This window comes from Primulina tabacum, chromosome 5 (genome assembly GCF_025594145.1).
Source record: "Primulina tabacum isolate GXHZ01 chromosome 5, ASM2559414v2, whole genome shotgun sequence".
Classification (NCBI taxonomy): Eukaryota; Viridiplantae; Streptophyta; class Magnoliopsida; order Lamiales; family Gesneriaceae; genus Primulina; species Primulina tabacum.
Genome location: NC_134554.1, coordinates 21,587,566 through 21,659,654, shown reverse-complemented (window position 1 = coordinate 21,659,654; position 72,089 = coordinate 21,587,566). Strand labels below are relative to the sequence as shown.

Here is a 72,089-nt window from a genome sequence, read left to right as displayed (position 1 = left end):
CCATGAAGTTGCATGCGATCAAGTCCCTTCTAAAAACCCTAGGTGATTTGTTCCCTTGCCATGCTTGATTCATCCCTTGACTCCACCTTAAATCGTTCATATTCTACCTATAAATCAACCCAAGTTGGCAACCTAGCCCTTAGAATTCATAACATTAAATAAACAAGCGTAAAATTGTCAAAACTTTGAAAATAATTGTTCTATCATAAAGATAATCGAACACATGTATTTTCCATTAAAAAGCAATAAAAAAGTATATCAAGGTCGAATTATGCATAAAAAAGGTTCAGTAGCGTGCCTTTGCGTTTAAAAAGCTCGAATATTTAATCATTGGCGAGGGGCGCGAAAAAGAACGAATGGCAACGAATAATCCATGTTTCTTCCTCTCCTCCAATTTTTCGAAATTTTGTGTGTGAATTGTGTGTAAAAATCGGCTGATATGATGTTTAGAAGCCTAGGTTTCTATTTTATAGTTTTTAATTTGCATGATAATGGGTCTTGGTTTTGGGCATTTAAGTTTAGGAGTAGTTGGGCCTACTCAACATAGTTAAATTGAGTTCAATAACACTTATTTAATTGAAAAATAAAACTTTATAAAAATTAGTAATGCATTTGATATTTAAAAGTCCCTCGTTCGCCCAAAATCGGCTTCCCGAATAAAATCGAGTTCGTCTAATAAAATAATTTGAATTTTATCATTTTTTGAAAACTTTAATCATTTTTAATCATATTAAGAAGATTTGAAAATATTTAGTGAAAAAATATTTATTCTTGTCTTGATAATCCCTGGTCTCCTTTCCCCGGCATATTATCGAATATTCGGGTAAAATCCTTCAATTTCATGAAATTATGTCATATAATCATTTAATCATGCACTCATACCTTTAATCATATAATGTGCATCAAGTAAGCATTTAAAATAATTTAAATAAAACAATTAAGCAATTTAAATAATTTGTATGCATGTGGTTTACGTAGGTTGGTTTTTCGGGCGTTAAAGTACTTGTAGATAGTTAAGCTGCGCTAGTTTGATGCCGTAAGATAAAGATTCGATTCAACGATCTTAGACTAATATCGTGATGGGGTTGAGATAAGGTTTAACTGTTAAGGGTATTACGAGGATAAAAGTCGATTAGTAAATTTTCGTGCTAAGAAATCTTAAGTTGAACTATGATGGATCGGTTCGGGCACCTTTGAGTGTGTTTCAAACACAATATTCTCAATGAGCTGCAATAGCTCGTGTTCTAAAAATGTAAACACCGATGAATTAAATCGAGTTATGTTACAAACCAAGCGAAAAATACTCTAAATAATCTTTCGTTAAGAAAAATAATCGGTTTAATATGTTGTGCAACTGAATAATTGAAAATTACATGGGATCAGTTCTTGCTTATATCAGTTCAGTTATAGGCAGAATTGAACTGATATAGCTGAACTGATCAAATCAGTTAAGAACACAAACAAATAGTTAAACAGAAATAACACAAGATATGTTTATAGATGTTCAGAGACTTCAACTGCTCCTATGTCACCTCTTCTACCTCATCGGGTAGGATACATTAGAAGAATTTGATTTATACAACACATTGTACAAACCCACTCAGCTTAGGACTTACTCTACTGCCTAACTGAAATCCTAGCCTAGACTGAAGGCAGAACCTTCCAGCCAACACTTGTTTAAGGTCTATGTGTCAAAGACTATATACAAATGTTTTACGTCTTTGTCCAAGACTCACTTAACTGATCTTTTAAACTCTACTCTCTTATTTATGTGATATTGTGTGTGAGAAATGAACATGAATACACCAGGAAGGTGTTCTCAAACACTGAGGGAAAAGATCTTTCATACTAAGCTGATAACACCATTACAAGAAATTCCACATTCAACAACACTCAAAAGACAACGGTTTTATCAGAAACCGTTGTCTTTTTCCTTTTAACAACGGTTCGTTGTGAGTTTTTTCCTTGTCAAAGAAAACAGTTTTTTAACCGTTGTCTTTTATGGGTTACGACAACGGTATATACCGTTGTCTATGAGCGGGTTTTTTTAGTAGCTACAACAACGATTATTAATACCGTTGTCTATGAGCGCGTTTTTATGTAGCTAAGACAACGGTTTTAAAAACCGTTGTCTATTAACGTCGGTGAAAGACAACGGTTTTTGTTAAAATTGTTGTCTTTTATGGGTTATGACAAAGATTTTTATACCGTTATCTATGAGCGGGTTTTTTTAGTAGCTACGAAAACGGTTATTAATACCATTGTCTATGAGCGCGTTTTTATGTAGCTAAGACAACGGTTTTAAAAACCGTTGTCTATTAACGTTTGTGAAAGACAACGGTTTTTTTAGTAGCTACGATAACGGTTTATAAAATCGTTGTCTATGTACATTTTTAGGATCTAAGACAACGGTTTAAAAAAAACTGTTTATTTAGCGACGGTTTTAGAAAACCGTCGCTAAATATAGTGACAGTTTCATAAAACCGTCCCATATTTAAATTAGCGACGGTTTAAAAACAATCGTAGCTATATTTAGCGGCGGTTGTAACAAAACTGTCGCAATTTTAAATTAGCGATAATAAAACCGTTGCTAATTTAAAAATTTCGACGGTTGTTTAAACAACCGTCGCTAATAGCGATGGCCTTAGCTTTACCGTCGCTAAGAGTGATGGTTCAATATGATTTGTCGCTAATAGAGACAGTTTATGTCAAAACCAGCGCTAATAGCGACGGTTTAAACAAAAACCGTCGCAAACTGTCTATAAATATCCGCGTCCTGGGTTTATTTTTTCCCACAATAAATTTTTCAATCTTTCACGATTTTAATTTCCCTTAAATTCTTGATTTCTTGAAAAATTTTTAAGTTTTAGTGAAGATTATAAATATTATTAGTTTAGTAAGATTGTAAGTTTTTTTTGTTAGATTTATTAAATTATAATTTTTTTTAATTTATTTTACGTAAAAAATAGCGACGAAATCTTATGAAAAACCGTTGCTAATTAGCAACAGAAAGAGCATATGAACAACCGTCACTAATTAGCGACGAAAATCATATGAAAACTGTCGCTAATTAGCGACGGAAATAGTATGATAAACCATCGCTAATTGACCTTTAACAACGATTTTTCAGTGCTACGACAATGGTTTTTCCCCGTCGTCTTTAGACGTCTACGACAACGGTTTTTCACCGTTGTATTCGAGCGTACTTTTTAACCACATGGCCTTTGACAACGGTTTTACAAGACCTATGACAACGGTTTTTCACCGTCGTCTTTAGACGTCTACGACAATGGTTTTTCACCGTTGTATTTGAGCACACCCTTTAACCACATGGCCTTTAACAAAGGTTTTACAAGACCCATGACAACGGTTTTTCACCGTTGTCTTTAGCATTTTTTTTGTATAGCACGTTGAAGTGTTCCCTCACAACTGGGCTGATTACTTCTTGTAAGGTGATAAGGCTTTTAGCGTGCCCTTATTCTTCACACACTCTTATTGTTCTGTGTTTATCTTCACTGATCTTCATATTCTATTTATAGGCGCTAAGATTGATCGTACAGTGAGACTCAATTATTGTATCCATGGCATTTTGAATCCGTTCTTTGATATTTGTCTTGTACTTTCCGACAATCATTCTCGAACGTTTTGGCTTTAAACACTGATGCAACGTCTATTATTGTCCTTTGACTGGACAATTGCTTTTGTACCTTTGTGCACAGCTGGATTCCATTTATGTAAGCTTGTCGGCAACTGCAAACTAGTTTGCTCCTCACTGATGTTCTGAACTGGTCTTGTTCTGAAGAGGTGAAATCAGTTGGCTCGTCAGCTAAACTGAATTCATTGATTTAGTTGAACTGTTCAACTGGGCTCTTCATTAGTTGAACTATTCATTAGCTGGTCGGGCTTCTGAAGGTTTTCTGCTGAACCAGCTCCCAGCTGGACAATCATTTGAACTGGTTTAGATTCATTAGTTGAATTGGCTCAGTTCATTAGTTGAATTGGCTCAGTTCGATTAATCAGTTGGTACTTTCAGTTTGAATTCTTCGATAGCTTCACTTACGTTCAGCTAACTGCACACTTAGGTAAGTTCATTAGTAACAAAATAACAAGTTTTGTTAATATCAAAATCAAGCAAGATTGCGAACATAAAATGTTCTAACAATCTTCACTTTTTTTATGATCACAAAACTTGTGCAATTAAAGCGATTTGAAATTTAAATTTTAAAATTTAACTAATTCTCTTTCTTTGTGAGAATAAAAAAAATTTTAAACAATTAAAAAAATTTCATTTCAAGGAATAAGAAAGCTCCCCTTAAGAACTGAATTAAAAACGAATTTAAAACATTTGTCAGTTCAAGGGAATAATTTTAAAGAAAAATTCATCTCAAGATCTGAATTAAAAACTACCCCTCAAAAATATAATCATTTACGCGATTTTAACAATGAGTTTTAGTATCTTTTAACATTCAACAAGTTTAGGCATCATATTAACTGAAAATATCAGTTTAGTTATATTCAAACCAACTGGTTAAACATGATGTTCATTTAATCAAATAAGTGTCTCTTTTATACATTTAAGCGCACTAAATTTTGTGAAGAAAATTCTACTATAATAGCAATTTTTAAACAACGTCAAATATCAGTCAGTTTATACATGCTAGAACTGGATATACCAACAACTGGTCGCCTTGAATGCTTTGAATGCTGCAACGGTCTTGAGTCTCTTTTGATAGAAGAGCAGCTAATTTGCCTTGGACTTGATCTCTTTGCTGGCTAACTAGTCGAGCTGACTCAAACTAGACTCAACTAATGCTGAACTTCATTGATCATCTATTTTGATCTGATATGGCAGTTAAGCGGCGCTACTTCTGATGATTAAGCTATACTTAAATCATCAATTTCAGCTAGTAGTTGGGTTTCGTCTGTTAATCAGTTGAACTGGTAAGCTTGCAACTGAAATCTTGTCCACATATCAGTTTAGCTGTTCTGCTGTCAGTTGAACTCAGAATCCAGCAGGCTGCTAAAACAGCAAAGTTACGGAGTCGAGAGAAGTGGATACAATGTTAGTTGCAGAGCTAAAAACCTTCTCTCTTGCCACGACGAACTCACATAAAATTTTTAAGAGGGTTTTGAAAACCATTTTAAATTCTATTTTGAAACATATTTTAAAATATTAGCTTTCAAATGTCATTCTTATAATATCTAGCTCTTATTCCAATTGATGGATCGGTTCGGGCACCTTTGAGGGTGCTTCAAACATAATATTCTCAATGAGCTGCAATAGCTCGTGTTCTAAGAATGTAAACACCGATGAATTAAATCGAGTTTGGTTACAAACCAAGCGGAAAATACTCGAAATAATTATTCATTAAGAAAATTAATCGGTTTTATATGTTGTGCAACTGAATAACTGAAAATTACATGAGATCAGTTCTGCTTTATATCAGTTCAGTTATAGACAGAACTAAAGTGATATCCGCTGAACTAATCAAATTAGAGAAGAACGTACAAAAACAAGCAGTTAAACATAAATAACACAATATATGTTTATGGATATTTGGAGACTTCAACTGCTCTTACGTCACCCATTCGACCTCCTCGAGTAGAATACACTAGAAGACTTTGATTTATACAACACATTGTACAAACCCACTCAGTTTAGGACTTACTCTACTACCTAACTGAAATCCTAGCCTATACTGAAGGCAGCACCTTCCAGCCAACACTTGTTTAACGTCTATGTGTCAAAGACTACGTATAAAAGTTTTACGTTGTGCAAGACTCACTCAACTCATCTTTTAAACTCTACTATATGATATATGTTAGTGATTGTGTGTGAGTGTGTGTCAGAATTGAACAATGAATACACCAGGAAGGTGTTCTCACACACTAAGGGAAAACAGCTCCTATACTAAGCTGATAACACGTTGCAGTGTTCCCTTACAACTGGGCTGATTACTTCTTGTAGCTAATAAGGCTTTTAGCGTGCCCTTCTTCTTCACACACTCTTATTGTTCTATGTTGATCTTCACATTCTATTTATTGGCACGAAGCTTAATCGTACAGTGAGACTCAATTATTGTATCCGTTGCATTTTGAATCCGTTCCTTGATATTTGTCTTGTAGTTTCCGACAACCATTCTGGAACATTTTGGCTTTAAACACTAATGAAACGTCTATTATTGTCCTTCGACTGAAAAATTTCTTTTGTACCTTTGTGCACAGCTGGATTCCATTAATGTAAGCTTTTCGGCAACTGTAAACTAGTTTTTTCCTAACCGATATTCTGAACTGGTCAGTTGAATTGGACTTGTTCTGAAGAGGTGAAATCATTTGGCTCGTCAGCTGAACTGATTTCATTGATTCAGTTGAACTGGTCAGCTTGGCTCTTCATCAGTTGAACTATTCATTAGCTTAGCCAGTCATCTGAAGGTCTTCTGCTGAACCACCTACCAGCTGGACAATCAGTTGAACTGGTTTACGATTCATCAGTTGAAATGGTTCAGTTCGATTAATCTGTTGGTACTTTCAGTTTGCATTCTTCGATAGATTCAGTTACGTTTAGCTAACTGCACACTTAGGTAAGTTCATTAGTAACAAAATAACAAGTTTTGTTAATATCAAAATCAAGCAAGATTGCGAACATGAAATATTCCAACAAACTACATAAATGCTAATCTTTGGATTTAAAGCCTTAGCATAACTTGAGTTTAATAAATTTAAGAAAAGATGCATTTGGGATTTTATGTTGAAATATAATAGGTTGATGAACATCTTGGGTATAGTATAAGGAAAGTAAGATACGATAAGTTTGGCCATCTATTTCTAATATTGGAAATTGTGAGAAAAGTTGAAATTCAAGTTTTTAGTAAAATAGAACTAATTCACCATATGTTGTTTTAAGTCGCGATTCACAAACGAGGATCTTGAAGGAAAATTTAATTTAGATTGTGGAGACATAATGACATTCTAAAACTTATTTTATCATAATGGCGCAGTGGAAGCGTGGATTATTGGGACACTATAACTATGAGTCTAAACTTTTGATTATCGAAGATAAGTGAATTTCGGGGACGAAATTCAATTTAAGGGGGGTAGATTATAACGTCCCGAAAATTTGAAGGTCCACGTGAACCACATGTATGCAAGTTATCAAATTTCTTATGTTTTTTAATTAAATTATTTTATTTGAATAAATTAAATATGATGTGCATGTTTACATATTTAAAATGTACCTTTCTATATGAATGCATAAAACTATGTTTTAAAAGGTTATTCGAGACGCGATCTAGGAACGGAGACCGGGGACCATATGAGAGAATTTTTTTATTAAATTTTAATGTGTTGTGTATTTTAAATGAAATTTTCGAAAATGGGATGTGTTTCGCCATCTTGATTTTGATGTTAACAACTTGTTATTATGTTTCTAACATATTTACCCAAGTGTGAAGTTACTAAAACAAGAAGCAAGCCGAAATTGAATTCTGCGCAAACTGAATTTCTAGAAAATTTCGGTATTTTGATGATGAATCAAATGACAATCCGCCAACTTGGCTTATCAGAAAACTCAATTTAAAATAAGTCGTATTTCACGTCAGTCGGGCAAAATCGGATGTTATCAAGGTCTAACTGTTCGCTGAATTACCAAACTGATTGTCCGAAAACAACAACCAGTTAGGTATGAGTAGTTGCTGTATTTCGTTCATATCTCTCATCTCGGTTATTGGAATGAAACGATTAAGTATGCATTAGAAAGATAAGACGATGATCTACAAATCATTTTCAGAAGTCAAAGTCTGAATTGAAGCTTAAATTGTTGGAAAATTTCATGTTTGCAATCTTACTTGATTTTGATTTTAACAAAACTTGTTATTTTGTTATTAGTGAACTTACCTAAGTATGCAGTTAGATGAACATAACTGAAGCTATCGAAGAATGCAAACTGAAAGTACCAACTGATTAATCGAACTAAAAAAGTTCAATTGATGAATCGTAAACTAGTTCAACTGATTGTCCAGCTGATAGGTGGTTCAACAAAAGACCTTCAGAAGCCTGACCAGCTGATGAAGAGCCCAGCTGACAAGTTCAACTGCAAGAGTGAAATCAGTTTAACTGACGAGTCAAATGATTTGACCAGCCCAACTAAATATCATTTCAAATGACCTGTTCAGAGCATCAGTTAGAACCAATCAGTTGCAGAACTCGACAAGCTTATTCTATGGGATCCAGCTGTGCACAAAGGTACAAAAGCAACTGTACTATCAAAGTACATTAATGGACGTTGCAGCATAGCTTAAAGACAAATGTTCTAGAATAGCTATTCGAAAAGTCGAGACACAAATTTCAAGGAACACATTCAAACTGCAACGATCACATGTGATGAGTCTTGATGTGCAGTCGCATTGCTGCTATAAATACAGATCAAGACCATCAACAACCAACCAAAAAAATGAAGGAAGTGTGGAAAAAATAAGAAAGGGCACGCTTATTACACCTCAGGAAAGACACTACGAAAGTCTTTGACAATCTCAACATTTTCTAACTTCTCACTGATAGGAGCATGTGCTGTAGTGACTCATGCTAGAAAAGCTTGACATTCTCGTCTCATAAGTTTCCTCACACACAGAAAAGAGATAATGTGCGGGATTTGCATGTTCCTCGCCGCCTCAAAGAAAAAAGATTTCCCACTTGGCGGTCGAATAGTCACTGATCTCTGACGAAAATCTATCGAAGCTCCATTCGCTGATAACCAATCCATACCAAGTATGATGTCAAATTCAGGCATAAGGAGTACGATAAGATCTGCCGGAACCACATCTTTATATAAACGAATCTCCAGATTCTTCATAATACTGGATGTGATCATTTGGTCACCAGAAGGAATAGAAACTTTGAAACCTAATCCCATATCCTCAGGAATAATATTCAGCCGCTTGACGAAAGTATTAGATATGAAAGAATGTGTAGCTCCCGAATCTAGCAGTGCTTAGATAGCTACACCTAGAATGAATATCCTCCCTGCGGCGAAAACATCTTTTAAATTTTTTTCATGTTGAAACTTAAGGAATTTCTATCATTATTTTCCCAAATTTATGTGAAGATTACGCGTTGAACCTTCGCATTTCATGAAAAATTGCATTTTAACCCTTCACTTTTTCGAAATTTTCATTTTAATCCCAAATTTTTTTGAAAAATTGCAAATTGACCCATTTAAATTTTGGAAATTTCGATTTTGGTCCCTTAAATTTCTTAAATTACACTTTTGGTCCTTAAGTTTTTGGAAATTACATTCTTGCCCCTTAATTTTTGGTTAGTTGCAATTTAGTCCTTCAATGTTTGAAAATTACAATTTGATCCTCAAATTTTCGGAAATTGCCCAACATGCCCAAGTTATGTATAACGCCCCAGATTCGACGAATGTCTTCACTGTACCAAGACGAGTCTTTCCAGCGTGCTTATGTCCTCACTCACACGCACCCTAGGAAACTTCCCAAGAGGTCACCCATCCCAAAATTGCCCCAAGTCAAGCACGCTTAACTTTGGAGTTCTTATGTGACGAGCTACCGAAAAAAAGATGCATCTTCGTGATATGAGTAGTACAAATAAAATCTTTTAAGCCCTCTTCAACTGTACAGTCCATTACATTGAACAGTCTCGGAATCCCTCTCATTCCCATGTGGGTCGGTTCATTCATGTTCCCTCCACCTAGAAGCCTGCCAGGAGCCGCTCATTGTCCGCGCAACTGATGGCACCGGCGATCACCCCCCGCCCTCTTCGGCCCCGGGCCTCACATGCCCACCAGCTTCCACTTGGTTTGTCCCCGAACCACACCGTACTAAGAGAGGTCCGCTCTGATACCAACTGAGACGGCCCAGATTCGACGACTGTCCTCACTGCACCAAGACGAGTCTTTCCAGCGTGCTTATGTCCTCACTCACACGCACCCTAGGAAACTTCCCAGGAGGTCACCCATCCCAAAATTGGCCCAAGTCAAGCACGCTTAAATTTGGAGTTCTTATGTGACGAGCTACCGAAAAGAAGATGCATCTTCGTGGTATTAGTAGTACAAATCAAATCTTTTAAGCCCTCTTTAACTGTACAGTCCATTACATTGAACAGTCTCGGAATCCCTCTCATTCCCGTGTGGGTCGGTTCATTCATGTTCCCTCCACCTAGAAGCCTGCCAGGAGCCGCTCATTGTCCGTGCAACTGATGGCACCGATGATCAGTCCCCGCCCTCTTCGGCCCCGGGACTCACATTATGATTTTTTCTCCTTTTTTGGCCATAAAACTTTTATTTGAAATTATTACATCCTTTACATAAATTAAAGCTCAAAAATCATGTCCAATTTCTATAGTTTCCATCATCATTTCTTAAGTCCAACTAAGGTATGTCATGCAACCTAATTTCCACTAGGTTATTCTTGATCCCAAATCCAATTCTCCTAACCAATTTAACATTTCATGCAATAGAAGCAATATAAAAACGTTAAATATGGTTTCTTATTCGGCTGAGAGTTCTGCTGGTGTTGCTGTCTCACTACAAAAAAAGGCCTACGACAACGGTTTTTCACTGTCGTAGGTTTTTAAAACTATTGTTAAAGTCCCTATGGTTAAAGGGTGCGCTCAAAGATAACAATTTTATCCATTTTTGTAGATAAAATTAGCGATGATTTATTAAACCATCGCTAATTTTAGCGACGGTTGGTTCATGATTTCCGTCGCTAATATTTTCAGTAAAATAAATAAAAAATTACTTTTAATAATTTAATAAATCTAAAAAAACTTACAATTTGAATAGACTAACAATATTCATGATCTTAACTAACACTTAAAAATTTACCAAAAATTAAAGCGAAAAAATTTACCCTAAATCGAAACTAAAATCGTGTAAGAAGAAAAATTTTAAGTGTTGTGAAGTGGTAAAATCGTGTAAGAGAGAAAAATTTTAAGTGTTGTGAAGTGGTGTGCATTAAAATGGACCGAATGTGCGGATATTTATAGTCAATTTGCGGCGGTTTTGGGTTAAACTGTCGCTAATAAAAAGAAAAATTTTAAGTGTTGTGAAGTGTAAAATCGTGTAATAGAGAAAATTTTAAGTGTTGTGAAGTGGTGTGCATTAAAATGGACCGAATGTGCGGATATTTATAGTCAATTTGCAACGGTTTTGGGTTAAACAGTCGCTAATAGCGACGGTTTAACCAAAAACCGTCGCATTTTTAAAATTTACGACGGTTTTGCTTTTACCGTCGCTATATTTAGCGACGGTTTTTTAAAACCATCGTTAATTAGCGACGATTTTAGAAAAATCGCCGCTAATTTAAAACATGCGACGGTTTTAAGTGTCGCTATATGTAGCGACGGATTATATACCGTCGCTAGCGACGGATTATATACCGTCGCTAGCGACGGTTGTAACCGTCGCTATTCTAAAATTAGCGACAATTTTGCTGAAACCATCGCTAATTTAAACGACGGTTGATCTTAAAAAACGCTCAAAGACAACGGTTTTATAGAACCGTTGTTATTGACCCTAAAAACCGTTGTCTTTGACCCCTAAAAATGTTAACACCGATGAATTAAATCGATTTTGGTTTAAAACCAAGCGGAAGAAACTCGAAGTAATCATTCGTGAAGAAGACTGTTATATTACAAAACATTTTAACTCATGTAAACTGAATAACTGAAAAAAGGTAGATTAGTTTTCACATTCATCAGTTCAGTTATGGTGACAGCTGAACTGAAGGATACTCTAACTGATCCAAACAGTTTGAAAACAGCAGCTAATCAGTTAAATACACAAGATGTGTTTATGGATGTTCGAAGACTTCAACAGCTCCAACGTCACCCCTTCTACCCCGCGGGTAGGATCCACTAGAAGACTTTGATTTATACAACTACTTGTACAAACCCACTCAGCTAGGACTTACTGCTGCCTAAATTGAACTCCTAGCTACGACTGAAGACAACACCTTCCAGCCAACACTTCTTTAACGTCTATGTGTCAAAGACTGCATACACAAGTTTAACGTCTTTGTGCAAGACTGTATTTGAGTGGTGAGAATGTCTGTGTGTGAGAACGAAACAAGGATGTTCTCACACACTGAGGGAAATAAGCTTCTAAAATAAGCTGATATGACTGTGAAGATTTCCCTATGGGCTGATTACTTATGAAAGCTGATGTGCAATGTGTGTGCCCTTTCTTTTCTCTCTTATTTGCGTTGAAGCTTCTTGTTTCTATACCTATTGAGTCTTCACTGATCTTCTCTTTATATAGGCGCGAAAACTGATCTTACATTGAGACTAAATTATTATATCTGTTGCATCTTGAATTCGTTTCTTAGACTTTGTGTCTTTGACTTTTCGACTGCCCTTCTAAAACGTTTTGTCTTTAATGCTCTGATGCAACGTCCATTTATTATCCTTTGACTAGAAAATTGATTTGTACCTTTGTGTAAAGCTGGAATCCACTAGAAGGAGCTTGTCTTGATATACAACTGAAAGATTTTGACTAATGCTTCGAACTAGTCAGCTGAACTGATCTTTAGCTGAGCTGGTGAAATCAGTAGACTCGTCAGTTGAACTGATTTCACTCTCGTTCAGTTGAACTGATCAGCTGGGTTTATTCATCAGTTGAACACTCATTCGGCTGGCCATGCTTATGAGGTTCTCCTGCTGAACCACCTATCAACTGGACAATCAGCTGGATAGCTCAATTGATGTAACAGTTAGACTGATTCAGTTTATGCGATCAGTTGAGTATTCAGTTTGCGATGTAAACAGCTCGTGACTGATCCTAGCTTCTGCATACTAAGGTAGATTATTAGTAACACAAATTAACAAGTTTTGTTAACATCAAAATAAAGATTGCGAACTTGAAAAGTTCCAACAATCTCTCCCTTTTTGATGATCACAAAACTTGAGCAGTTAAGCACAATATATTCAGTTTAAGGATTAGTACATTCAAGCTCCCCCTCAAGAACTGAATTAAAGAATTTTGAAAACCATTTAGAGATAGAGGGTAGAAGAAAAACTCCCCCTCCAAAACTGAATTAAAAAAAAAACTCTTTGAAAAATAAACAGAATTAAGAAAACACTTTTCAGTTGATGAAAAAGGAAGAATTCTTCTCAACAACTGAATTTTAAAAATTGATTGAAAAATAATTTTTCAGTTTGAGGGTAAAAGAAAAACTTCCCCTCAGAAACTAAGTAAAAGCCCGTATTTGAAAGATACTTATCTAATCGTTCATTCTGAGGTTATATTCATTCAAGCATCGTAGACAAGAAATCTGGAAATATCCATTTAGTCACAACGAAACACAGCTGAATAAACATGATGTTTATTTATACAGATTTCCTTGTATTTACATCTGAGTACATACATCAGTTGAAAAAGAAAAATTGCTACAACAATAGCATATTTTTAACAACATTAGATATCAGTCGGTTTATGTGACAAAACTGGATATACCATCAACTGGTTGCTTGAATGCTTGAAATTCTGCATCGGTCATGAGTTCAATTTGCTAGAGAAATGAGTTAAATTGCTTTGAACTTGACCCCTGTGCTTACCCAACTGGTCGAACAGACTCTGACTAGGCTCACGTGGAATTCAGCTGGTGATTAAATCGACCAACATCCCATCATGGATGAGTTTCGTCTGAAGAACAGCTGACCTGATAGGCTTGCAACTGAAATCTTGTTCATCCAATTTAGCTATATATCTTTGCAGATGATTCTCAGTCCTATGCAGGCTGATTAAAACCCCAAAGCTAAGAATCTAGAGAAGTGGCTACAACGTTAGTTGCAGAACAAATCCTCTCAACTCTTTGCTAAAGAGCGACATATAAATATTTTCAAATAGTTTTGAAAATTGTATGAAATACTTTTAAATAGCTTTTAACACTATTTTAAAACACAGTTTTCTTCAAATGTTCTTCTTAGAACAACTAGCTCTGATACCAATTGAAGGATCGAGTGTGCTAGTGCCTTGGAAGGTATTTCGAACACTATATTCTCCATTGAGCTGTAATAGCTCGTGTTATAAGAATGTTAACACCGATGAATTAAATCGAGTTTGGTTTAAAACCAAGTGGAAGAAACTCGAAGTAATCCTTCGTGCAGAAGACTGTTATATTAGAAAACATTTTAACTCATATAAACTGAATAACTGAAAAAAAGTAGATTAGTTTTTGCATTCATCAGTTCAGTTATGGTGACAGCTGAACTGATTGATACTCTAACTGATCTAAACAGTTTGAAAACAGCATCTAATCAGTTAAATACACAAGATGTGTTTAGGAATGTTTGGAGACTTCAACTGCTCCTACGTCACCCATTCTACCTCCATGGGTAGGATCCACTAGAAGACTTTTATTTATACAACTACTTGTACAAACTCACTCAGCTAGGACTTACACTACTGCCTAAACTGAACTCCTAGCTACGACTGAAGGCAGCACCTTCCAGCCAACACTTCTTTAACGTCTATGTGTCGAAGACTACTTACACAAGTTTAACGTCTTTGTGCAAGACTGTATTTGAGTGGTGAGAGTGTCTGTGTGTGATAACTGAACAAGGATGTTTTCATACACTGAGGGAAATAAGCTTATAAACTAAGTTGATATTACTGTGAAGAGTTCCCTCTGAGCTGATTGCTTCTGAAAGCTGATGTGCAATGTGTGTGCCCTTTATTTTCTCTCTTATTTGCGTTGAAGCTTCTTGTCTCTATATCTATTGAGTTTTCACTGACCTTCTCTTTATATAGGTGCGAAAACTGATCGTATAGTGGGACTCAATTATTATATTTGTTGCATCTTGAATTCGTTTCTTGGACTTTGTATCTTCGACTTTTCGACTGCCCTTCTGAAACGTTTTGTCTTTAATGCTATGATGCAATGTCTATTTATTGTCCTTTGACTAGACAATTGATTTGTACCTTTGTGTAAAGCTGGAATCCACTAGAAGGAGCTTGTCTTGATCTACAACTGAAAGATTCTGACTGATGCTTCGAACTAGTCAGCTGAACTGACCTTCAGTTGAGCTGGTGAAATCAGTTGACTCGTCAGTTGAACTGATTTCACTCTCGTTCAGTTGAACTGATCAGTTGGGTTTCTTTAACAATTGAATACTCCTTCGGTTGGCCAGGCTTCATAGGTTCTCCTGCTGAACCACCTATCAACTGGACAATTAGCTGGACTGCTCAATTGACGTAACAATTAGACTGATTCAGTTTGTGTGATCAGTTGAGTATTCAGTTTGCGATGTAAACAGCTCGTGACTGATCCTAGCTTCTGCACACTAAGGTAGATTATTAGTAACACAAATTAACAAGTTTTGTTAACATCAAAATCAAGATTGCGAACTTGTAAAGTTTCAACTTTAAGTATTTTTAAAGAATGAAACATGACATATCTTCGTCATACGAAGTCCAAATGATTTAAAATTTAGCTATAACATAGAAAACTAAAAGATATAAAATTTTCATGTTCTGAGTTTTGGCAAATTTTATCATTGAACTAATCTAAAGAGATATACCGGTGTTAAAAATGTTAAATTTTGTTGTTTATCACAAAAATTGCGGGCGTGCCAGGCACGTGTTCGTGCCAAAATTGTAGAATAACCTGACTTCTTTATCAAACGTTGTGACTCTCGATTCGATCGTTCGTTCTAATTCCCTCGAAATGACTCCAAAAATATGAACACGGAATGAGGAATATAATGGAATTAAAGGAGGAATCTATAAACAAAACCAACATTTATTATGCTGTTATAAATTCGAACAAAGCTTTTACATGAAACTTGGATGGACATACTAAAATCTATAGAAGAAAATTGCTGGAAATAGAAATAAACAACAGAACAAATGAGAGAAACTCTGCAGAGCGTTGCTATGGAGATTTTGTGTTGATTTGTCGTGGGTCTCTCTGATTCCCTTCCCTCCCTTTTCCTCACATTCTGCACATCAGTTTCTCCTTTCCACGATCTCCCCACGATCTTTCACGATCTTCCACCGTGGGTAATGGCCGTAACTGGCAGCAACGTTCTTTCGCTTGGCCAGCTGCCACTTTACTTGGGCTTTATCCATTGGCCTGTTGCTTGGGCTTCAAGGATTTTTGGCTAAAAAAACTGCCCCCAGCTTATTTAGGTCATTGACCAATCAATTGGGCTAAACAATTGCCCCCCGTAGCCACTTTGGCCCTTGGGCCAATTTTGCTATTTTGTAGCGTGCCCCTATTTCCTTAGGTTCCTAAGTGAGCCCAAATCCACCTGGTCATTGAAAGAAAATTTCTATCACGATGAATTAACAGCTGAGACATGTCTTTTCAAAAAATAAAATTCCCTCGCACGTTTCCTGAGCATTCCGATTCTTCCAGTGTTCCTCAACACGAGATTCATAAGTTCAATCCCTTCGCAATAATAGATTCTCGTTTAAACCCATCTCCCTCAATAACCTCATTCTCCGCCCCTAATCCCTCGATTTCCGCATCAAGTTCCCGAAATCCCACCCACTACCTTCCTTCCTCCCTTTGATCGCCCCTTAACCCAACTCCTACAACTAAATCTACGCCAAATAACAAAAACGTCGAGCCGCCTCACTATCCTACGTTCCCCGACTTTGCTAATCGCCCAAACGATTTCAGTCTATTGCGAGCTGAGGTCTGTGGCATATCTCGCGCACCATTGCGGCCTTCTTTTTCATTGTGTGGGTTACTCTCACCGCAACGCCCTTTGGGGTGTCCTGAGTTTCGCTCTCCAGATAGCGTAAGCTTCCCTTCACTAGGTTGTGATTCTTCCACTCGCAACTCGTCGGCCAGGCAACTACAGGAAAAAGGTAGATTTTAGGGATCTCTCTTTTAACTAACATGGTTGAATTGATCGGAGGACGCTCTGTTTTTATTTGAGATTTTTGTTGACGTATTGGGGTATGCTCTGTGTGGCTATGAATTCTTGAGCACTCTATAGCGATGATCGTTATGCATTGGCGATTCCTTGTTGCTCATTACATGTGAAAAGTCCATGTCGTGTGGTCTTTGTTAGCGCCAATGTTCATCTCTTCGATTTTCTTGTCTGTGACATGAAGCGCCTTTATTATTTCACCTTGTAGGGACAACCAGCGATCTTTCACTTGTGAGCACACATTCTTCTAGCAGTCAAAGCCAATCCTTTACACTCAGCGGTGAATTTGTTATTGGAATGTCTACTCCTGGGTATGTTTTAATTTTGGCTGGGTATACTTTGTCTCAGTTTGCCTCATTTCGAATTTTCACCTTTGCAGGTCTTCGAAGATCATTGCTGATGACTCCACCTTGTTGGAAGTGTTTAATCACGTCATTGACCCCTCCTACTGCCACATCCCTCTCTCGATTGAGACCACCAACATGTTGTTCCCCTATCCACTCTTGAGTCAGACGTTCTGTTGTTGAATCGTGCCGTTGCGCCCCCTTTTGAATTCGCTAAGTTCAAGTCTTTACCCTGAGGGGACGTCAATTGGAATGCCTGGGTCGATAGGTTGAAAAAATTTGATGGGGACACATGGCGAAAACAAGGCCTTTATCAGTTCATTCAAATGTCCACCATTGACCGTACCTTTATTCTTGACCTCATCGAAGGTGACATTAGGCTGTGGGCGTCGCCCTGTAATTCCTTCATACTCCCCTGTGGCCCTATATCTGTAACTCTACAGGATGTTTTGCATCTTACAGGCCTTGCTCTTATAGGAAATGAATTTTCCAGCTTAGTGGATACTCTGGAGTTACCTCGGCTTTCTGAACAGTACTGGAATCATTCATCTTATTATCAGGTTATTAGGTCTTGGAGCACTCTTAAAAGAACTTCTCCCACTAGCGAGGAACGCATATCTTTCATGTGGGGTGTTGATATGTAAATATCTCTTTTGTCCCTCCTCCGGTAAGCCTACCATGGAATATTTGGCCCTTGCTAGGTCCTTAAGCGTTGGACATGTCCATGGTCTTGGTGTGATGTTCTTGGAGTCACTTTATCACTGGTTGAATGTCGCAGTGAATGACGCGCCCCTCTCCAAACTCAACGGGGCTGTGTGTTTCCTCCAGATGTGGTTATTTTCTTACTTCCCTGAGTTAAAATCTCCACCAAAACTCCTTTCTGAGCGGTTATCATGGAGGGAGCTCATATCTTGCCAGAGTAACTTCACCGTTGCAGGGGTTTGTTCTTTTATGCGATCTTTGCCTTTCTTGCGAGTGTTTCATCTTCCTCCTTACCTCACAATCACAGCCAAAGATTACCCATGGGTTGGGCACATGGCTGCCAGTAAAGAAACAGATGTGTCATCCTTGGTTAAGGATGTGCGCACTGTCATCCTCCACCCTCGCTTTTTAGTACATGACGGGACTTTCCCTCGCGACCAGAGTACCCATGTCTTTGAATTTTACAACCCAGCCTTGTAACCATCCCAACTGGGTCTGAGTCTGACTGTCCCTTCCAATGCTTTATACTTGCCTCGCTCTCTGAATGAAATGATGAAGGCGGAATTGTCCCAAAAAAGGTTCACTTCCCTATCACTGATAGAGCTGTCAGAGCAATCAGAATATTTCAAGACCCCTATTGCGGTGGGTCCCATTTCAGCCTCCGATGATTATCTTGAGTGGTGGACTGCACGATACGGTCAACTTCTCCCCGCGGAGCCGAAGATTTCAGGTACAATTCCTTTTGCTTTTGGTATGATTTGCTGCTCTCATCTTGAAAACTATTATATGTTTGGATTGCAGATCCTCAAAGTCTTCGACAGGCCCTGGATTTATCAGCTACTAAGAATGATAGAAAAGGTAAGGAGGGGAAACTAAATCCCGCCCAAGTAATCCTGGCTGCCCAAGAAAAGAAAGCATCTGTTCCTTCTCCGTTGAGACGGCGAAGTCGATCCACCACCCAATTGCCTCAAGCAATTCTACCACTCACCTCTGTTCCTTCGGCTGACACTATGATAGTGGAAAATATTGATTCTTTCTCAACCTCTAGCCCTTCCGCTGATCAAGAAACCGAGTCGGATGATCACGTCCCTTTGGCCTCACTTAAACGCAGGAAAGTTCTCCAGGAAGTCATTCGGATGATGTGGCATAGAAACCTCTCTCGACCAGCTCTGACTAACCCTTATATTATTCCTTTAGTTATCATTTGGATCTCACCTCCTCCCTGGCATTGTAGGATTTATCAGCACGGTGGGCGATGGTCTCTTTGGTTGAGGAGACTTTGGACTTTGACTTCAGATTTTTAGATTTGGGACCTTCTCACATGGCTTCTTCGTCCAATCTTCCCTCTGGCTTGGAATTAACCACGGCTAAAGCTTCACTGCGACACTTCCTGAACATGAATCTCAATGCCTTAGGAGCCATGGAAAGGCCACCATTTAATATGCTGTGTCTATTTTAAGGAGTAGCATTGATTTTTCTTCATCCCCGCAGCATGATGTACTGAATACTTTTCTATCCATGTTCTCGTCTTTTCAGGTTTCGAGTTCCACTTGTTCCGAGACATTGATTCAGTTAAGAAACTTCAAGGGACAGAAAGAGAGATTGGATGGCATGCTCTCCGAGAGAAAAACCGCCCTGTCCACTTTGCATCAAAAGACCGCAGAATTTGATGTCAAGGAGGAGTTGGTGAAGAAATTAGAGACGGAGCTCTCTCAGCACAAAGCCGACATGGTAAACCTTCTGCACGAGAGTGAGGTTCTAAAAGCTTCCTCCGATAGACTCAAGGCCGACATCCAATGCCTGGGTGATGATTTGATAAATCAGAAGCAGGCCTATCAACAATGGGAAGATACCTTGAATGCTGCTGAGCAGACTCGAGCCGAGTGCTTGTCCAAATGAGAAGAATTACGTCAACTTGATTTCTCTTGAAAACTCCATCTCATCTTTATGGCGATCTTAGTTTATGTTTTGGCATTTTGTGAAATTTCTGGACCATAGACTAGTACTTTCTTGACATGTTGCACCTGTCTGCCATGATTTGGCTTGTTCTTTTTTCTGTTTCGTGAATGTTGGAGAATGGTTAGAAACTCAACTTTTCTGTTAGAATAAACTGTTATCTGGATATCTGTTGCTTGGGACTTGTTTGCTGGCGTTTATATTTTTGGCATATTACATTTGCAAGGGAAACTCTGCCAAAATTTTCTAAAAATGAACATTTGATAACAACGCAACAAACGCAAATCAACATACACTCCCAATGAACGGCCAAACCACTTTTTTGAATAATGCTCACCGAAGTTTCAAGACATGCACTAAATGAACTTCGCTTTGTCATCGATTTTTGCCAACTAACACAATGAGCACTTTACCCAAATTGACTACATCGAACTCCACGAACCAGTATTTTATTTATTTACAAATGTTTCATCATTATTTACAAACAAGTTCAGCACAAAATGGCTTAAAAGCCTATTCCTCTCATATTCAACGGAACTTCTTATAAATTAATATGACAGATTCAAACAAAGTGGCCATCTAGCCTACTCTATACTAAACTCCTTCGCATCCAGCTTCATGAACCCTTTGTCTCCGACATCCCTACCCAAATACTGGGATAATAGTGCTTAAAATACTTGTCATTAATGCAACTTCTATGTGGCTCCCCATCCAGACTTGCCAACCAATATGCGTTTCTATCTAAAACTCGATGAACTTTTAATGGCACTTCCCAGTTGGGCGACCATTTGCCGAGTTCTCTGTCTTTGGACCCAAGGGGTAAGATCACCTTCCAAACCACGTCTCCCTCCTCGAATATTTTATTATTCACACGTTTATTGTAACTCCTGGCCACCTTGGATTTCTGAAGCATCAAAGCATTATACGTTTGCATTCTCAGCTCATCCAAATCCTCAAGTTCCATGATAATAGCTTTCGTGTAGAGCTCTGGTTCCAATTCATTTTGCTTCATCACTCTCAAAGAAAGGATCACTACCTCCATAGGCAATATTGCGTCGTGTCCATAAGTCAAGGTGAAAGGGCTTAGACCAGTAGCACTTCTCTTTGATGTTCGATAAGCCCACAAAGTTTCTGATAATAGCCGGTGCCAATCTCGGGGGTTATCCTCCATCATCTTCTTCAACATCTTGATTAGTACTTGGTTTGAAGCTTCAGCTTGACCGTTGGATTGGGGATAATGAGGTGAAGAATTAATCAACTGGATCCCGTATTCCTCAGCAAATTCCTTCATTTCTGACCCCACAAACATAGTTCCTTGGTCGGTTGTGATCGATTGCGGGATCCCAAATCTATGAATAATATGCTCCTTCAAAAATGTAACATCTCTCTGCTCTACCTTATTCATGGGGAGGGCTTCAACCCACTTGGTGAAGAAATAAGTAGCCACAATTATAAAGGAATTCCCTTTAGATGAAGGAGGATAAATTTTTCCTATCAAATCCATGGCCCACCCCTGAAATGGCCACAGCTTTATGACGGCGTGCATCTCATCAGCTGGTATTCTCTTGATATTCTCGTGTTTTTGGAACTTTTGACACCCTCTCGAATATCTTATACAATCCTTTAGCATCGATGGCCAGTAATGGCCATGTCTGCGGATTAACCACCTCATTTTGATCCGTGACTGGTGTGCCCCACATATTCCTTCATGGACTTGCTGCATTACTCTCATGGTCTCTGAGAAACCCAAACATCGGAACAATAACCCATCATCCCCTATCCTGTACAGTTCATCTTCCATCAAGACATAATGTAGAATTCTCATCTTCAAACCGTAATGCAACTTCTGCTCAGGATTCCTCAATGCGTCTTTTATCTCATCTCTCCAATCTCCGGCGAGTTCAACATCAATATCAAAGGCATCCACTTGTATTCCTCACTGGTGAATAGAAGGATGATTTCTCTTTTGTACCAACAAAAGTTTGTGGGTGAGCTTGGGCGACATCCTCAAGCCAGAAGCAATCTGAGCCAATTCATCAGCTTCCCAATTGTCTTGCCTTGGCACGTGTTGGAACGTCACATCTTCAAAATCATCAAGGAGCTGTGAAGCAGCACTAAAATAAGAGGCCAACGCCAAACTAGAACATTTATATTCCCCTGACATTTGCTTGAGAACCAACTGGGAATCTCCAATAATCAACACATCTTTAGCGCCCAAATCTCGTAAAATTTCTAAACCAATTACTAGTGCTTCATATTCAGCCTGATTATTGGTGCAAGGAAAGTCCAGATTGAATGATAAAGCAGTCTTAACTTCCGCTGGGGATGTTATCACGACTCCCACTCCTGATGCCCTCTCTGTACTGGAACCATCAAACTTCAAAGTCCAGTACTGATTAACATAGAACACTGGGATATCCACTGGTGCACTCCTTGCCACATCAACCATAGGGTGGTCTGCCAGAAAATCAACAACGGCTTGGCCTTTCACCGATTTTTGGGGGCAATAAATCAAGGTGAATTCGGCCAATGCCAGCGACCATTTTCCAATCCTTCCAGTCAACATAGGCCTGTGAAGCATGTAATTGACAAGATCTGTTTGCGAAATCACATAAACTTTTGAATTGATCAGATAATGCCTCAGTTTAGTACATGAATATTATAACGTTAAACACAACTTTTCTATGACTGAATATCTAACCTCCACCTCTGTAAGTGATCGACTCAGATAATAAATGGCCTGATCATGATTCTCTTGGTTATTTTGTGCCAAAAGACATCCAATAGAATCTTGAGCGACCGATATATACAGTTTGAGGGGAAAACCACGCCTTGGGGGCATCAAAACATGAGGTTTAGACAAAAACTCTATTATTTTGTCAAAGACTTCTTGGTGACACTTTTCCCACTTAAATTCTTCTGAGTCTTTCAGCTTTAATAATAAAGAGAATTCTCGAGTTTCACCTGCCAGGTTTGAAATGAATCTTCTTAAATAATTTACCTGACCGAGGAATCTTTGCAGCTCCTTCTTATTCTTCGGTGGCATTGCTGCCATGATAGCTTTAGCCTTATTTTGTCCACCTCTACTCCCCTTTGGTGAACCAAAAACCCAAGGAAATTCCCAACTTGTACACCGAAAGCACATTTCAAAGGATTCAGCTTCAAGTTGTGTTGCCTCATCCTTATAAAATTTTTTCTGAGATGGCCAAGGTGATCTGATGCATTTTTTTTGATTTCACAACAATGTCATCAATATATACCTCTAAACACTGACCGATCATGTCATTAAAAATGGTATTCATGGCCCTTTGGTAAGTTTCTCTCGCGTTTTTTAATCCAAATGGCATAACCAGCCATTCGAACGTACCGATCGCCCCAGGGCATCTAAAAGCTATCTTGGATACATCTTCCTCTACTATTTTTATTTGGTTGTATCCTGAAAATCCGTCCATGAAGGACATCAATTCGTTTTTTACCAATGCATCAACTAACATATCAGCTATTGGCATGACATAAACGCCTTTCGGGGTGGCACAATTCAAATCCCTGAAATCTATGCAAATTTGAAGCTTCCCATTCTTTTTCATAACAGGGACTATGTTTGCAAGCCATTCTGTATATCTTACTGGACGGATGAATTTCGCTTTGAGTAATTTTTTGATTTCTTCTTTTACTCTTGCTTCAATGGCCTTGGACATTCTCCTAGACGGCTGTTGGTATGGTTTAAAACCATCTTTAATTGGTAGCCGATGTTCCACCAATTTAAAGTCTAAACCTGGCATATCTTCATACTCCCACGCGAAACAATCTTTGAATTATATGAGGAGTTTCACAATTTTTCCCTTCGTCTCTTCCTCTACCAAGTCACTGATATATGTCAGTTTAGGGCATTCCACATTCCCTAGATTCACCTCTTTCAAAGGATCCTGAGTCTCTGGCTGTCGATCTTCCATCTGAGCCGGAGCTAAGACTATATCCTCCAATTGTAATTCTGTTTCTTCAGTGTTATCACATTCATCTTCGAATATTATTTTAGTTCCGTCAATGTCCCACAATTCCTGAGACTATACTTCATTCACTAGATGCTGCAATGTGACTTTCCATTCAGAAGTTGCGGCCATTTCCATCTCTTCTTTAGTAAACTTAATCATCGACCTCTTCGATAATAGATTGGACCATGGGTCTAGGAGAGACCATGGCGGTGGGTTTGAGAATTTTTTCAACTGCCTCTCTAACTTTTTTAGTATCCATGTAAATTGCTCATTGCTGTCCATTCACCTTGTAGTCACGAATTTTGATGGGACCGAAGGCTCCATCATAATACCTAGCCTCTACTGCGTTGAAATTAGACTGATACGGCTGTGAATCAGCCTGTACCACTTCCACCTCATCTCCTTTCCACATCAACAGTAACTGGTGCATGGATTATGGTACACAATGATTGGTGTGAATCCAATCTCTCCCTAACAAAGCATGGAAGCTAGCACTGGAATTGACCACGAAAAAGGCTGGCAGCGAGGATCGGGATCCTACAGTAATATTCGTTGGCAATACTCCCAAAGTTTTTGTAGATTGCCCAGTAAAAGCCGCCACAGAGACTTCGGTAGGAATCAAGTCTTCCACATTTTTTTCCAACTTCTGAAGGATTCTATATGGCAAAATATTCACAGCAGACCCATTATCTATCAGCACTCTAGACAACGGCTTTCCATTCACGTGCACTACAATGTAGAGTGGTTTGATATGTTTCGTCATTTCGTTGGTGGGTCGCTTCATTAACACTCTTTTCTCTTCATCGATAAGAACATCGACGCTTTCATTCAAAATATCAGTTTGAATGGATTATGTACCACTTTGATTTCCAGTGAATACATCGGATTCAAACGTTCTTTTGCTATTGAACTCCTCTGGTAGCATTAATGCGCTAGTGGCACATTCAAATGAAATGAGGATCTGTCCCACCCTGAAAGTAGCCTTCTTGACTGGTTCACCGTCTTCCTCTGATAACAAGTCATCACCTTCCTCTTCTTTATCTTCAGTGGCCTTCCTTCCAAATTTCTTCTTCTCTTTGCATGACTCTTCCATCTTCAATCTACGCTCAGCAGTTTTTTCTCTCAACAGACGTTGTTTTTGGGTCCGAGAAAGATGTTTTGGGAATTTTGGATGTTCTACCCGCCTCCATACGCCACCGGGAATTGCTCTAGGAGGAACAACAAAGCGGGATTTCCTTTCATATTTTTTATCGGTGTTCAGAAGAGATGGCCTCTGTATTATCTTCTGAAATGACTGCCGATCACTTCTTCTCTCGCTATTCACCGACCAAGAACATGGGCTCCTTCTGAGGTACTGGTTCTCCGGCCTTTTGGCCATGGATTCCCTGTCATACCTCATATTCCTCCCAGTATAATGCAGACCGCCCCCACTGTAATAGCGATCTTTTCCATGAGCAGCTTCTGTCTTCTTCTCTTTAACCTCAAATATCATTTTTCGAGGCACCCAACACTTCTTTATGGTATGTCTTGGTTTAATGGATATGTCCCCACTCCTATTCCTTCTCCTCTCATTGATTAAAAAACGCAAGTCAGTACTGCTCATGTTCACATTGGTTACCCATGGAAACGGATCTTCATCCACTATCATTGCTTCTTTTTTCTCGGGAAATTTTAGGACTCCCTTGTTGATTCTTTCTTGCAAGAAATTTTTGAAAGCCCAACAAGCATTAGTATTATGGTTGAAGAAATTGTGATACTTACAGTAATCTCTTCCTTTCAACTCCTCCCTAGTGGGCAGCTTGTGATCTGGGGGGAATGTTATAAACTTTTCCTTCACTAAGTGATCGAAAATTTCCTCCGTCTTTGATGCATCGAAAGTATAGGGTGTTTGCACTTGAGGAATTTTTTTCTTGGAGAGTTCTTCACTCTTGCGTTTCAAGAAAGGGACGGTGCGTGATCCGGAATTTGCTACTTCTACCAATGCAACTTCCTCCACTTCCTGGAAATAAGAGCCCACTGTAGACTCTCTTTTATGACTCTCCTCTCGCAACAATTCCTCATACTCTGATACTTTGGCAGCAAGTTCATAAAAATCGCGGAATTCCATCCTTTGGAACTTCTTTCTAAGTTCAAAATCAAGCCCTCGCTGTGCCATCTTCACATATTCTGATTCGGGGAGGAAAACTCGGCATCTGCTTCTTACCTTCTTGAATTTACAAATGAAATCATTAGCAGATTCCCCCGGCTTTTGGACCACCCTTGACAATTCCGCTATACTGATCTCAGATACTGTTCTGAAGAATTGTGTATGGAATTGACGTTCCATATCATGCCAAGTCTTAATAGAGTTTCGAGGTAGCGTTGCATACCACGTGAAAGCAGTGCTAGTCAGAGAATTGAGAAACAGCCGTAATTTGTAATCAGAAAAATTCTCCAAATTTGCTAACTCCCCACACTGAATTGTAAATCTGGCCACATGTTCCACGCTAGATTGACCGTCCTCCCCTGAGTACAATGTGAAGTCTAGAATGCGGTATCCTCTTGGATAAGGGTTGTCACGATCCACAATATCAGGATACGGTTTATGGAATTCTGGTCGGTTGATTGGCCTCAATCATGGGCCATACAACTCTTGAATAACATCATGTACCATCTCAAAGTCTAACATTGGAGTTTGTCGTAACTGGTGACGGGGATAGATTGCCCCCCGAGTGTTGTTCCCCGAGCCTGGCACTGAATATCCACGCTTCCCCCCATCACCATACATCCCTGGATGTAAGTTAGGAGACGTCACAGAGAACATATTACCAGCTATTTGTTTACTGTTACCGCAATTTTGGAATTTCAACCCCAACTCCTCATCCCATTTGTGCGGAGGAGTATATCTTCCTTCCCTGGCAGATTCAGGAATCAGTGCTTCTCCCAAGCGGCGATTTTTCCCTGCTAGAGAAATCCCCGATCCCTGGCCTTGATCTTTAAGCAGTTTAGCGTCAGTTTCTAGAAGTTTATCATTCTCTGATGTAACCACCTCGCCTTTTGCAGACTTTCTTCATTCCTTCACTTCTGCCACAAATTCCATCATGACAGTAGCGAAAACTTGAGTCATTTCTCTGAGATCACTGTGGATATTTTTCTCCATGGTCGACATGAAGTTTGTTGAAGGCCCATCGACACCAGAAACTGCAACTCCTTCCTTCATAGTCTCTTCTTCAAACTGATGTACGAGTCTACTGTTCTGCCCTCTGCATCAGTTTCTTCTTCCTGTGAGCGATGACCTTTCCCCTGTGATGGAGGAATTCCTTCATTCTTCTCAGTACGCTTTGGAGGCATCGAGTCCCACTGGGCGTGCCAATTTGTTTGTCACGAAAATTGCGGGCGTTTCATGCACGTGTTCGTGTCAAAATTGTAGAATAAGCTGACTTATTTATCAAACGTTGCGACTCTCGATTCGATCGTTCGTTCTAATTCCCTCGAAATGACTCCAAAAATATGAACACGGAATTAGGAATATAATGGAATAAAAGGAGGAATCCATAAACAACATCAACATTTATTATGATGTTATAAATTCGAACAAAGCTTTTACATGAAACTTGGATGGACATACTAAAATCTATAGAAGAAGATTGCTGGAAATAAAAATAAACAACAGAACAAATGAGAGAAACTCTGCAGAGCATTGCTATGGAGATTTTGTGTTGATTTGTCGGGGGCCTCTCTGATTCCCTTCCCTCCCATTTTATCACATTCTGCACATCAGTTTCTCCGTTCCACGATCTCCCCACGATCTTCCACGATCTTCCACCGTGGGTAATGGCCGTAACTGGCAACAACGTTCTTTCGCTGGGCCAGCTGCCACTTTAATTGGGCTTTATCCATTGGGCTTTGGCTTGGGCATCAAGGATTTTTGGCTAAACAAACTGCCCCAGCTAATTTGGGTCATTGATCAATCAATTGGGCTAAACAATTATATATTATATTATATTATATTATTAATATAATATAATTTTTAAAAAATTTAAAATTTAGTCGGTGAATGAATTCAGAATTCGTACATCTACATTTACAGCGGAAGAGATAGAGAAATAACAAATAGGGTTTTGATATTTTCTTTTCGATCTTGTGACTTATCGGTTTATCCAATCGACGAACCGACTTCAGTTCTGGAATCGTTGACATGAGGTCTTTGATTTGAGGTATAAGTTTTATAATTTTGGTGATATTTGAAATTCGTCGATTTCTGAATAAATCTGATAAATTGTTAAATCATACAGAAATTGAAGATTGTTGAGTAATGTCTTATTTTAACGAAGAAGAGAATATTATAGTGGTGTTATTTTGAATTATTTCCAATTTATTATAATTATGGATTTTAATCGTTGTATTGAAACTGGAGAGTTGTTTGTCAATTATTTCTGATTATATATTCGAATTCTACGAAGTATAGGCTACATGTTGATATAAAGTTTTCATAGTTTAACAGATGTTGTAAAATTGCCTATTAATTGAAGTTAATTTATTATGGTGATTTGATGTTAGTATTGATAACTAAATACACCGGAATATTAATTGTTTAACGGTGAAGATGTATAATCGAGTTTTGTATTTTTATTAAATTGATTGTTGTTGTGTTATTTGATATTATATATTGAGGCTTTTATGATCGTGTTGATACGGTGACAATGATCTGATAAATGTTGTTGAATTATTTAGATTCATCACAAGCATCGGGATCAAATAAATAGCCAATTTTTATATATACTCGATTATCAGGTACATGTTGACGTACGAGTATATGTTATTATTGTTTAGTATTGATAAATACTATTGTGTTGAACGATGGTAAATCACCAAAATTGGGTGATTTGATATTATATATGTTGTTGTTTATTATTGTTAATGTTGTTGGCTGTCGTTGTTGGGAGACGTCTCGTTGATGTTGTTCGTTCGACGATATGTTGTTTCCAGAGTAGGGGTGCGACGTATCGTTGATGTTGGTCGTTCGACGATATTGTTGTCGTCGGATTAGGGGTGCGACGCATCGTTGATGTTGTTCGATCAACGATACTGCTGTCGCCGGAGTTGAGGTTCGACGTATCTTTGATCTTTTGTTGCATTAGTATGTGAGCGATGTCGTTGATATCATTAGTGGTTTTATTGTCCAGAAACAGCAAAGGGAGTATTTATGTTATGATTTCAGTTATATTTTATGTTGTTATTAATATAACTGTTATGTATTACGATTATGATTGTTGTATATGCTCACCTTTTGGGGGCTGTTTATGTTGGACATGTTACATGACTATGCTGTAAGACGTGATAGAGGTGAAGGGCTAGGTGTCTCGAGTCAAACAGTCATATAGTTGATAGTAGATAGAGTCAGTATAGTTTATTGTCTTATTTGAGTTGTGTGTATGTATTTATTATATTGTTTCTGCTACGCTGATGTAGATAATGTGATGATTGCACTATTTTGTCGTATATGCATTATACTCTTACGTCGTGGAAAAGAAAATTTTATGCATATGACGTCACCTGTTGTATGATTTCGTGACGAGATTTGGGACGCCACAATTGATGTATAATTGTGCATCTCCGTGCTCATACCAATAAAATGTGACTGAACAATTTTTATCCTTATATCATAATTGAATAAAACAGTAAAATATTATTAAAACAAAAATTGTGCTTTTACAAAAGTCAATAAAACTCAAAACACGAAGCTAACTCACTTGACATATATTCTAACAATTATTATATAAAAATATTTGATTAAATTAATGATTCAACAATGAAAGTAAACCTAGATAGATTCTCAGCGGGAAATCAGATTCGAAAGTATAAGTTATAACTGAATCTAGATTATCTGTCTACGAACCAGTATCAGCTTTACTCGAAGAACACACCAGAGACGGTCGTTGCGCCTTATGATTAGTAGGACAAAAACCCAGCGGTATAAATTGTTTTCAAAGATCATTTTGAGAAAAGTCAATAAGGTCTATTTAAGTAATTTGCAAATGTCGGGGCGAATAAACAATTTATACGTTCATATTCTTAATAATGTTAAATAATTATTACTAAGAATATAAATATTATAATGTAATCAAAAAATTTTAAAGATAAATTATTATAATTTTTTTAATACAAGATAATTATTTATTTAATTTAAAAAATTTAAAAAGTTGACAATATCATCATCGTGTTATTAACGTCAGGATGGTTATTCCGTAATTTTTATATCTAATTATAATATAATAACATTATATTAAATTAATTAAACACGAACAAAGTTGAATATATTCTATTGAAAGAAAAAAAAATGAAATGGAGACTGAATGAGACTAAAAGAAGACCTGTAACGAGCGTTTGACAGATAAATCCGCATGGAGCCCATCACCACCTTCATAATTCCAATATACATACAATATAATATATATATATATATTATATTATATTATATTATAAGGCAAATGGCAAGTAGCATTTATTTATTTTTTTATTTTTTTGAAATGAGTAGCATTTTTAATATCATGTAAAATCCAAAACAAAAAACAAAAAACTCACATAAACCTTATGAATAGGGTATAACAATTCAACATTATTGGGTATATGAATAGGGTGAGTTGATATTCTTCGAAGTCGCATGATTCGTTTCTTGGGTGAATTAGCATTTTACTCATTGAAATATTGTGATGGTATGCAGCGAATGTCGATGTTTGTCGTCTTCTCGTTTGAATCTGTATCAATTTGTTCACATTTCTCGATTTAATTTTCATTTTTTACAATGAATAGTGTAGTGTAGCGTAGCTCACCAACTCCTCTAGTACTCGACAGCCAGTTGGACCACCGGCACCGGCACCGGTTGAAATCAAATGCATGCACGTATATGGTCGCTCTCCCACCAAATTAATAATTACTTCTCATAAATCATAATAATGTACAACCATCAAACGTATCATCCCTCACTCTCAATCAATGTTCAATTTTCTATATTTTTAATTTCATCATATTTCTATCGCTTACTTCACTTTCCTCTCAATTTTTTAAACAACGAAAGTGGTGTTGAATTTACCCTATAGCTAAAAGTTGAGGCTGAAGATTTCACACTCCACATCATGTGGAGAAACATAAGGCCAAAGGTCAAAAATAATATAATCATATAGAAAGAGAATTCTAAGGGTTTTTTTTAAAAATTAATTTTTTGGTTCTAAAAAAATTATGCACCACACCTTTTATACATGAAGAGATCATATAAAGCCATAAAACAAATTTCAAGAATGGGGTAGTAACTGGGAAGAAGCAAGACCTCCTCCAATGGTGTTTTTCTCGAATTCTTTGATTACAGGAACCACCGATTTCATATTATCGTCATATACATATGGGATTTTATCGAGCCAAGTCGTCGTGTTCTGGGCTGTGACGGGGAGGATATTCCGGCATAGTTCTTCCTGCACGGTGATCGAGTTGTGGTAGTGATAGTATCTTATTTTGGCCTCCGTGTCGTGTCGTGTCGCACCGACCACGTTCTCGGACATGTGAACACCTGTTGCAAGAGCGTTCTTGGCTTGTATCGCGTACTTGCGATCACGTCTTATTCTGGTTCGGAAGTCTTTGAACACCAGCTTCTCAAAACCCCATTGACTACATATTGCAAGTAACATGACAATTAAAAAGTTGCATAAACTCTATTATATTTATAGATAATTACTATGATTCAATTATGTAACATAATTAAAACTTCCCTCTCATTCATATCAAAACCCTTTTGATCCCTTTCCTCTTGATTTTATCTATAATTTCTAAAATTCATACATAGCGGGGTTTTTTTTTTGGCATATCGTGAACAAAATAAACAGAGACAATTTTACTCTCAAATTATAATATTGATAAAAAAAATATAGCTCAATTATATTATTAGTAAGTCTCTTGGATCTTTATGTGATTCGATGTTTCTATGTATACAATAATAAGTAATAATTTAGACATAAAAAACAATATTGTTTATAAGTGATCAAAATAAAAGATTTGTCTCACAAAATCAAGAGTCACTCGTGATACCATCTCGCGAATTTTGTTCATTATTTATTAATAGAAAACTGAACCCTAAATTTAACTTAGTAGCTAACAAAATTTTAATAAAAAAAATTAAATTAATTCCAATGATTAGCTTTATTTAACCACATGGTAGGAATGACAGCGCAACAATTGATAAGAACCAACAGCTATTACCAAAGAACATGCCAATGCCAATGCCAATGCCAACATGACAAAAAATGGATCATTCTCATGCCAGCAAATTCATACGCACACTAGCTCGTCCAATTCCAGTTATCATCAATAAAAGTATCATTTTCCACCAATTTAGGCAAAATAATCATGTCCCATATCCCATTTCGCCGTGGATCCATAAATTACTTACTATAACAAACATAATAATGTTAAAATGTTGGTGAAATTAAGGAAAAGATTTGAAGTTTAAGTATGAGAATGATCAGATTAGAATCAATAGATTACCGTACCTGGAGTAATCTTGAGTGGAGGAATCATTCAAGCAGAGGACACTGGACATGGCGTTTTGCTCGATGGTGAACTGAGTGGTGTTTGAAAATTCTTTCAAAACAGATTCCAATGTGTTTCCGTTGGGAAGATAAATATACTCATCGACGTCGAAATAGAATGTCCAATTGGCGGCGTACCGGTACCGGTGGAGGCAATCGTTGACAACCAAGAACTGGTTGTAATAGTACCCATCGTACTCCGCTTGAGCCCTGATATCCTGCAGCGTCATCCTCCCAGCTCGGATCCAGGGCTCCAGAACCGCCCTGACCTCGGCCGACACTCCGCCGGCGTCGTGAAATACGAAGTGCGAGCTGGCCCCGAAGAACCAAGCGTGGTAAGCCATCCACTCCCTCACTCTGTGCGCGCTCAGGTTCCCGTACAAGGATGAACCGCAGTAAAGGTAATCGTACTTGTGTGGCGGGTGGTACTTGGACTCGTCGTACGCGCCCGGCGCTTCTTCCAAGGCGGTGAACTTCTCGTACTTACGGGGGGAGCCAGTGTAGTAGGCGTAGAGCAACAGCTTCCCTCCCGTGTTGCCTGCGTTGGGGTTGGATTCGAAGGTGCAGTTCACTACAACAACGGTGTACACGCGGCCGTAGCCCCAGTCGGGGAGAATCTTGAAGGCCTTGGCCCTGACGGAAGCGTTTCCATTGTCAGGGATCCACTCACACTTGTACCACGGACGACCGTAGACATGGATGGGTTTCGAAGCCAGGCCTACCACCGCAAATGTGCGGGATCCGCCGCGGTAGGCACCCATCTGAACGAAGAGAGCCGCCGCGTTGCCGTAGGCTTGGAACGTACGCTTGTTGGGATCGGCGGGGCTCATGAGCTTCTTGTTACCCAGAGGAACTGCAGTAGCGGACCTGATAGGCATCGAAGGCTGGGTGGTAACGGAGCATCGTGAAGGAGGGGAGAGTAGATTCTCGTAGTAAGGCTGAAGGTTGAGAAGCAGCAGGACAAGTGTGAGAGCTAGAAATGTGGCGAGAAGGGGCTTGGTCTCGAAGCAGAGGAAGAGCTTCCCGATGGGATAGGCGGTGGCGGACGGCGGTGTCCCGTCTTTCCTCATTGGAAGCAGATTCGACCGACAGCAGTCTCTCACTAATCAACACCTTTCGACAATTCTGCAAATCCGTTTGACCCACACCTTTTTGTTGCTTTCTTCTCTCTCTCCCTCTCTCGATATGTGTGGAAGGAATATCGAGCGGTGGGTGTATATAAATTATATATATACATAATATAAAAATAAAATATAGAAAAATTTAAAAACATATAAAATTATGGTTAATGTCCTAATGATAATTGGGTGTCACGGCAATGCACAAATCTGAGACATCTCCTTAGGATTTCTTAAGGACATAATCCTAAAAATTAAAGCGAGAAACAAAATCAGTTATTGTACACCCCTTAATTTTAGTAGCATGCAACATAGATTTGTTAATAAATAAATATTGAGAAATGATAATTCAAAAGTGGAGCACAATTATAATTTTATATCTATATTTTCTTATGTAATATTTCTATAAGTATAATATATTCGGAAATTAATAATTGAAATATTGACTTTGTCGTTATGGCAAATTTGATTGTAAAACATGTTATTTAAAGTTTTACTATTGATTTTTTTTTGTTCTCAGTTTAGGTAATTCATTTTAAAGGCACAATTTTAATGTTTTAATGTACTAAATAAAGGAATCGAACTCGGAAAGCCAGCTAATTTGACAGATAATAAGATTATTAGGCTACAAGTCCGATCTCAGTAGTATGTTTTTATAATACTGATTTTGTTAGAATACTAGTGCAAAAGGCAATTTAGTAATAATTATTACTATCTTGTGAGTACTCAGTAGTTGTATTTTTATTTTTATAACTATTTTAAAAAAAATAAAAAAAAATTCGACCCATAACTGATTTTTTTGAATTGAATTAAATTTCATTTATTCAGTCATAATTACTTGACTTATCAATAACCTTTATGGCCTTAAAATACTATAATTTTTAAATATTGGGTTTCTATAAATTCTTTCATAATTTCAATTTTTTCTTCTAACTCAAACGCCAACTTGTAGCTCTGAAGAATTGGGGTCAATAGCCTACATGACGGTGGTTGCTAGACTCCGCTCGCCGCCAAGTTTGAAAAAACTACAATTTGCCAACTAATTTTATAACAAAATCACAAAAACAAAAACCTGTCTGAGATGGTCTCACGGATCGTATTTTGTGAGACGAATATTTTATTTGGGTCATCCATGAAAAAGTATTATTTTTTATACTAATAGTATTAATTTTTATTGTGAATATCGGTAGGGTTGACCCTTTTCACAGATAAAAATTCGTGAAACCGTCTCACAAGAGACATACTCAATCAAAAATATCATGTAGTTTTAACCCACCCTCTAATAATATACGTCGAAAACAAATACCTGACTCTGTGGTTTGACCTTCCCTCTACATCGAGACTAGGGGTGTAAACGAACCGAACACGTTCACGAACTTTTCGAGCCGGTTCGAATAATATTTGATTCGAATTCGAAATTATCGAATTCGAGCCGAACTCGAACATGTTCGAATATTTTTCGAATCGAATTCGAGCTAAAATTATATTGTTCGATTGTTCGCGAACAGCATTATATTTAAAAAATAAATAAAATATTATTAAGTATATATATATATAATATATTATATATAATATTATAATATTTAATATATATAATATTATTCGAGTTCGAATCCGATTCGAACTCGATTCGAACTCGAGCCTTATTTCGAATCGAGTTCGAATCGAAAATAATAAAAGTTCGAGTTTCGAATCGAGCTTCGAATATGTTTATTCGAATTCGAGCTCGAGCTCGAATACTGAAAATTTCATAAAATTCAATTCGATTCGTTTACGGCCCTAATCGAGACACACATTGATGTCCAATTCCTTCAATAAATAAAAAAGAGTTTATTATTTACGTTTGTGATTTGTTAGAAAGTCATTTGGAGAAGAATTGCTGCTTATTGAACTTTCCAAACTCTACGCAATCTGAAAACTTATGGCAAAACTCACTCTGGATCAACTTGCTGGTTTTGGAGTTCTCATTCCTTTATTTCCATATTGATTCACTTATTTAAAAAAAAATACTCCCAAAGTTCCTAATATTGAAAAAGGGCAATGTCGCAAGGAGACATGTGAAAGGACTTCAACACTACTTATGATGGTAAAATAGCCAAAAAGATTATGAAAGATTGAACTATACTTTTTCGGATAATGGTTTCCAACATCGTATTATAATTGAAATGATGAGTCTTAAATCATGCATACTGATGATATCCGGGTGAATCGGGTGAGCTAGGTCGAGACAATCTACCGGATGATTATTTGTGTTTTTGTTTAGGAAAAGTGAGTAAGGAAGAAGATATCTGTGATGAAGATATTTTTCTGGATAGTATGCTGCAACCGTGACCTGCAAACAAGAAAATGAACTCGTGAATGGGTGTCAGAGGAGTGTCTGGCGTCGCCACTCTGATGCTTAAGTCAGCAGGTTGAATGTGAATGATAAGAGCAATATATGTGAAGATATATGTGAGTGCTCCAAGATAACAAATTTTCAGAATCCTTTAAATGAGATGCATACCTGCTATTTATAGGAGAAAATCCCATGATTACATTGTTTTCAGTGCCCAACTGCTAAGTATTGTAAGTCGGCTGCCCACACTCTGCTTCTAATGACTTCTCTGATACGCCAAACCCCTGCAGTTCTGACAGTAATGATTGCCAAGCATAAGGTAGCCCATACTGATGCACTCGAGTGAGGTGCGCTTCTCGAGATAGCCAGGGTAGAGAGCTCCTGGGAGCTTGCATGAGAACCCGGGCGTCTGGTAACCCGGGTAGTAGAAGATGTCCCGGGCATTCGCCTGCCCGGCTGCTGAAGAAATCATCCTGCATGTTGACTCTGATTTGAGCTATCCATTTAATATCCCGGGTCATCCATGACTCGGGCTCTTATAGGAGTATCAACACCCATCCCTTAAATAGTCGAGCTAGAGTCTCAATCGCTGTCATAATGGGGCTTTAGTAGAAAAGATAATAAATCACATATTATAAAAGCATCGGAGGCTTTAAATATCCCAGAGATGGGATGAGGTGCCGGGACCTCAAGTCTCTCGGACTCTAAATAAGATGTCGGGGCTTTATGTCTCCCGGACTTTGAATAAGATGCCGGGGCCTCCTGTCTCCCGGAATTTGAATATTCTCGTCGTTTAGAATTCTCGAGCAGTCGGGCTGATGTCATGATGACGTATGCACTAGAATTCCAGCGGTCCAAAATGTTTCGTATTCTGAGAATGCGATCAGTCTGACACGCTTTGATTTCTGTGCACGTCCTTTCATCTCTCGCGCAATTTCCAAGATTCATCCTGATCGTTCGATTCACCTTTAGATCAACGGTGGAGATCATACCCCACCACCCCCCCCCCCCCCCCCCCCCCCGCCTATATAAAACAACGATCTCTCTTCACTTGTCACTTTACTCATTTCGAAATTTCACAACTCTCTTACATTCTCAGAAGCGCAGCGCTTTTCTCCAACTCCGACGAGCTCGTTTTTACCTCCGATTATTCACGTAAGTTTCTTTTCTATTTTCTTCAAAAAGTCAAACTCTACATCCTCCACTTCTGGTGCGAATGCGCGAGGCTCACCTAGTAACGAGTCCACCGCGATGCGCTCATCTTCTTCCCATTTTTCTGGGTTTTTCAATGCGGTGTAGTGCCCCTATCAATTATGGCAACAGCAGTGTTTGCCTTTAATATTTTCATGGGTCCGTCTGTAATAACGTACCACATGTCATCATCTTGTGCAGCTAGATGAGCCTGCATTCTAATTTTTCTATCATCAAAATACTCTCTGGAGAACATTGGAATTTTGTTGAATGAAGACATGGTAATCAGTTTGTATATGGAATATTCAGGAACAAAATTCAACAGCTCTGATACCACAGATAGGATCAGGTAAAGATGAAAGAGTGTTTAGAAGGGGGGTTAAATAAATACTGACAATTTTCACAACCTTTTCGCTTTTTATGAGTCAGTTAGTGATAAACTGATACTCGGGAATCATGTAACTCGATATCAATCAGTTAACAATAAAATTGCGGAAATAAACTGACTGATAGATAGAATAAAACTGAAATAACAAGAAACAAGATTTTATGGATGTTCGAAGATTTCAAACACTGCTACGTCACCCCTTCTATCACAAAGATAGGATATTCACTAAAAGACTTTGATCGATACAAAGAGTTGTACAGACACACTTCAGTTTTGGACTTAACAATGCCAAACTGAAACTCTTAGTTACGAACTAGTTTACAATACTCAATTGGACTGAAATAATTTAGCACAACTGATCTCTTCAAGATCAAGTATTAAAATAATAACAGTTTGTGCTTGTAACCTCGAATTATAGCCTTGAATACTATGAATGTATACAATAAGCGTGAGCTTTGAAATTTGCAAAGATTTCAGCAGAGTAACAGCTCAGTTGATAGAATAGTATATCAATCGGGTTGATTCACACACACTCTATTTCTCAGCTGCTCTTCTCTGCTATTTATATGATTTGCCTCCGACGTTAATATTGAATACGATTTGAAACTTTCTATCAGTTGTTTCCCATGTCAACATTCTTCTGACAGTCGTACACTGCAGCTTTTACGATCCCACAACTTGTTGCCTTCAGCTTTTGTATAATTATTGGTTGAACGTCCTTTTCCTTAACTGATGATGTGTACTGCTGAAAGATCAGGAACTGATCAGTCAGTTGTCTGCGTAGTTCAATTTGCAAGTCCAGTTGCCTTTGAAAATCTGCGTACTAATATTCAGTTATGAGCAACCGATAGTTTGCGTATTTTAGATCAGTTTCTATCAGTCTTGTCAAACTTCCGAAATTCAGTTTCCAACAGTTCGAATTTTCAAGTTTTGAGAGGGTACAAGCCTATGTGAACCGAGGCCTCGGTTGAGACGCTAGATTAAGCAGTGTTGAAGGATTCTTGGTATGTCATTCTATCAACCCTTTGGTATTGACGTGCTTGTATGCTTGTTTTATAGGTTTATGTTGTACTGTAGTCCCTTGAATAAAACGGGAACAAATCCCCAGCACTATTATATTTTTTTGGCTTTAAAAAAAATTCAAATTTTTTTTTTTATTTTTTAAAACTATTTTTGTCAATTTTTCTTGTATCACTTTTTTGTTATAATATTTCTATATTATTTTTATTATCATATAATAATGCAAAAACCCTTTAGAGTATTCAACTAATTATAGTCAACCTAAAATATTTCGATGGACCCACCCCCCATATATGAGTTTAGATTTCAAGTTAGGCAAAAACTTGTGTGAGACGGTATCACGGGTCGTATTTTGTGAGACAAATATCTTATTTAGATCATCCATGAAAAAAAATTATTTTTTATGCTAAGAGTATTACTTTTTTATTGTGAATATCGGTAGGGTTGACCCATCTCACAGATGAAGATTCGTGAGATCGTCTCACAAGAGACATACTCTTCAAGTTATTGTAATTTTTTAAAAAAATTAAAAAAATATATAGCAGGTCTAACCCAATTTGGACTCACCGTGTTTTGAAGCGGGGTGGGTCGGATCTAGAAGTGAGACGGGTCAGGTTCCAGATTTGGTCAAACTCATCACAAACCTACCCGAGGATCCCCTCTCCATACTTATTCAAACCCAACACTATCGCACTTGTTCTTTGCGGACGACATCCTAGTGTTCTTTAGGGTGACAAGTTAAACATTGCATTGACCAATATGCGAAGGTGTTGGACAGCTGATCAACTTCAAGAAATCAGCTCTCTCCTTTAGCCCAAATACAAATCAAGACGCAGTGGATCACATTAAATCTGTATTCAGGATCCCAGTAGTTCATGGACACGATATTTATCTTGGTCTACCTACATTCTCAATTCGAAATATCGAAATAAAAGAGTACAGTTGGCATATCTTCTAGATAGATTTGTGAGGAAAATTTCTAGCTGGGGTAAAATTTTTCTCGGCAGAAAGAAAAGAGGTCCTCATAAAATCAGTGATATAGGAAATTCCACTTGTGCAATGGTGTGTTTTCGGATTCCAGGATCCACTAGTGGTAGCATTGATGGAGAATGATCAAAGTTTGGTGGGGCTCTCAGGCATCGAAAAAAACTGCATTGGAAAAGGAGTAATAATTTTTTTTACAAGCCGAAATGTCAAGGAGGTATGGGATTTTGAAAGCTCAATATCTTCAATAAATATCTATTTGCGAAGCAAATGTGAAGGATCATTCGAAAACCCCATTCTCTTGTCGGTTGAGTCATTAAAGCTCGATATTTTAAACATGGTGATATTATGCAAGAGACTCTTGGAAGTAATTAATCTTATATTTGGGGAAGTTTATTGGAGGAAGGACTCTAATCGAGGGTAGGTTCTGGCAAGAAAGAATAATTGAAGAGGTGAGAAAGACGATTTCTTCTCATTAAATTCAAAGACTACAGTTACATGTATATATACACAAAGAAGACAAATGAAACAATGACAGCTGTAAATGAATTTGTTATACAGTTGAAACTATCCTAACAAATTCACAAAACGACAAATTTAGTCACACTCCCTCATGTGCACATTGGGCCGCTGATCTCTTTTCATTATCTTTAACTTTCCCCTGCAAGCAGAGCGTGGGAAGAATTTCAACGCGAAGCTTGGTTCTGTGGCGCTGAAAAGAAACAGCAGACAATGGCTTAGTCAATACATCAGGTGCTTGATCCAAAGAAGGAACATGTTGCACTGTCAAGGCTTTGGACAGAATTTTTTCACGAATGAAGTAAAGATCAAGTTCCACATGTTTGGTACGAGAATGTAGAACAGGATTAGCACTTAGTGCAATTGCACTAATGTTATCATACCATAGGATCGGGATACTGGATAAAGAAACACACAACTCTTTGAGAAGTGATTGAATCCAGATTAACTCAGAGGTTGCATTTGCATACTTCGAAATTCTGCTTCTGTGCTGGAACGAGCAACAACCTGTTGCTTCTTTGAACTCTAGCAGATAGGAGAATTACCCAAAAACCAACAAAAGCCAGATGTGGACCTCCGATCATCGGGATCGCTAGCACAATCTGCGTCACAATAACCATGCAAGCCAAGACAAGAAGGAGCAGACAGCTTGATGCCATAATCAAGTGTACCATTTAAGTACCTCAAGATACGTTCCAACGTGAATGTAAAAGAGTATGCATGAATTGACACACCTTATTGACACTGTAGGCAATTTCGGGTCGTGTAATGGTCAAATATATTAAAGCACCCACTGTGCTTCTATAAAACGTAGCATCTTCAAAGAAATCATCACCTCGAGAAGATAGTTTGAGGCAAGATGTCATTGGAGTTGGTAAAGACTTAGCATTATACATCTTTGTTTTTATCAGCAGCTCCTTGATATATTTGGTCTGTTTAAGAAAGTAGACATTTGTAGAAGGCTGAGATACTTCAATTCCCAAGAAATAAGATAGAGGACCCAAATCACGCAGTTCAAATTGATCATTCAACTTCTGAATCAATGCTTTAACTTGGTAGAGATCACTTCCAGTGATAAGTATATCATCAACATAAATAAGAATATATATCACAGAGGTATTGCTGAATTTAAGAAAAGAGATGCATCTGCCTTAGAAGCAAGAAAACCCATGGCTTGAAGAGTAGTTCGAAGTCTATCAAACCATGCTCGAGGAGCCTGCTTAAGGCCATAAATTTCTTTATGCAGTTTGCATACAAGGGGCTGCTTGGCATTTTGAATTTCAAATTCTGGTGGTTTTTGCATATATATATATCTTCTTCTAGATTGCCATGAAGAAAAGCATTGTGAATATCTAGCTATTGGACAGACCATCCTTTGGACTCAGCAAGAGTAAGAATGATTCGAATGGTAGTTGGCTTTACCACAGGGCTGAAGGTCTCATTGTAGTCGAGTCCCGCAGTTTGAGAGTAATCCTTGGCAACTAATCGTGCCTTGTAACGAGCAACAGATCCATCAGTGTTGGTTTTGACCTTAAAGACCCAACGGCAGCCAACAATGGGAACATTAGAGGGTTGTTCAACTAAAGTCCAAGTGTTGTTTTTTTAGCAATGCCTTATATTCGGAGGTCATAGCATTAGTCCATTCAGGATGAGATTTCTCCTCTTGTACAGTGGAAGGTTCACACGAGGTAGGATGACTAGTTAACAACACTCTAGGCTTGAAAACTCTTACGTTGGATCGAGTAGTCATTTGGTGAATATTTACACAGGGAATGGAGGATTCATCATCATACTTCGAAGAAGGAGATGGGACTGGTCTAGAATCTGATGTAGAACAAGGAACATGATCAGGTGGATTTTCAAGCTCTTGGAAAACAGGGCATGGAGAAGGGAGAATAGAAGGTGAAGAGGTAAGTGAAGGAATATACAAGGATGAGGACTCGATGGATTGATAAGACTGAATCTTGTCAACAGATTTATGAGCAAAAGGAAAGAAGGACTCATAAAAAGTAACATGTCGTGAAATATAAATCCGAACATCCAAACTCGAGCATTTGTAACCTTTTTTTTTTCACTGTAACCAATTAATGTAAATGGTGTAGAGCGAAAACTTAATTTATGTGTGTTATAAGGACAAAGACAAGGAAAACACCTACACCCAAATACTCGAAGGAAGGAATAATCTGGTTGTTTTTTGAACAAATAGTAAAGGGGTGTATCATTTTGAAGAACAGGTGTTGGCAGTAGGTTAATGAGAAATACTGCTGTGAAGAAGGCATTATCCCAAAAGTCAAGAGCCATGGATGCTTGAGCAAGAAGAGACAATCCCATATCCGCTATATGCCTATTTTTTCGCTCAACCACCCCATTTTTTTGTGAAGTAGGGGGACAAGACAATCTATGAAGAATTCCATGAAGCTTAAGAAATGAAGTTAAGGCTCGAAACTCTCCTCCCCAATCTGTTTGTAGGATTTTTAATTTCGCATTGAATTGAACCTCAACTTGGGTTTTAAAATTTTTAAACACTTGGAAAACTTCAGATTTAGATTTGAGAAAGAAAATCCAAGAGTATATATTGTAAGCATCAACGAAACTCACATAATATTTATATCCATTGGTGGAAGTTGTGTGTGCTGGTCCCCAATAATCCGAATACACTAGTTCAAGAGGTTCAGAATAAGCAGTTTGTTAGGATGAAAAAGGCAGTTGATGATGTTTTCCCAACGCACAAGCAGAACAAAACCGTAAGTTATCATTTCTTGAAATAGGAACATTACAATTGTTCAAAACTTGCTTAACAACATGTAAGGAAGGATGTCCTAGTCTAAAGTGCCATTGATCTAAAGTATGCGGCACTTCTTGTGGAAAATGAAGCAAAGACCGTGGAAGCTTTGGGCTAATTTCAGGACCTGAAGTGTGAAGATAGGCAGCTGGTTGGGGATGGAGTAGCTGTCCCAGGTTGAATCGATAAAGTCCTTCATGCAAAGTCCCTCGTAGAAGAGATGCTCGAGTTACTAGGTCCCTCACGACACAAAACTGAGGATGGAATTCAAAAAAGACATTATTATCTTACGCAAACTTACTTACGCTAATAAGAGGAACTCGAAGCAAATTATTCAGAGACAAGGTGCGTGATGATGAAAGAGGACTAATAAGTGCAAGATTTGCACTTAATTTATATTAGAATTCATTTTGAATTATGCTTGTTTCGAACAGAATTATGCATTTTTGGTTTGTTTTTGTTGTCATTTCAGGAATGGAGAAAATAGTGGGCACGAAACCAAGTGGACTAAGAAAACAGAGTAGTGCGCAGCCGAGAGCACACCCACGGACAGAGGTGCGCGCGTGGCCGCGCCACTTCACGCACAGCCGCGTGCACATACACGCAAGCCATCGACTCAAGAGGTGCGCGCAGCAGCGCCACTTCTCGCGCAACCGCGCGCGCAGGAACATAGGCGAGAAACCAGCAGCTTGCGCACCACGACGCCACATCACGCGCGACCGCGCGCGCACAGATGAAGCACACGAGCAGAAGCTTGCGCGCGGTCGCGCCACTACACGTGCAACCGTGCGCGCATGGATATAGCTCACCAACCAGAAGCTTGCGCGTGGCCGCGCGACTTCATGCGCAACCGCGCGCGCAGCGTCCAGAAAATTTATAAAACGCGCGCCGCTAGGTCAGAATGAGGGAGAGCCGCCTTGGGAAAGAAACACACGAGAGAAACGCCGTTTTGAGAGAAAAAACACACGGGAGAGAAGCGCAGATACGAGACGAAGATCCAGAGTGCAAAGAACGATCACGAATACGAAGAACGACGGATCGGGGGACGGAGACGACACTTCGGATTTGTCATCTATTATCTCGCCTTTATATTTTTTTGTATTTCGATGTCTATACCTTCGAATATGTTTTGTTTTTATTTAGAATTCATTATGAACTAATTTTCTAGTCTAGAGAATGACGTAACTTTGTAGATACGATGATTTGACGCAGTGGTTTATTTGATTGAATTCCGCACTTGTTTAATTATATTCTCTGTGTTTATTTCACTGCAATTTACTGGCCATAAATTGTTTGTTGTTTGATTAATTCTATAACTCGGGAGAGGGACTAGGATTAAAGATCATTAGAGACACATCGTTGAATGTTTATAGCGTTCGGAAGGCGTATAACTTTAGTGAGGCTTAGGTAAGAACAATGTTTGCATTTATCAATTAAACTTAGATTTTATTAGGAATAATTGAATCGAAGTTTGATTGATACAATTTATTCGTCACTTGAGAAAGGGGGAATAAAATAATTAAGTGTTCTTGGTCATTAAATAATTGGAATTCGTGAATATAAATTTAACTGGGAATAATTATCGTGGAAACTTGGTGAAATCATTTCTCTAGATATTTTCTCTCATTGTTATTCCTCAACTTGGTGATTAGATTAATTCTTTGTTATCAACTAATTCGATTAAGTAAACCAATTCTCTTTTGATTCTTCTAAATAAAGTTGAGACTAGTTTAATTACAAGCATTGATATAATTTTAGTTTACACTCCTCGTGGGATCGGCACTCGTACTCAAAAATACATTTTACTGTAACTTGACGTCGTGCGCTTGCGAGCAATCAAGAAAACACGCAATAAGTTTTTGGCACCGTTGCCGGGGAGTGTCAAAATTTAAATTTATATCAGTATTGTTACCAATTAGTCTAGATTTTAATTTAGAGCTTTATTTTATTTTTATTTTTATATTTATTGGGTTGTTCATTTTTTCTGCTTGACAGTGTATGCTAAGATCGCAAAACTCAGACTTGCTGATTTTTGACCCGGAGATCGAAAGAACTGCGAGAAGATTAAGAAAAGCAAGAAGGGAAGAGATCCAAGCAATGGCTGAACACAGAGAAAATGAAAGACAAAATCCGCCAGAAGCTATACCTATCAGAGATCACTTCAGACCAGTGATCAACAATCAGTACTCTGGTATTGCGAGAGGGACCATCAATGCCAATAATTTCGAGTTTAAGCCTGCTTTGATCAATATGGTTCAGCAAAACCAGTTTGCTGGAACTGCCACTTCTGATCCTCACGTTCATTTGAGGACATTCTTGGAGATAACGGATACGGTAAAAATTAATAATGTTTCTGATGATATTATTAGACTGCGTTTGTTTCCGTTTTCTCTCAGGGATCAAGCAAGAGGATGGCTCCAATCACTTCCGCTGGGGAGCATCACGACATGGCAAGAGTTGGCGACAAAATTTCTGGCAAAATACTTTCCCCCTGCAAAGTCTGCACAGTTGAAGATTGAGATCAGTACTTTCAGGCAGACTGATTTTGAACAACTCTATGAGGCGTGGGAAAGGTATAAGGAGTTGTTGCGGAGGTGCCCAAATCATGGTTTTGAATACTGGGTACAAATCGAGCTTTTCTATAATGGGTTGAATGGTCAGACACGTACAACAGTGGATGCAGCGGCAGGTGGCACAATCTTTGCCAAATCTCCTGCACAAGCCTATGACTTTCTTGAGCAGATGACTATTAATAGCTACCAATGGCCGTCTGAGAGATCAAGAGTTCAGAGGACTGCTGAAGTTTATGCTGTGGATCCTATCACATCACTCACTGCACAAGTATCAGCATTGACTACACAGATAGCGACTATGAATAAAGTGAGTATATCAAACACTGAGGGAGCATCGTTTGTTGTTGAAGAGTCGCAAATTCCTGAAGAAGTGCAATACATCAACAACAAGAATTTTGGAAGCTATGGAGGATATAGAGGTAACCCTCCCCCTAACACTTATCACCCTGGTTTGAGAAATCATGAGAATTTTTCATATGCAAACAATAAGAATGTATTGAATCCTCCACCGGGGTTCAATACATCAAATGGGGAAGGGAAGCCGTCATTTGAGGATTTAGTTGGGACATTTGTTTCTGAATCTGGCAAGAGGATGGCTAGCACTGAGTCTAGACTTGACAACCTTGAGACACACATGGCAAATATTGGAGCTTCCTTGAAGATACTTGAGTCGCAAGTGGGGCTGATAACGGAGCAACTCACGTCTCATCCATCAGGCATAGTCTCAAAGACTGCAGACCAAAATCTGAGAGAAGTGAATGCCATTTTTATACAGCATGAAGAGTTAGGTGTGATATACAGAGAAGAGAAGGAGGTTGAACCCACACCTGTTCGGGATGAAAAGCCAACTCCAACCAAAAGAGCCCGAGGTAAGAAATATGAGAGGTATGTTTTAAATCAATACATTGATATTTCTTTACTTCCCTATCCCCAGAGATTTTTACAATTACAAGCTGAATTTCAAAAGAAAAAAGGTCTTGAAGATCTCAAGAACCTACACACTAATAATGAGTTTGCAGATAAGCTGGAAGGTGAATTTATCGAAGGAACACGAAGAAATCGTCCTCAGAAGTTGCTAGATCCCGGTGAATTTATTATGCCATGTGAAATAGGGGGTCATTTAGTGGAAAAAGCTATCTGTGACTCAGGAGCGAGCATAAATATAATGCCAAATTCTCTCTACGAGAAACTTGAATTGAGCAGGATGAGGCCCACAGGACTAAGCTTACAGATGGCAGATAAATCGATCAAGACACCATTGGGCATCGTGGAAGATGTTGAACTTCGGATCGACAAATTGAAGGTTTTAGCAGAGTTTGTGGTACTCGACATGGAGAATAGTCAGAACGTTCACGTCATTCTAGGATGACCATTATTGTCTGCTGTTGGAGCCATCATTGACGTGAAACGAGGAAAGATGACCATGGAAGTTGAAGGTCAACTAGTGGCAATAAAGGCATCCAAGAAATCATACGACCCACCTTGAGCAGTGTAGAAACAGTCGAGCTAACACGTTAAACTAAGCGCTGTGTGGGAGGCAACCCACAATTTTTTTTAGCAATCGTTTTGTTTTTATTATTTTATTTTATTTTACTCCCTTAGTTGTTAATTTTACCCACCACCAGATCTACCAGCCGCAGCCCATGGACGAGGATGATGAAGATGCTGCGGACGGACAATTTGAGCGACGAGTTCTGACACTCCTGCTAGAGGTTCATTGAGGACAATGCATACTGTAAGTTTGGGGGGGTCAAATTGCTTTGAGTATTGATTGTTTGAGTTGTTAGTTGAGTTTTTTTTTATTTTTTTATTCACTGTTTATTAGAATTGTCAGGACGAGTCATGGATTAGTGAAATGTGTGGTCGATGATGAAAATGGAATTATGGTCCTGAAGTGTATATGTGTTCATGATAACTTGGGAGTCATAATTATTTTGCACTGTCATGTTTATTGATACTATTGATGCTTATAGACGAATTTGCGTGCTTGTGATGCTAATTAAACGAGAGAAGTCTGATTTTTAGTAATTCTCGCATGACATTGACTGACACGTTTGCGAACACAGAGATGATCTAGGCAATTTTTTTCAATGTCTTTGGGCCGTCCTTCTTTATTCATTATCACTTGTTAGCCCATTGAGCCTCGAGTAGATTGAGATGCTTGACTTTTCTTTGTGCACCTAACTCATATATCATCTTGATTGAAAATTGCATGTGATTGGTTTGTATGAGTTGACCTATGGATTGACGGAAATCTAGAACTTGCTTGAACACTTTTCGAGGTGAAATACGGATAATATGTGGCATATGAATTATTTAGGCAGTCTTTGGAACCATTTAAGCCTTTGAGCCTACCAATTCAACATGAAATATCCCTAGTGTCCTATTTTGAGCCTACTAAAAATCAAGTGGTGTGTATCAATGATATACAATTAGCCCCCACTTGTATCTATTCTACATCCCACAACAACTACCTAATGAAGCTTATACACTTTTTATCCTACCTAATTTTGAGAGAAATAAGTGCATTGGTGTTGTAATGATTCAAGTATTCTTTGAAAAGAAAGAGCAAAATTAAAAGTGCAAAAAGGAGTTGTTTAAAAAAAATGAATCAAAAGTGGTGAAAAAGAAAGGAAAATATGGGAAATGAAGAATATGATTGGGAAGAAAACAATAAAGTGATGGTGAATGCAATGAGGATGAGAAATTTGAAAATTCAATTATTTCTCTCAAATTTTGATCTCCATACCTTTATTGTAGCCATGAGCCGTAGCCTAACGTACAAGCCTACAAGACCTATTAACCTTGTCACATTTATCCAATATACTAGTGGAGAAAAGTTGTTCAAGTCAAGCCTATGGATACCTGAAAAACATTGTCAACACATATAGACTTTAATCATTTGCATACAAGCATCTCATGGTGTGATTTCATCTTTGATATATTTTTGTTGAATATTTATTGAGCCAATTAATCACCGATAAAGTCCTATGTGATCTATGAATGTGAATTTGTATTTTAATGAAGTGTGAGCGGCACTGAGCTGATGATTTCTTGAATTTGTAAGACGTATGGGTATGAGACCTCTATTTGAGCATTCGATTGGGTAAATGAACATTGACATATCACACACGCACGTGACTCTTGGGAAATCGTGAATTACATGAAATTAGATACGTCGGAGGCCAATATCACTTTTCGCTCCATGACTATAGTCGTTAGCGTTAATTTTTTCTTGATTATTTGCTTTTATTTTATTTTGCTCGGGACTAGCAAGGACGATATTTAGATAGACCAATGTACGAAATTGACAGACCTGAGCCATTAGCCATGTGAACCTTACCACCGCCAGAGTATTCTGATCCAAGGGTGAAATTTGCAAGCTCATTGGTGACATGGTGCGAAGCTCCCGAGTCAGGAATACACCAGTCATTAATATTTTTAGAACCTGTAGTGGCCATAGCTGCTACTAGTGAAGCATTGAAGGATCTATTATAAACATTCTGATTAGTGAGTTGAGGTCTCATGAATTTGGGAACAAATTCTCTGTCAAATCGATAGTAGCACTTATGGGCAACATGACCATCAATCCCACATATATGACACACAGGACGCCCACTGTTGTTGTTCCATCCTCGTCTTCAACCACGAGGATTTCTGCCTCGACCACAGCCACGAGGCGACGAATCTGAGCGCGAGTAAGAATTATCAATTTTCCTGTGTGGAGAAAGAATAGCAGCATTCACAGCGGGTGGTGTGCTGTCCAAGGCAACATTGAGATAATCAATCCTTCCTTCGTGAGCCAATAAGAGAGCTCCAACTTCTGAGACCAAGAGAGTATCCATGTGAGAAGTCACATGGATAACAACTGAATTAAACTCAAATCCTACACCCCCTAGAATATGAAGAATTTGATCCTCCTCAGAGATAGAGTGCCCACAGGCTGCAAGGATATCAATGTACCCTTTCATCTTGCTGAGATAATCTCGCATATTCATGGTTCCTTTCTTCAGTGTTTGTAGGTGCAATTTATATTGCATAACCCGAGCTTTAGAACGAGATACAAAGAGTCGTGAGACCCGCAACCAGATCTGTGAGGAAGTTTCACAAGCCGATCATTTGGCTTTGGACACCTTCCGTCATTGAAGCTAAAAGAAAGGAGAACATGAGTTGATCCTGACGGCACCAGGAGACATAGCTTGGATTAATAAAATCCACGGTCTCGTCAGTAGTTAATATCTTTGAAGGAATGGGTGGGTTTTCAAGAATGAAGATCTCTAACCCCAAGCCACGAATTGCAGAGAAAACTTGCAGGTGCCAGAGTAAGTAATTATCATCAGGTGAGTTGGACGAAGTGTTGTTACTGAAATCCATATGATGAAGGGCTTCCGCCATTTACAGCTCTGATACCAAGAAAGAATAATTGAAGATGTGAGAAAGATGATTTCTTCTCATTAAATTCAAACACTACAGTTACATGTATATATACACAAAGAAGACAAATGAAACAATTGACAGCTGTAAATGAATTTGTTATACAGTTGAAACTATCCTAACAAATTCACAACGCGACAAATTTAGTCACACTCCCTCATGTGCACATTGGGATGCCGATCTCTTTTCATTATCTTTAACTTGGCACATCAATTAGAATATTTCAAGACAAATGGGTGCCGAGGTTTCGCAATCTGGTTTTCAACCATATGCCACTAGATTTGAACCAGCTCACTGTCAGGGCTCTAATTAAGGACGGGAGATGGAATGACAAGGTGTTAAAAAATATTTTGTTACTTTATGCAGCAGACGAGGTTCTATGCATCCCTCTTGCGTAAACACCGACTTTAGACTCTAGATTCTGGAAATTTGAAGCAAAAGGCAATTATTCTGTTCGACATGGATAAAGGGCAGAAATTGGACTTCAAAACTCTCCGGAAAACCAAACCGAACTCCGTCTGCTGAAATGGTGGCGGTTCTATGGTCCTTAACTATTCCGCAAAAAATTCAGATCTTTTGGTACCGAGATGAATCTTTTAGCGCATCATGTCCCGGTGAATGGTGTATGCTCGCTGTGTGGCTTTGTATGTAATACGACGAGCCATGCATTTTTCTTTTTTGGTCCAGCAACCCTGGGATTTTAGAAGGCCCAGATGTACAAGAAACTGTTAAAACAAGTCCGAGGACGCTAGATGACGGATGTTTGCCCATGGATGATGAGGCAGCTAAGTGAATATGAGTTTCAAAAATTTTCTTGCCGGAATTGGAGTGATTGGCGGCCTTGTTTCGAGTTATACATCGTACAGAGGACAATTGCAAATATTTGTCGAAGCAGTGGGATGACCAATATATCGAGGAATATTGGGTTGTGTTGCGTGACGTCCCAGTACGATAGACTTGGGACTGCGAATGACTCGGCCAGGACCTGGAATCCACCACCGGCTGGGCACTACCGACTTGATGTGGATGTTGCCTTTAATGATCAAATAAATGTCTATGGTGTTGCTTGTGTAATCCGGAATCATGATGGAACCTGATACTCGCGTTTGGACAAAGGATTTTGAAGGCACTATCTGTGATGCATGCGGAACTCATGGCTCTCGAGACAAGAGTACAACTAGTTCACGTGAAAGGAATCCACCGGGTTCTTGGTTTTATTGATTCACAGACGATCATGCACGCAATCATGGAACCATCAAGTGATCATGGATATAGTGGTCAGTGCGCTCATGAGATAAAAATCTACTTAAGGAGCCGATGGTGATTAACTTAAATCACATTAGACGTTCGACGAATCCTGTTGCTCATTCATTAACAAAATTTGTAATTTCATCCCCTACACCATTCTTCATTTTATTGTGTGATGTTGGTTAATATCATATCTTTGAATACTCTTTCGTAATAAAAGTGAAACAAGATTACCTGTCAAAAAACAAAACATCGATCACTCAAACAGGCCAAACAACTGATCATGGTTCACCATTTTTTTCCCAAAATAATACACAACGCCTCACCAATTAATGAAATGAGACAAGGAAAAAAAATACTAGGACGTACAAGTATATATTTCACTTAAACAACCTAATAATGTAAAATTTTCAAAACCTGATACTTCTTTTTACAGAAACAAATCCACTTGGTACTTTCTTAGGTTCAGTAGATACAGCGATATGCTAAAGTCACTTACCTGCGTGAACACAAGCTCAAGGTGTTCCGTCCCGGAAACTGAATCTTCAGCTTTCGACACATTAAGATTATGTATTTATCTTAAATAAGTTATTGATAAGTTAATTGTTACGCAATCGAGGTCCAACCATCCCTCTGAGATTCTCGTTCCAACCATCCTCTGAGATTCAAGCTACTCTACATCAACATCAATTAGACTTGCAACTCAAAGTTACAGTTTCCTGCATGTCGAGTCGCGTGAAAGATATTGTTCTCTTCTCCCATGAAAACACAGGAACCTTCCTCACTAAAATTTGCTCGAGCAGAATCTTCTCAAAAAACTACATCGCACCATAGTCCAAGTTCTCCCAGGCAAATGGGGCAACAGAACTGAGATACGGGAGAACTCTCAGGAACACACATACACAAACACATACGGCAGCAACAACAAGCAATGAATGAATGAAGGGGGGCTGAAGCAATCCTTGTGATTTTAGAAACGTTTTACTGTATCCAGCAACAAGTGCACATCTGGAACAAGATCTTTCGCCTTGATATAGTTTCGAGGCAGCAGTTTTGTCCTTATTTACCTCCAACTGGAAAGGAACAATTTCGTTATCAATTGATACCACCACCTGACCCATATTTCTTTTCGAATATTTCCGTGCAACAAGGGAATTATAGGAATTATTATTCCTCATCAAGGCATATGCATAAGGAGAAAGTCCATTTGAGTCAAGAAGCGAATTCCAGCAATGCAATCCAATCTAAACAAAAAAGACCGTGGAAAAACGTCAGAACACTTGAAAGAAGTAAGTTGATTCATAATTCTATCCATGACCAAACATCGAAAGCGAGAGGAGAAATAATAAAATGTTGAAAAATCAAAAGGCATTTTTTTTAAATTGTAAAAGCACAAAAATCTTATAAGTTATTGAATAAAACTGAAATACCTCCTTGGGATCACTTGTCAAAGCATCAACGATGTCATCGGCTGATGATGTACAAGCAGCCAAATGTAAAGGCGTGACACCACCAGGTCCAGCCATATTGGGTACAAAAAAAAACATTTCAGAATTATTGGTAGAATCGAAAACAGGGTAATGAATGAGCAGATCAACCATGCGGCGACACCTCCTTTTGACAGCCTTGTTCAAAAGGTGAGATTCTGCTAGCATCTCCAGAGATTCTCTCGCTAAATTCTCTCTACCCAAGTTAAATTCTACCAGAATCCCCAGGAGGGTTTCGACCAAAGCACAAAAATCGGACTCAACAGAGAATATAAGAAGGAATTGCAACCGAGAAAGCTTATACTCTGGGCTCATCAGCAAAGTAGAGTTGTGCTTTCTTTGGAAGAGCCAACCAAGTTCATTCAAGAAATGAAGGGCTTCTTCCCTGGACATGGTTCTATCTCTTTTCCAAATGTAATCGACACAGTCAGGCACTTCAGCACTTCCAACAATTTCAGGTTCAAGAAGTCTCAATTCTTGGCAAATGGTGTCATCTGCTATAATTACGGGAAAAATAGTACCTCTGATATTATTTTCAACCTGTTAACACAAAACTGTCATGATACAGAACTCAGCCAATTATTTCAAAATTGTTAACATTCTATTTGTACCTCAATGAAACAGCGGCCAAGTGTATTCCGTGTTGCTAGATTAACTTTTAAACTACCCTGAATAAGTTCATCCGAAGCTGAGTCTTGGTGTGACAATGCTGGAACCAAACTTCCATTGTATCCATCTGGATGTGTGCAGTATATCCTACACCATTCAGAAAAGTTCTTGACGAAAAGATACCAAAGGCATGACATAAATCATCCAACTAAATCCAATCACATACTTTGTGCCTGGAGCAGTCAACCGTCTTCCTCTCAATAGGAGAGACGTATCCTGTCCTCCAACAACTGCCACAGGTGAGATCCAGATTAATTCTGGTGTACTCCAGCCTCTCCAATGTTTGCAGAGACGTACACTTCCTAAAGTTAAATTGCACAAAAGCAACATGAGTACGTCGAAACACGTAAGGAAAGTGATTGCTATATAAACTCCAAAAAAAATTGAAAATGGGAAGAGAACAAACATTCATTAACTGGCTCACAATAACCAGAAAAAAACATCCATTACCATCTTTATGAGAAGCCATCTGTCTATCTGTATGAATCAAAAATCTCCCATTTCCCCAAAAGTCGACATCAACGCCTCTGACTAAAGATTTCACATACTGAAGAAGATTTTTTTCAAACTGCAAACAGGCCAGGGGCAATAAAGATGGTGGATCAAAGGAAAATATTGAAATATGATTATTCATGGAAACACACTCACTTGTTCCCAAGCAAAAGATGACATGGACAAATAGATTGAGAGAACAATGCAACCAGGCCTGATGTAGCTTTCCATTTCGGATGGGCTGGTGGATAGCCAATTGAAGATCTGAAGACAGCAGCAACGTAGACCATCAAAACCAAATATGACTTAAGGTATATTAAAACATAAGAATTAAAGTCTAACCTGAGCTCGTAATGACCCAGGCAAATGACTCGGATCCTTGTCAAACAATTTGAAAACAATTCGACCCGTTCGATCCTGGTTAAAACAAACAAACAAGTCATGTTTTCTTTTATCTTACAGTAAAGACTAAAATTAAGAAGTATGAACACATAAAATAAACAACAATATGATTAAAGTTGTTAGTAAAAGGAGACAGAACATATATCCAGAAATACCTGAACCTCTTAATTAAAAAAATAAAGAAATACCTGGACATCAGATAACAATCTGGATGGTGAATGATCAGACCCAGAAGAAGATGAATACCCTGCATGGTGTGGAGAACTTGGAATTGAACCATTTTCATTAGTCCTAACCGAGCATCCAAAGAGCTGAAGAGATGTATTGCAACCGTTGCTCAGGGATGCTTTCATATTTCCTCTACTACTTTGGCAACTGTCATGCTTCATTGTTTCTTTTGAAGAATGCACTGGAAACAAATCATGTACAATAGGTGGTGATGACATGGGTGACCTTCCTTCTGAAGGATTACTACTCCCAGAAGAAAAGCAGTTTTTCCCACCAGATTGTAGTTTCCTTCCACTGTCATCTTCGGGTGACGAGCTAAATAGCTGTAATGGCAATGGAGTCTCTTGCACATGGCAATCCACATCTTCCAACGGGTAATGGTAACTAGTGCCACTCCTTTCTCCCATGGTGGGAATAGGCATTCTCTGTAAATTGACATGTGTGGCTTGGTCAACACAAGGTGACTTGCTTTTCTCAGAACCACTTTCCTCAGTGCTAGGGTGAGATTGAATTTCAAATGCATCAGATGACGGAGCTCCAGAAGTTGCCGAAAGAACAGCAAGCAAATCCAAGGTTGATGGTGAGGAAGCTTTTTCCATCACCTGATTCTGATTTTCAGAGGATGAAAGATCGTGAACGCTTGCATTGTTAATTTTCGCAACAGGCAACTTCATTGCTACATCTGCCGGCAAGGGAAGTGAATTTATTTTGTTAAGAATTTGTATGAGCTGATCCTTATTGGGTACTGGTGAGAATTTCCCAATCCTGTCCTCAATGTTCCCTAATATTACATGAGATAGGAGGATTCAGCAAAAGGTAAAATCTATGCGCAAGAGTAGTTAAAAGAACAGATCTAGTCCTACGCTTCTCAGCAAATAATTAGTAGTCCACAAAACTCTTTCTACTTTGAACTCTTCGTGTTTAACTCTACCTTAGCTCTAACTGCATCATTAGTATGACATTAAAGCAAGAGTTACTTATCATATCACACTAGCAAGAATCTAGAAATCTTTTGCCTATATAATTATTTTAGCCCAAGTATTTCTTTCCTGTAAAATTACTTAGACCCAATTATTCCTATGAAAGACCCCTTTACCTTGCGCACGACCTAGAACTGCCAATAAACTGACAATATCAAGATCACAATTCACATTGTTGTTGCAGTTGTCAGGAACTAACAGCCGTTGAGTGGTATCATCTGGCTGAGTTTTCCTCCTCCTCCTGTTGTGCCCAGCAAGTCTGCGCCTACAGCTTCTCTTTCCCTCGTCAAATTCTGAAAGGGGGTGGAACCTGATAAAAGGTAATAAAACCATTAACCTGTTGGCTCAATATGCCCCTAACAAAAAAAAGTACCCAAAATTGCCAAGAAATGAGAGGAAAGTGCAACCTTGATTCGAAAGTCCTTGTAAAACATGTTATAACTTACTTACATAGTCAAAACTCAACAACAAAATCGAAGAATGTCACAGAATTAGCGCTCGAGGTCAAATTACCAACCTGCTGCATTGCTGGCAAAACCTTTGCATATGTTTCCCCACCAAAGCCTTGCTGACTTTGCTATGAACCTCACATACCTTGTGCCGTCGGTGATAGTCCTTGGCAGTAGACAGGTCTTCCTTACAATTATCAACTTGACACCTAGGATAATTAGCGCCACCCGGTGATCCAGCTCTTACTCTCTTATTGGGTCTTGACACAGCTTGTGGCTCCACTACATTCATAGCACCGCTGCTGCAACTGGGCCCAACTCCATCTCCAGCTCCCAGCTTCAAAATTAGATTTTCATCATCAGTACGGTCAGGATTTTTAGCATTGTGAGCACTATTTTGTACCTCCGTACTCCTTGGGACGTCTTGTTGGATATGAGGGTCACTTCCCACCAAGATTCCATCAGATTGTAACTGTTTGGCCACAAACCTCGAGCTATCCCAATCCCAGGACATAGGATTCCAATTATCAGAAGGGTTCTGATGAACAAAATTAATGGGGTTAAATGGTGGACCGCGTTTCTTGGCCATTGGATGCACGTTGTAAAATATTCCAGCATGTGGTTGGGGGATGACCATTGGAGAGGCTACTTGAGCGCCAGCGTCTTCCATCTTTCCAAGACAAGAACTTAAACTCTAGAACCAAAAGAGAAGTACCTGCACTGATGGAAGATATTGAGACTTCAAACTTGAGGCGGTTTTAGATCCCGAAGTGAGAAAAGGAAAATCACACAAGAAAATAAAGTTTTCAAACAGAAATATCATACTTGTAAAAGATAAAAGAACTCCTAATATAAAATCTACGCTAGCTAAATAATCGCGCGCGCGCGCACAGCGCCACAGCCACCGCAAAATCACAAGAAGGCAGCTTCCTCTCCCATCGATCCAAATAACCAATAAAGATTTAAACAAGGAAATTACGAGTCAGGGCCAAATCAGAAATATGTGTGTGTTTGTACAAAGACCAAATCTCTAGACTAACAAATACAACATTTCTTCACAGCTTTGCCTAATTCTTGAGGGAAATTAAGCACTGTAGATAAAGCATACCTTCCAATTATGACTATTACTAAATCATCAGGGTAAACTAATAGCAGTGTACGATTTCAACAGCATAATTCAGACAAAATAAGAAAAAAAGGGAAAAAGTAGGTACCTTCATGAGTCAACAGATTCCATGTACAAAACAGGGCTCGAGTAATCGAGTTCGACGCATCTCATCTCCACGAACGCATACAAATCAAACCGTCAGACCGATTCCCAAGATTCGAACTCCTCCCTACAACAGTCTTCCGAGTTCTTCCTCGAATTTCCGCCCGATTAAACAAGTTAACAGCAAAACTTTTGATGGGTTTCCGGAGATAAATCGAGTGAATTCAGAAAACACAGGCCTAGGGTAAGAAAGAATTACAAGAAAGAGAGATCTGCGGCAACTGTATACAACGCAAGAATGGAGAAAAGGAAAGTGAATAAGCAATAAAATCAACTGACTCCGCTGCCACTCTTCCGTATAAATAAATAATAAATAAATTATAATGTGCGTATTATGTATGTAATTCACAACTATCTTTTACTTTTCTCTGTCCTTTCCCTCAACAAAAATTTTCCCACTGCCATTTTCCTTCTCACTCGCTCATTTATTTCTTGATGATTGATGATTTTATCCAAAGCAACAAATAAATTAACAATGTTGACGACGGTAGGCCCGATTCATGGTTCTTCATCGACCCGAACTAGAACCAGAATCGGAATCGTCTTTCGTATATCAACGCCTATTTCCAAAATAAAAATGGGAACCATACATTTATGAATCGATTCTACTTTATTAAGTAGTTGTCTTGTAAGACGATCTCACGAATCTTTATCTGTGAGACGGGTCAACCATACCGATATTCAAAATAAAAAGTAATATTCTTATCATAAAAAATAATACTTTTCATGGATGACCTAATAAGAGATTCGTCTCATAAAATACGATTCGTGATACGGTCTCACACAAGTTTTTATCAAGTACTATTTTATATTATACTAGTATTTTCCCTTTTTATTCTTGGAAAATCATGTAATATTGTTTCATCGAATAAATTAAGACAAAAATTTATGTGAGACGATCTCACGGGTCGTATTTTGTGATACGGATCTCTTATTTGGGTCATCTATGAAAAAGTATTACTTCTTATACTAAGAGTATTACTTTTTATTGTGAATATCGGTAGGGTTGACCCATCTCACAGATAAATATTCGTGAAACCATCTTACAAAGAGACTTACTCATAAATTAATATTGTAAAATGGTCGATGCATAAATATAGAAACTCCAAATTTTCCATAATGGACGTTTTAATACTCAAGTCGTTGTATGGTTGGGCATTTAATCTAATCACATTAACTTTTGTAGCACCAAATCCAACTTCTCCCCCAGTTTTTTTATGCCAGAGCTTTTTGAAAAATTTTAGATGAGAAAAATAAAATAAATCGTATATTTATATTTCAGTGGATAAAGTAAACTGATGGAATCATTCAAAGACAATCGAGATATTAAAATCATCCGGAGGAACAAGAATTTAAATTATTACGACAACATAAATTTTCTTTTTGAGAAAATTTTGGACATGGGAATTTTTTGTTTTTATAGAAATTAGAATTTGAAAAGTTTTTTATAGCAACTTCTTCTATTTAAGAGTTACTCGAACTTTATTTTTGAGAATTGTTCTACTTGTGAGTTTTTAGATGATTAAAAGACTATTTTTGGGAAATTAGATGTAAGATGAGATTTTAAATATTAGGGAGGATGATTAAATATATCTTGGGAAAATTGTATTAAAACATTAAATCTTTTAATATAGCATTTAGCTTCTCCACTTCTTTTAGTCTCTGTTCATTTCATTTTCAATTTAATCTTCATTTTTTCCTAAATTATTCATTTCTACTACAATACTCTGTTGCAAGAATTTCCCGAAATTGTGGATTAATAAAATAATTCGATTTTTAGCAACAAATAAAAATATTATTGATATAAACAGATCATACGGGTAATTTTATATAAAATTTCATAAATAACTCGAGTTGATACAACACATATTTTCATCAAACTAATAACAAAGCATGAAAGCGGATTTAATGTGCTCGTGTTAGAATTGATTGTGAAAAAGAAAGTAAATGAACTTATGTTTCTGGAAGTTCGATGACCAAATGTCTATATGTCTCCCTTTTACTATTTTTGGAATGTTCCATTAGAAAACTTTGAATTATACAAGCATGTTGTATAAACTCACTCTAATTGAAGTCACACGCTCAATTGGAACTATTGACATACTCAGTTAGTCATGATGACAAGCCAAACTGAGACACTAGAGATCAATTCAAAAGATAATTTTGGTGGATTAACCTCTACAACTATTATTCTCCTTCTGAGTCGAATCGGTGTGAAGATTCAGTCTGGGTGCGACAATAAGTTGCAGCACAAACACATTGATTCTTGTTGATATGACGTAGACTTTGAAGTCGTGCTATGATATCTGACGTGCTCATTGGTTGAGCACATATGATGGTGTAGTGTGAGCATACATGTAAATGCTTTTATGTTTGAATTATACAAGCATGTTGTATAAACTCACTCTAATTGAAGTTACACTCTCAAGTGGATCTCTTTGCATACTTAGTCATCATGATGACAATCTGTAACTGACACACTAAAATCAATCCAGACGACAAGCCTGTTGGATCAAATTCTATAACCGTCATTCTTCTCCTTCTGAGTCGAATTAGTATGAAGGTTGAGTCTGGGTGCAACAACAAGTTGCAGGGCGAACACATTGATCCTTGTTGATATGATGTAGAATTTGAAGTCGTGCTCTAATCTCTGATGTTCTCATTGGTTGAGCACATATAATGGTGTAGTGTGAGCATATATGTGAATGCTTTTATGCTTGAATTATACAAGCATGTTGTATAAAACCCACTCTAAATGAAGTCACACTCTCAAGTGGATCTCTTTGCATACTCAGTCAGTCATGATGACAAGCCACAATTGACCCACTACATATCATTCCAGACAACAAGCTTGGTGGATTAACTTCTACAACCATTATTCTTTTCCTTCTGAGTCGAATCAGTATGAAGGTTGAGTCTAGGTGCAATAACAAGTTGCAGGGCAAACATATTGATCATTGTTGATATGATGTAGACTTTGAAGTCGTGCTCTGATCTCCAATGTGCTCGTTGGTTGAGCACATATGATGGTGTAGTGTGAGCATATATGTGAATGCTTTTATGCTTGAGAGATGGTGCATCCATGGTGATTCAAGAACGATAGTGCATTTTGATAATGCTGCTAAATCCTTCTTTGTGTTTTCGATCACTCTCTTTTTTATTTAGGATTTTGTCCATTTATAACCGTCTCTTACAACGGTCATGTATAATTGTATTTTTAGGGTTAATGAAATTTGTATTTAGACTGTAGCCGCATTAAATTCTTTTATCCTTATCGTTCAATGACTGTATTTATTTTATGAAATTAATTTTTTATCACTTGTTTGAAGCCTGGAACCGATTAGTTGAGGACAAATTTTCGATTTACCAGTTCTTTGTTTACATCGAAACATAATCTATCACTATAACTGGCGGTGATAACTCAATTCTAATATTTTAAATCGTAAAACATGTCAAACATCATGGTTCAATAGTTCTATGCTCTAATAATAGATATTGCACCTCAACAACCTTTCTATCAGTAATTGTAATTCTTGCAATCCATCAAATCAAATCCATTACTTTCACTCTGATACCAATTATAGACTGATCGTTTGCTATTTTACCAAATTCTAAGTTGATGGTAAAAGTGCAACTTTAATATTTTAAATCGCACAGTAGGCCAAACATCACAATTGGATCGTTTTCCTATCGAGAACAATTATTACACCTCCAACACACAAGGTTAGGCTTGATATGATTCTAAACCAAGATACAACAATCAATATAAACATAACGAGCAGTAAATAATCATAATACTGGATAAATACTTAATGATATTCACTATGGGTTAATGAGATCTTACGATAAGGGTAGTTCCCAAATCACGTATTCATTGATCTATATATCTACACATGGGTGGGTATGATTGTTATGATATTGTTGATGTGGCAAATCATGAATCATTAGATCCACGGTTAAGATAATACTCTTAAGGTAGGTTGAACTCAATCCTTCACTACTTAAACCACACCATATCACATGCATCATCTTGATTAGAGATGACAATGAGTCGAGTTCAGTAATACCCGATATTCCACTCATTATAAGTTCGAAGGATCCCGAGACCCGCTCCGACCCATCTAAACCTAAACTCATACACGCCTGAACCATACCTGAGAGTTAACAGGTTCTACCTATTAAACCCGCTATACCCGTCCGACAGTTATATTCGTAGTATTTTTTGATATTTTTTATTTTGAACTTGTATATTTATAACATAAATTACATATAAAAAGATCCAAAATAATTATATAACAATTTCAACTAAATATTAAAGCCAAAAATTCTACGCATTTCAATAATTAATATAAATCCCACAAAATTCTATTAAATATTAATGAATATATTAAACATAAAAAAATTATTTTCAAGAGACGGAAAATTGATATAATTAGTATCGAGAAGAATATTTTTAACGTAAAAAATATAAATAAGTTAGGTGTGGGTCGTGTATTGTAAAACTCATTATCCGACTCATGATGTCCGATAACAAAAGTTGAAATTCATTATCGACTAGTACTCATTTAACATTACACAAACTTGACCCAAACGGGTTAGATCCGGGTCAAGTACCCGTTCTACCAGTATCAATTGACATCCTTAATCTTGCTACATCACTCAAAACTCAACTATGGCCCTTACGCACCCCAAATTTGAGATTTTTAGTATTTGAAATTTATGTTTTACAAAACTACAAATAAAATTTGATTCAAAATATTTAAATTAAAGAATGTCCCTTTTATTTTTCTTTATCTTTATTCTATTCCAATCGTGCATTTTACAAAAACTTGCAAGATGGTCATCAATTATGATTTTAACTCTTATTTTGTGTTTTCCCTCTCTCGTCATTAGCAGGGCCGTATCTTTTATGAGGCCAACGAGGCCATCGCCTCAAGGCCCGATACTTGAAGGGGTCCAACATATATATTTTAAGTTGATAACTGTTGAAATAAATTTTTTTTAGCCCAATATTAAATAAAAAGAAGAGTAATATGATTATTTTTTGTTTGTAACTGATCAAACTTGATTTTTTCTTTAAATTCGATGAGATTCAGGAACCATTCACTACACAAATAGTATAACAGACACCTCAGCAGCCAATAGAAGAAACATAAGCTCCTACGAGATCCGAAAGGGACTCAAGTCCGTCTAACAGGATGAGCCTGCTTCTTGAAGAGGGCCAAGGTGAGTTCATTCCTGGATGTGATAAAAGAAACTTCAAAGATGTATTTTCTGATGTCGATTCATCTAAATGGTTTGAAGCCATGCAATCCGAGATGGACTTCATGTATGCGAACCAAGTATGGCCCCTAGTAAATCTATCTGAGGGAATTTTTCCAATATGATGTAAATAGATTTAGAGAAAAAAATTTGGAACGAATGGGAAGGTGACCACCTTCAAAGCTAGATTGGTGATGAAATGATATACTCAAAGGAAATGTGCTGACTATGAGGAAACATTTTCTCCAGTCGCGATGTTCAAGTCCATTAGGATCCGGGTACCCAAAACAGCATGGTAAAACTATGAAATATGACTGATGGATGTGAAGACATCGTTCCTTAATGGAGATATTAAGAAAAAGATTTACATGTCTCAACCTGAAGGATTCACATCAGTACGGAGTGGACATAAACTATGCAAACTTCATAGATCCATTCATGAATGTAGTATAGAAAATATTGATTCTGATATAAAATTATTTTTTCTATGATATAGAATTTTAAAAACAAAAGGTAAAAAAATTTTGTAGATGGATAAATATTATTTAAATTGAAAATTATAGGTTATATTTTACTATCAATATTATTATTTCATTAGTTTTGATATGGTTTGGATGAGTTAGTCACAAGTATTTTATATATTTGTCCTTATCGTGCTTCACTTATGTAAATTATGATTTATGCATCGATAAAATCCATAATTTGGTTGATTTTTAGGTTATTATGTCTTATACGTGATGTTTTGATATATATTTTAATTGTTTCAATTCATTTTGTTCTATATATTATGGTCATTATAATTTACTATATAACATAAAATCAACAGCTTGAATTTAGTTGGGGAAACAATTTTGAAAGTAAGTTATATAAGTTCTTAATTACTTTATTAGTCTAATATGACAAGAGGTTAAACTCAAATAAATAATAAAATGATTCAAATTATTATTTAGAAAAACAAAATTTTAATTTTTATTATATATTTGATATTTACGTGCATCGGACGTGCTTAATGCTAGTTATATAAAAAACTTTAAATACTGACATATAATAAGGTAGTAAGAGAACAATACTTCTAAGTTCCAATTAATGATTTAATAAATACGCAATTGTAATAATTCATCCCGAGTCAAATGCCATGAAATGCTTTAAATCCGTCAAAATTGCAAGGTCATTACAACTGGAGCTACGAGTAACATCTGAAGCAACTGCAATTAAAGTTTGATACAAATGCCCACGAAAATTTGAGAAATTGTCATAGGAAAATTGATGCACAAAGAACACAAGGTAAGGAATACGATGCAGTAAAATTAAACCACATGTCCCTAGGATGATAAACGTTTAGGCTGCGTTTGGTACGTGTGATAGGATAAGTAAATGATTAATAATTAGAGCGATTAAAAAATGAGATATATGGATTAATAGTATGGTGGGATAAATAACATGGTGTTTGGTATGATTTTAAAATGATGGATTAATTTTGTAAATTTTATTGTAATGACCAAAATGCCCCAAGTGCTAATTAATTATATATTCTTAAAATAATTGGATAGGTAATTAAATATTTATAATTATAATTTACATTTATTAAAATTAATTTAAATATATTTATTAGAAATAAATTTATAAATATGTATTTACTTTAATAATTAAAATAACAATAATATTTTGAATGTTAATGTTAAATAAAATTTTATTAATAATTACAATATTATTGTTTTTCTTAAAATAATTATAAATATTTTTAAAATAATTTGATAGATAATTAAATATTTATAATTAATAATTAAAATAATAGTAATATTTTGAATATTAATTTTAATGTTAAATAAAGTTTAGTGATATTATAATATTATTGTTTTTTTAAAATAATTATAAATATTCTTAAAAAAATTAAATAGATAATTAAATATTTATAAATATAATTTATGTTTATTAAAATTAATTTAAATATATTTATTAGAAATATATTTGAAAATATTACGGTAATAAATAAACACAATAAATTAGAATTTAATAAATATTTATCTTCATAAGAGATAAGAGGATAAAAATGTAATTTGTGATGTGTTGATCAAACATTATGTGATACTAAAAAAGATTGTTTGATTCAATATTTTGAATATGTGATTAGCTTCTAAATATTAATAAGTTTACTATTATATCCTTGCTAAGTTTACTTCTAGACAAGGGTATAAAACTTCAAAGTCTAAAGTTAATTTCCTCTGTATTATTTATTTATTAAGCTACTGTTGATTGATGATCGTTATACTCTTAATTAGAGCTAATTACAATTGGTTGGAGATTTATCAGAATTTTTATGTTGAATTAGCTCTAGATGAATGCTGATTTCGTCTCATGTTCAATGGTGATATGAAGTTGCAAAGATGATGTTGAAATATGAAATTTTTATTCAATTAAATAATTTTGTATTTAAAAAACAAAATAATTAAAATAAAATTAAAAATTACACATACTTAAATTTTAAACATAATAAAAAAAGCACATATAATTAAAAAATGTGCATAATTAAAAAACAAAAATACACATGATTAAAAATTAAATATTTTTTTCTGATGTAATATTAATTTTTGGATTTATTTAAATTTTAAATCTTTTTTAAATTTAATTTATATTTTATTAAAAATTAATGACAGACCTCCAAATTATAAATAAAATAAAAGAGGTAGGCTCTTCGGACTTGAAATAAGAAATAAGAGGAAAAAAAATGTAATTTGTTGAGTTTTGATAGTCTATCCTACTTGATTTGTCAGATTAATAATCAAATAGTTATCCACAAAATTGGGTATTAAATCGGGTCAAAATGATTATTAAAATATCTTAAAATTTTAACCAAACATTAGATAAGTATTTGACTATTCATCTATCCTTATTTAATCCACTCAACCAAACACACCCATAAGGTATGTGTCTAAGCTCGAGGCCCGGCATTTATGCCCCAACCTAAACCAAGTGTCATCGACCAGTACTTGATAGGAAGAGGATAGTTTTATCAAGGATGTTCAATCATGGTTTAGGCCTCTTTTGAACTAAATCAGGTCTCAGATGTTCCAGATTATTAAAGAGCAAGTGTGAAGACTTTACCAAGAATGTGTGAAGAAGTATTGTAACATTTTAGAAAGGTGTAGTAGTGTCCAAAATGTTCTAGCTTATCTTGTAGTATGTAAAATATTCTAGAGCAACAATGAAACGAGGGATAGTGTGGAAATGATCAAGTGGAGTACTCTAGAATCTTCTCATTCCCCTATATAAATCTTGTAGAATATTTAGAAGGCTCCGACTTTACCATAGAATTAGATTGACCTTAGCCATTCGCTATTAGGTCAAGTATTATAAACATTCTTAGAACTTCAATTCTAAATCATCCAAAGTTATAAGAACAACACATTTTATAATTCTACGTTCTAATATGGCCTTATTTTGGTTAGACATAGCATTTTTGTGAAAATTAATCCTATGTCCATCATGGTACTCGAATATAATGAAATAGCACGTAACAATGGTCATGTCTTCGACAAGCATAACCTTATAATGTGCTTTATATGCTCAATGCATCTCTACTTGTCTTAAATGTATGGTAAGATATCTAATAAAACTTGCAAGATAATCCCTCACTTATTTTTGCTAATAAACTTATGCTATTTATTTTATTTTACTTTTATTCAACAATTTTTAAGGTACATATTTGATTATCTTGGGTATGAGAAACCGACTTACTTTAAAATCCATTCTCATTAGCGTGAATAGCATTTCTAAATTCTAATTGTTCTACGTAGGATACTAACGCGCACACACTTTTCTAATGGCAAAAACAAGTAAAAGACTAAGGATTGGGGGTATACCTTCTGGGAAAGTTCTTTAGATAGACATAGATATTTAGCATATGCCTCTTGACGAATATCGTCAGCAACTTTGAACTGAGCTTGCAATTCTTTAACCTTTTTATGGTCGATGTTATAATTACTCTTCGCTTCATCACAAGCTCTGAACTGAGTTTGCAATTCCTTGACCTTTTATGTTCGACGTTGAATTTACACTCCGTTTCATCACAAGATGTTTGAGTTTTTGAGGGAAGTGTCTTCGAGATTACCAAGCTCCTTCATTAAGGTCTGCACATGCCAATATGACATTAAATACACAGATAATATTACTTTAAAATTATAATATATTAGATATATTGTATCAATAATTATCTAAAAGGAAAAAAGAAATGTAATAGTAGGACACCGTGTTTGGTTGGAGATCATGAAGATATAATTTTTTAAAAACATATATAAATTTTAATTTTTTTTCCCGTTTGAGGGGATGGTGGGATCCTATCCAGCAATTTGAACTACCCAAACAAATTTTGGTCCCTCTAAGAACTGTCGGAACATACAGAGGTTATAATCAATCAAAACTCTGCTTCAGTAAGAAGAATGAAGTAAGCATACCTTTAACAGCTCCTCGGATTGTTCTCTATGTTCCAAAGCCTGCTGGATTTCATTTTGGCTACACTTGCTAGAGGATAATTGTTCGCGAAGCTGCTTCAGCTACTTGATTTCATGAATGAACTATTTTCTTCCTTCAAGGGAAGTGTCTCATGTTGTATCAGATGTTCAATAGTTTTTATCTGCCAAGAGATACAACGAAATCATAAATCAAATGTTAAAAATATTATTTTTAGGGTGTGCATGCAATAGGAAACATAATTCTTACCCGGCTATTCAAATCTTCGATGGATGTTGCATTCTTGGCCTTGCTGATAACAGACTGAAGAGAGTCTATTTCTATGTGCTTTTCCTTCAACAACTTTTTTAAGCTACTTCTGTCTTCACCTTTAGCATATTCATAATCAATACCATTATTCTGATTTTTTGCCTAAGAATCGATGAATTATAATTGTTGTTGGAATCAGAATTTCGGAGTTTGACAAATTGAGCAATTGAAGACTACATAACTCATTAACTCAACTGATAGTACATAACCGAAATTACTGGAATTGAAGTAGACCGATTGATAATTAATGCGCTAAACAGTCGAAGGCAACTGAACTGATTAAAGTTAACTGAAGCTGTATAGAGAACTGAACTATCAGTTAAGACTGATCAAAATGTCACGGTGTACGGTTGTCAGAAGAATGATGACATGACAAATCAACATATATATGACATTTAAACACATTCAACTATTACCGTTAGGAGCAAAGCCCTATAAATAGTCGAGAAGATCAGCTGAGAAAAAGCGTAATAAAGCAATAGCGAAGAGAAACAGTAACCGAGTTAACAAGAACAAGAACAAGCAAATAGTTCTCAGTTACAAAATGTAAGGTCCAAAATTAAGACGACATAATACAACTGCACGCAAATCTAGGAAAAATGAAAAATAACTAATTAATTGATTTTAATTGCTAAATTGATTATGTTGATATGTTTCTATGATTTTAAAGTAGTTTTCCACTTGAATGCACTAAAATGTATTTTTAAAGGTTATTCGAGTTGCGATCGAGGAAGGGAGACCGACGGCTGAAAAATAGAAAATGTTTTTTATTAAATAATTAGTTTTTAATTATTTAAAATAAGGTTGATACTTTTTATTATTTTTGAAAATAATGAGTTTTGAGGTGATTTTATACGCCGAGAGGTAATTTTTATCAGTATTCGATTTTCAACAAAAATACGAACATTTTGACAATTCGGCTAATAATTTCATGAACTTTCCTAAACGAAATAATTTTTAAATGCACAATTGGCTTATTGTGCCTAGTATAGCTTTATAATGGATCCAATCTTGCACACTAATTATTTACCAGATAATTAAGCCCAAACCCTACCTATTTATTTATAAAATTACACGCCCTCACCCTAAAATATTCACAAGACTCCTAGCACTCAAAACACAAGGCACAGACTGATTTTCAAGGGCAAAGCTTCGAATTTTCTTGAGGATTTCGGCCAAGGTTTTCTCGTCACTGTTCTTTGCATTGTCAATGGACTTTCGTGCGTTAAACACGCAAAGGCACACCATAATTCTTCCTTTTCTCATCTATCACACCCCTAATATGTATTTGATTATGGTTTGCATGAAAACAAGTTACCCTTTTATTATTTTCGTTTTTTTTTGCAAAACATGGGTTTTAAAGTGTAATTTTTGATCCAAAACTTGAGATGTGCTTACATGAAGGGGCTGTCATGATTAGGGAATGTATATGGGTTGTTTTCACATGAGAAAAGAGTCCTAAGATCCACATGACAAGCTCCACACGAAGCTAGAACAAGATGGAACTTAATATGGCATGTTTGTGTCTTAAGGCTCGGTTGAAAGGAACCATGGTGCATGGCTTGGCTTTGGCGTGGCCAGGGCTGGATTGGGACAAGGTTGGGTTAGGAGAGGAGTCCTAGTCACGCTAGGACTCGAGAACAGTGGCTGGGAAGGAGTCCTAGCAAGCAAGGACTCTACCCGCGGCTTGTCGAGAGCAGCTGCTGTGCGCATGGAGGGTTGGCTCGGCCAGGTTGGCTAGGGCTGGGCTGGGCTGGGCTAGGCTAGGTCTCTAGGGTCTTGAGAGGGTGCACAAAGGTCTGGGTCAGGGGTTGGCTCGATGGTTAGAGTCCTAGCAGGTTTCGAAGAGTCCTAGTGGTTCTAGGATACCCGGCCGCTGCTTGCTGCTGGTGTAGGAGGCCTCGGCCTGGGCTAGGGTCGAGTCCTAGGGGTCCAGTGGGTTCATTAGGGTCCAGGGGAGGTCTGGTCCGAAGATGGCTCAAGGTGGCTTGGGCTTGGCTCGATGAAACCGTGAGATGGTTCGAAGGTTTAGTTTAGGTGGTTCGAGAATTAGGGTTTTTATTGTTAAGGTTTGAAACTTGGCTCAACGGGGGTCGAATCATGGTTCACAAGGGCTAATTAAATATAAAAAATCTATAATTAAAGTTTGAGAATTTTATATTTGAGTTCGAATTTAATACGTCATTAAAACATATTAAGAATTATATTTAAAGAATAATTAGAAAGCCTAGAATTAGGCTAAATAAAAATATGAGAAATTAACTTAAGATTAAATAATTATTTGGGATAGTCTAGGGTCAATGAAAGTAAGAAAAAGGCAAAATCGAGAAATTTTACGTCTAGGGATAAAACGATCATTTTACACTTAGAAAATAGTAAACGTTATGGCAGTTCTCTGAATGCTGTTTTATATGTTAAAATATTTATTTTAAATGTTTATGGATTTTATGAAAAAAAAGTTGACGTTAAAAGATATGTTGCATGCTTGGTTTAAAAGAAAAACGATTATTATATGCATGAATTTATAAAGTGATGAAAATATGAAATGTTGAAGGAAATGAAGTAGTTATGACTAATACGAATACGATGATATGTGAATACGTAAGGTCAAGGCTCAGTTGACGGGTGAAAGTGTCACTGATGTTCTCGCCGCCCAGTACTGTGGTTACATGTAGATGGATCCATCGACCCCAATACGAATACGAAAGTCACAATTAACGATCTGAATTCTACGAAAAGGAATATGTATACGTTTATGATGAATATGAATATGTTTATGATTATATGAAAATGTTTAAGTTTATGCACGATTATGAATTGTTATTTTAAATAAAAGTATTTTTACTGTTGTATTTGATCTGTATACGTATTATTTGCTATCAAGAATATGATGCGTTGAGTCTTTAGATTCACTAGGTGTGATCGATGCAGGTGAGTATGATGTTGACGCTAGTGGAGGTTTTGACGGTTGATCTTACTGGACTGAAGATGCTCATAACCCGAGGACCAGCGCTAGATTTTCCGTATTATGATTATGACTTATGATTTGAAGTTTATGTTAAATTTTTTTACGACTTTTTATTTATGATTTTGAGTATTTTTTGAGAGGTTGTTAGATTTAGCTTTATTGCTAAGTTAGGATTTGCAAAGGTTTGACGATTTTGTGTTTTTAAACTATTTCTTTTGAATTTCAATTATAGTTGGTTGATTTATTTTTAAAATGGTGTCAAAAATATTTTTATATTTATGTATGCATCGATCGAAGTTTGTAAGGTTTTTTTTTTAAAAAAAATTTCTTAGTAATTTTTAAGCAAAACGACTTGTGGATGTTTCACAAAAAGTTCACGTTTTATAAGATATATTCATAGCTTTCAGACTATATTTCGAGCACAAGCCCAATCACTTATTGTTACTATATTCGATCTTTTTAGATCAGTTGTTCTTAGAAAAATATATCAGTTGCGTATTGATAAAAGTGTAAAGATACTAAAAATTTCAGTTTGGCAGTGTTTAAGACCAAACTGAAGTGAGTTGTTACAGCTACTATAACTAATCAAAGTCTTTTAGTGAAAATCTTATCCTTGAGATAGAAGGGGTGACGTAGGAGCATTTGAAGTCTCCGAACATACATAAATTTTCGTGTCTCTTATTTTTGAGTATTAAATCAGTCTTTCAGTTTGTTTCTGCACTTTTATTTAATTGATTGACATTGACAACAAGATTATCGAATTCAGTTTATCACTAAACTGATTCACCACATCGAAAAGATTCGAAAATCGTAAAGTGCTTATTCCACCCCCTTATAAACACTTTCACTCACCCAATCGATCCTAACAAGTGGTATCAGAGCCCTATCAATCTTGTTTCTGAATACTTTCTCTCTTTACAATCTGATTACAATGTCTTCTTCCAAACAAATTCCCATGTTTTCAAGAGAAGAATGTGATGATTAGAAAATCAGAATGCAGGCTAATTTATCAGCACATGATGATGACATGTGGTAAGTCATAACTGAAGGACCAATGAAAATATTGAAGGCAAATACAACAGTTGCCATAACTGAAGGAGCACTCCATCGCATCGAGAAACCACGGGAAGAGTGGACAATTGAAGATAAGAGGAAAGTCAACCCAGATAATGTGGCTAAAGATATTATGTACAAAAACTTGGATAATGTTACATTCAGTAAGATCAAGATATCCAGAACAACAAAAGAAATCTGAAAGAAATTGATCCAGTTATGCGAAGGAAATGAGCAAACTAAATAGAACAAAATCTCAGTCGCGGTACAAAAATTTGAAAACATCAAAATGAAGACTGGAAAGTCAATGAATGAGTACGACAAACGAGTAAGCAGCATTATCAATGAACTGAATGCACTTGAGAAAGTGTATTCAAATAAAGAAGTTACGTTGAAGGTGGTTCGAGGTCTTCTCAAATAATGGGATGTAAAAACGATGGCTATGAGAGAATCTAAAGACCTGAATGAGGTAGAATTACACGACTTATTTGCTGATCTCAAAGCTTATGAGTTCAAAATGCAGACAAGAGAAGGAGAACCTTCGACACCAACAGTCACAGCTACTCTAAGTGCCATCAAACTGGAACCAAATGGTTCATTGTTTGTCAAGAAATTTGGAAAATTTATGAGAGAAATCAAAATTCTTTCCAGCAACAATATCGGAAGAACAATTCAAAAGAAGAGCCAAATTTGCTACAAATGTGGCAATACAGGACACTTCATTGCTGACTATCCTAAACCAAAGAAAGACAGTCGACATTCAACTGAAAAAGAAAATAAGTCAGTTGAGTTCAGAAGACAAGACAAGAATGATAAAATATCATTCAAGAAGAAACATGAGATCCTACTAGCTGAAGAAAACAAATCCAAATGGGCTAAGATTGACAGTGAAGAGTCAGATTCTGAGAGCTTCAGCAGCTCCAGCGATGAAGATGAAGTAAAATGCTTAATGGACAATGATGTAGAACTGGAATCAACCCATGAACATGTATTTGATTTCAGTTCAACTG

At 37.1% G+C, this 72,089-nt stretch overlaps 3 protein-coding genes and 1 long non-coding RNA gene across 6 annotated transcripts; 1 reads left to right on the top strand and 3 right to left on the bottom strand.

Moving 5' to 3' along the window:
• Nucleotides 1-31,077: 31,077 nt before the first annotated feature.
• Nucleotides 31,078-33,658, bottom strand: LOC142547291 (galactan beta-1,4-galactosyltransferase GALS1-like). Its single transcript, XM_075655499.1, has 2 exons — nt 32,413-33,658; nt 31,078-31,534 (listed from the first exon to the last, which is right to left on the bottom strand). Exons 1-2 carry the CDS (start codon nt 33,519-33,521, stop codon nt 31,165-31,167), a joined length of 1,479 nt encoding a protein of 492 aa, XP_075511614.1. The 5' UTR covers nt 33,522-33,658; the 3' UTR covers nt 31,078-31,164.
• A 9,041-nt stretch (nt 33,659-42,699) lies between these two features.
• Nucleotides 42,700-46,730, top strand: LOC142544256 (uncharacterized). The gene is made up of 7 exons (XM_075651316.1): nt 42,700-42,750; nt 42,913-42,964; nt 43,261-43,343; nt 44,784-45,122; nt 45,297-45,780; nt 45,922-46,230; nt 46,381-46,730. Exons 1-7 carry the CDS (start codon nt 42,700-42,702, stop codon nt 46,728-46,730), a joined length of 1,668 nt encoding a protein of 555 aa, XP_075507431.1.
• Nucleotides 46,731-51,273: 4,543 nt separating this feature from the next.
• Nucleotides 51,274-57,445, bottom strand: LOC142547290 (squamosa promoter-binding-like protein 16). 3 transcript variants are annotated; one of them, XM_075655498.1, is made up of 12 exons: nt 56,965-57,444; nt 56,154-56,465; nt 55,819-56,087; nt 55,418-55,611; nt 54,282-55,102; nt 54,034-54,108; nt 53,848-53,955; nt 53,650-53,767; nt 53,366-53,501; nt 53,142-53,286; nt 52,474-53,070; nt 51,274-52,287 (listed from the first exon to the last, which is right to left on the bottom strand). In XM_075655498.1, the coding sequence occupies exons 2-12, from the start codon at nt 56,418-56,420 to the stop codon at nt 51,862-51,864; spliced, it is 3,156 nt and encodes a 1,051-aa protein (XP_075511613.1). In that variant the 5' UTR covers nt 56,421-56,465; nt 56,965-57,444; the 3' UTR covers nt 51,274-51,861. The 3 variants fall into 3 exon arrangements, with proteins under 3 accessions (XP_075511613.1, XP_075511612.1, XP_075511611.1); XM_075655497.1 differs by having other exon boundaries at nt 55,819-56,470; nt 56,965-57,445; XM_075655496.1 differs by having other exon boundaries at nt 55,819-56,465; nt 56,965-57,445.
• An 8,866-nt stretch (nt 57,446-66,311) lies between these two features.
• Nucleotides 66,312-67,161, bottom strand: LOC142544932 (uncharacterized). Its single transcript, XR_012820145.1, has 3 exons — nt 66,999-67,161; nt 66,734-66,912; nt 66,312-66,409 (listed from the first exon to the last, which is right to left on the bottom strand). It is a non-coding gene; the product is annotated as an uncharacterized LOC142544932 (long non-coding RNA).
• Nucleotides 67,162-72,089: the final 4,928 nt, after the last annotated feature.

What these genes read in the sequence shown, in the direction of transcription:
- LOC142547290 (XM_075655497.1), bottom strand. Translation starts at nt 56,420, where the DNA reads ATGGAAGACGCTGGCGCTCAAGTAGCCTCTCCAATGGTCATCCCCCAA. An exon ending in CATCTTTTGCTTGGGAACAA is followed by an intron (nt 53,768 to 53,847) that starts GTGAGTGTGTTT and finishes GCCTGTTTGCAG; the next exon opens with TTTGAAAAAAATCTTCTTCA. An exon ending in TTGACTGCTCCAGGCACAAA is followed by an intron (nt 53,287 to 53,365) that starts GTATGTGATTGG and finishes TGAATGGTGTAG; the next exon opens with GATATACTGCACACATCCAG.
- LOC142544256 (XM_075651316.1), top strand. Translation starts at nt 42,700, where the DNA reads ATGAAAAAGGCAGTTGATGATGTTTTCCCAACGCACAAGCAGAACAAA. An exon ending in GGATGGAGTAGCTGTCCCAG is followed by an intron (nt 42,965 to 43,260) that starts GTTGAATCGATA and finishes TTGTCATTTCAG; the next exon opens with GAATGGAGAAAATAGTGGGC. An exon ending in GAGCACACCCACGGACAGAG is followed by an intron (nt 43,344 to 44,783) that starts GTGCGCGCGTGG and finishes TCTGCTTGACAG; the next exon opens with TGTATGCTAAGATCGCAAAA.
- LOC142547291 (XM_075655499.1), bottom strand. Translation starts at nt 33,521, where the DNA reads ATGAGGAAAGACGGGACACCGCCGTCCGCCACCGCCTATCCCATCGGG. An exon ending in TCCACTCAAGATTACTCCAG is followed by an intron (nt 31,535 to 32,412) that starts GTACGGTAATCT and finishes TGCAATATGTAG; the next exon opens with TCAATGGGGTTTTGAGAAGC.